The 71,244-nt window shown below is 42.6% G+C and overlaps 3 protein-coding genes and 2 long non-coding RNA genes across 10 annotated transcripts in view; 4 read left to right on the top strand and 1 right to left on the bottom strand.

The window, feature by feature from the left end:
- The window catches only part of LOC115204554 (uncharacterized), a 2,635-nt gene extending 1,308 nt beyond the window's left edge, over nucleotides 1-1,327 (top strand). For both annotated transcript variants that reach the window (XR_003880386.1, XR_003880385.1), the window contains one exon: nucleotides 1-1,327. This exon is cut by the window's left edge and continues 5 nt beyond it. This is a non-coding gene — a long non-coding RNA (uncharacterized LOC115204554).
- Nucleotides 1-24,992, top strand: part of LOC115204545 (calcium-binding mitochondrial carrier protein SCaMC-3) — a 28,162-nt gene extending 3,170 nt beyond the window's left edge. The window contains exons 2-10 of the mRNA XM_029770211.1: nucleotides 15,146-15,269; nucleotides 16,012-16,099; nucleotides 16,262-16,373; nucleotides 16,752-16,910; nucleotides 17,055-17,207; nucleotides 17,676-17,789; nucleotides 17,930-18,097; nucleotides 21,705-21,855; nucleotides 24,479-24,992. Of these exons, the coding sequence (XP_029626071.1) occupies nucleotides 15,146-15,269; nucleotides 16,012-16,099; nucleotides 16,262-16,373; nucleotides 16,752-16,910; nucleotides 17,055-17,207; nucleotides 17,676-17,789; nucleotides 17,930-18,097; nucleotides 21,705-21,855; nucleotides 24,479-24,660 (1,251 nt within the window). The 3' untranslated portion in view covers nucleotides 24,661-24,992. The remainder of the gene's footprint in view (nucleotides 1-15,145; nucleotides 15,270-16,011; nucleotides 16,100-16,261; nucleotides 16,374-16,751; nucleotides 16,911-17,054; nucleotides 17,208-17,675; nucleotides 17,790-17,929; nucleotides 18,098-21,704; nucleotides 21,856-24,478) is intronic.
- A 6,489-nt stretch (nucleotides 24,993-31,481) lies between these two features.
- On the bottom strand, nucleotides 31,482-36,621 carry LOC115204540 (uncharacterized). The gene is made up of 2 exons (XR_003880381.1): nucleotides 36,336-36,621; nucleotides 31,482-31,802 (listed from the first exon to the last, which is right to left on the bottom strand). It is a non-coding gene; the product is annotated as an uncharacterized LOC115204540 (long non-coding RNA).
- LOC115204513 (pyridoxal-dependent decarboxylase domain-containing protein 1) lies at nucleotides 35,610-50,223 on the top strand. Of its 5 annotated transcripts, none has more exons than XM_029770171.1 (24): nucleotides 35,610-35,785; nucleotides 37,230-37,306; nucleotides 37,463-37,531; nucleotides 37,674-37,754; nucleotides 38,307-38,453; nucleotides 38,778-38,967; nucleotides 39,121-39,189; nucleotides 42,037-42,115; nucleotides 42,624-42,708; nucleotides 42,819-42,867; nucleotides 42,996-43,097; nucleotides 43,304-43,429; nucleotides 43,537-43,587; nucleotides 44,277-44,357; nucleotides 45,240-45,300; nucleotides 45,517-45,587; nucleotides 45,666-45,771; nucleotides 46,050-46,221; nucleotides 46,406-46,524; nucleotides 46,673-46,794; nucleotides 47,021-47,113; nucleotides 47,288-47,384; nucleotides 47,475-47,573; nucleotides 47,726-50,223. In XM_029770171.1, exons 2-24 carry the CDS (start codon nucleotides 37,230-37,232, stop codon nucleotides 48,013-48,015), a joined length of 2,436 nt encoding a protein of 811 aa, XP_029626031.1. In that variant the 5' UTR covers nucleotides 35,610-35,785; the 3' UTR covers nucleotides 48,016-50,223. The 5 variants fall into 5 exon arrangements, with proteins under 5 accessions (XP_029626031.1, XP_029626025.1, XP_029626039.1 ...); XM_029770165.1 differs by having other exon boundaries at nucleotides 38,304-38,453; XM_029770179.1 differs by lacking the exon at nucleotides 44,277-44,357 and adding an exon at nucleotides 43,899-43,943 and having other exon boundaries at nucleotides 38,304-38,453.
- Nucleotides 50,224-51,626: 1,403 nt separating this feature from the next.
- On the top strand, nucleotides 51,627-66,694 carry LOC115204508 (eukaryotic peptide chain release factor GTP-binding subunit ERF3A). Its single transcript, XM_029770153.1, has 14 exons — nucleotides 51,627-52,090; nucleotides 54,086-54,133; nucleotides 58,628-58,876; nucleotides 59,256-59,289; nucleotides 59,435-59,512; nucleotides 59,625-59,805; nucleotides 60,035-60,189; nucleotides 61,817-61,957; nucleotides 62,193-62,286; nucleotides 62,610-62,690; nucleotides 62,960-63,133; nucleotides 63,270-63,359; nucleotides 63,507-63,675; nucleotides 65,858-66,694. Exons 1-14 carry the CDS (start codon nucleotides 51,898-51,900, stop codon nucleotides 65,908-65,910), a joined length of 1,740 nt encoding a protein of 579 aa, XP_029626013.1. The 5' UTR covers nucleotides 51,627-51,897; the 3' UTR covers nucleotides 65,911-66,694.
- Nucleotides 66,695-71,244: the final 4,550 nt, after the last annotated feature.

Raw genomic sequence — 71,244 nt, 5'->3', positions numbered from 1 at the left:
GTAGACAGGCTCCTGGATCTCCTCTTCAACAAGGTCACCCTTGATCCAGTGCCGTATATGGGGAAGATGTGCGAGCTGTCCATCCCAGAACCCCTGTCTGCCCAGTGTGAGAGGCCTGACTAGGAGCTGTCCATCCCAGAACCCCTGTCTGCCCAGTGTGAGAGGCCTGACAAGGAGCTGTCCATCCCAGAACCCCTGTCTGCCCAGTGTGAGAGGCCTGACAAGGAGGAGGCCATACCTGGATTTGCCTCCAGCTTCAATCTTCGGGGTGACTGAAGCCAAGTGGGTGACTGAAGCCAAGTGGGTGACTGAAGCCAGCTTGATTGAAGCGGGGTACTTGGGTCCCCCTCCTCTCCCGATCCCGTCCCATCAGTCTCTGTAGTTGGTTGCATTTCCCAAAGCCTAAGTTATTTACTTTTACATGATATGATATCACATTTTCTTTTATATCGTTTTTCTAACATTTGGACGGGAGATGAGAGTTAAAAATTGTAAGAATCAATGGGGTCCTGTACACTGTAGGGCAGCCGGGTGCCTATATTGCGGCTTATGGCTCTATTTAATTTTTTTATGTCAAATGATGTCTTACCATTATTTCTCACCTTTATTTCTCATGAATGTCCATGTTGATCAATATTTCAGATATGCTTGCCTAATGTAAATGAACAAATAAATGTCTAATCAATACATACAATTCTGAACATATTGTCATTTATAATGCTAATGCAGAGGCACCAATCAATTGTCCAGTACTCTTATTGTATGCTGTTTTCATGTACATTCCCTTATGTCTAACCTTTCATGTACATTCCCTTATGTCTAAGCTTCTAGGGGACTCAGACTTGACTAATTCTGCTGAAGAAGTGTATCAGTGAACAGTATTCTGTAATTAGTTACAAAACAATAGAAATGCAATTGTGTATTGCTGCTGTTTGACTGATATCTAACAGTCCATTATCAGCTTTGTTGAGAACATTTTGCTGAGAAAATGGGTTGAGGAATACTATTTAGGCTCAGAATGACATGTGGCCCATTGTTTACCTGGTCATCATTGACATGTGGCCCATTGTTTACCTTGTTACCTGGCAACGACCACAAGGGTGTTTCAAAGAGCTGTCATTCAAGGCGAGCTCATGATATAAGCTCCCCGCCCACTCAGCCTGTTCTTTCAGGCTTCCTGATAATTAGAGATGGGAGAAAGGGTACAATTTCTTCAATTCTGAGCATTTTAATAGTGTAAAAATGTTATGGGTGATGTTTCGGTCATTCATATTATTACTTGGGAAATAGGATGACTGTGCGGGACCTTTAAAACAATAAGAAAAAATAATACAATTCCACATGCACAATGCAGTATGTTGTATATGGTGGTCCTATAGATCCGGTAAAGAGGTCAATCGAACTTGAACAAAACAATAGAATTGCCATGGAAACGCGTGGGGGAAAGGGCTCCTCATTGCCCCCAGTTAAATGAGCCTACATTTATGCTATTGTTTGCATGTGTATTTCACACTATGTTGGGGTAAAAATCGGAGTATAATACTTATATAGATGTCAACCCTAACACGATGCTAAATTGTAATTATTTCGCCTCTATGGCCTATTTATTGCCTTACCTCCCTAATCGTACTACATTTGCACATACTGTACATAGATTTTTCTATTGTGTTATTGACTGTACGTTTGTTTGTTCCATGTGTAACTCTGTTGTTGTTTGTGTCGCACTGCTTTGATTTGGCCAGGTCGCAGTTGTAAATGACAACTTGTTCTCAGCTGGCCTGCCTGGTTAAATAAAGGTTCAATTAAAAAATCTAGAATAATAAAGTTCTCCATACGTCATCAAGTTGGAAAAATGGCAGAGAAAGGCAAGCGACATCCGCGAACAGCCTGCTCTGCCCTTATTGTCTGCTGGTGCGCTGTGCTTTTAGCTGACCCAATGTTACAACATTGCGATTGGTGCTTTAAAAACATGCTGATGTACGGACTGACTGCTGGGAACATGTCTACAACTTCATCAGCAATCTGTGAAACTATCGTAGATAAGTGACAAGCTACACAGTGTTTATCAGTGCAGTTCCCAACATCCTTAGCTAGCTAGCTAACATTCAATCCCTGTGTTTGTCAGTGAAGCCAGCGACCAGCAAGCAGGCTACAACAAGCTAAATCAGCCGATTAAATCACTAGCGACGATATACTTGCACATATTTTGTGCAGGAGTAGAGAGATGTTTTGTTTGTACAACTTTTTCACTATCAGCGCATGCATCTGTCCCAGTGCCCATGTTTCATAGCGAGTGAGTCATGCACAAGACAGGTTGTGTGAGACAATGCTTGCGAATGGATTTAGAATTTTGGAATATTGATAAATGTCAGTTGAGATCTTGAGTGCGCATCGTCTCAATGCTCATTTTGGCCAAGCCACTTGCAGACTCGATTGAGGTCTATCGAACACAACAGCAAGTGGCCACTCGATAAAGGGTTTAGGGGCCACATTCGCAGAGTACGACCCTGCCTCACACAGGAAGCGGCGCTGGTCCTAGTCCAGGCACTTGTCATCTCCCGTCTGGATTACTGCAACTCGCTGTTGGCTGGGCTCCCTGCCTGTGCCATTAAACCCCTACAACTCATCCAGAACGCCGCAGCCCGTCTGGTGTTCAACCTTCCCAAGTTCTCTCACGTCACCCCGCTCCTCCGCTCTCTCCACTGGCTTCCAGTTGAAGCTCGCATCCGCTACAAGTCCATGGTGCTTGCCTACGGAGCTGTGAGGGGAACGGCACCTCCGTACCTTAAGGCTCTGATCAGGCCCTACACCCAAACAAGGGCACTGCGTTCATCCACCTCTGGCCTGCTCGCCTCCCTACCTCTGAGGAAGCACAGTTCCAGCTCAGCCCAGTCAAAACTGTTCGCTGCTCTGGCACCCCAATGGTGGAACAAGCTCCCTCACGACGCCAGGACAGCGGAGTCAATCACCACCTTCCGGAGACACCTGAAACCCCACCTCTTTAAGGAATACCTGGGATAGGATAAAGTAATCCTTCTAACCACCCCCCCCCACCCCCAAAAAAAAGATTTAGATGCACTATTGTAAAGTGGTTGTTCCACTGGATATCTTAAGGTGAATGCACCAATTTGTAAGTCGCTCTGGATAAGAGCGTCTGCTAAATGACTTAAATGTAAATGTAAGTGTTCTGTTTGAGATTAAACCTATGACTGCGGTAGATATAACGTAATTGCCCCCTAGCAAGTAATTGCCCCCTAGCAATTTCACCTTTATTTAACTAGGCAAGTCAGTTAAGAACAAATTCTTATTTACAATGACGGCCTACCCCGGCCAAACCCGGACAATGCTGGGCCAATTGTGCGCCGCCCTATGGGACTCCCAATCACGGCCGGATGTGATACAGCCTGGATTCGAAACAAGGACTGTAGTAACGCCTCTTGCACTGAAATGCAATGCCTTAGACCACTTTGCCACTCTGTGGCCACTCCACTCAGTGGCAAATCATTTGAAAGATGTATATCTCTTACTAACATTACAGAATTGTTGCATTAGGTACAGTATTTGAACAAAATACATTTTTCCCTTTATGATGATGATCAGGACCTGTTAGTGGTAGTTTTGTAATAACAGCACTGTGATAAAAAAAAAAAACATTGTTTTTCAGTTAGGGATTTAAAAAAAAGATTTATTAAAAAATTATGTAAAAAAATTGTTGATCTTGTCGCGGACCCCTTCAGTACCTAGTGGACTCCAGTTTGAGAAGTACTGACATAGGCAACTGTGTAGTTCCTGTGTTTACTATAAACAAGTATATTTGTTTATAGCCTACTAGTACAATGAACAGGAACTAACCTGCTTCACTTATTCCGAGTGTATAGGCCTCTCATATCAAGTCTTCAACTGCCTGAGCTGTGAGCTATGGTCCAGTCTAGCCGGTGTCTCTGCTCTATTTTGGCCCTGTGATGTCACAGGAGAAGCAGGCAGAGTGTTCTACAGGCAGTGAGAGGCATTTTACTACAGATATTAAAAGAGTTCCTTGAAAGAGAGTGCTCATTCAAATGTATTTATGAAGCCATTTTAACATCAGCAGTTGTCACAAAGTGCTTATACAGAAACCCATAGATGACCAGCAGGGTCAAATAATAATCACAGTGGTTATAGAGGGTGCAACAGGTCAGCACCTCAGGCATAAATGTCAGTTGGCTTTTCATAGCAGAGCATTTAGAGGTTGAGAGAGAGAGGTCGAGGGGGGCGGGGGAGGGAGACGAATCAGCAGGTCCGGGACAAGGTAGCGCGTCTAGTGAATAGGTCAGGGTTCCATAGCCACAGGCGGAACAGCAGAGATTGGATCAGCAGCACTGGATCAGTGCTCCATTACCCAGACATCTGAGATCTATTTCAAAACTCCACTGCTCTCTCTAACTCAAAACAACACAACATTAACCAGTGCTATTTTCACACATCCCTCCAACTCAAGTTGCCTGTCACCAGTGCTATCTGAAAACTCTGTCTCTTCAACACAATACTGATGCATGCTTTTCTGATCTGCTTGTCCCAGTACATGACAGGAAAGCAACACTTTCCTGTATGAATATTTTAAAGGTACGACTAACACAAACCTGGTGCAGCCTTGACCCCGCCTGACCTTAATATCAGTGTCTGACGCACACGCACACACACACACACACACACACCACACACATCTTAACCTCAGTCTTCAAATTTTATTTGTAAAATGCTTTGTAAACAACAGGTGTTGACTAACTGTGAAATGCTTAGTTACAGGTCCTTTTCCAACAATGCAGAGAGAAAAGAAAGTTGTAATAAATACACAATGAGTAACGATAACTTGGCTATGTACACGGGGTACCAGTACAGAGTCGATGTGCAGGGGTACGAGGTAATTGACGTAGATGTGTACATATACTATAACTAGGAATAAAGTGACAGATAATAAACAGTAGCAGCAACGTATGTGATGTGTCAAAAAAGTTAGTGCAAAAAGGGTCAATGCAGATAGTTAAATAGTTAATCAAATAGCTACCCGGACTAACTATTTATGGCTTGTGGGTAGAAGCTGTTCAGGGTCCTGTTGGTTCCAGACTTGGTGCATCGGTACCACTTTCCATTCGGTAGCAGAGAGAACAGTCTATGACGGTTGGCTGGAGTCTTTCTTTTACAGCCCTCCTCTGACACCGCCGGGTATAGAGGTCCTGGATGGCAGGGAGCTCGGCCCCAGTGATGTACTGGGCCGTTCGCACTACCTTCTTTAGTGTCTTGTGGTCAGTTGCTGAGCAGTTGCCATACCAAGCGGTGATACAGCCAGTCAAGATGCTCTAAGTGGTGCAGCTGTAGAACCTTTTGAGGATCTGACTGCCCATGCCAAATCTTTTCAGCCTCCTGAGGGGGAAGAGGTGTAGTCGTGCCCTCTTCACGACTGTGTTGGTGTGTGTGGACCATGATCCTTAGTGATGTGGACACTGAGGAACTTGCAGCTTTCGACTCGCTCCACTACAGCCCTGTCGATGTGAACCGGGCGTGCTCGGCCCTCTGTTTCCTGTAGCCCACGATCAGCTCCTTTATCTTGCTGACATTGAGGGAGAGGTTGTTGTCCTGGCACCACACTCCCAGGTCTCTGACCTCCTCCCTATAGGCTGTCTCATCGTCATTGGTGATCAGGCGATCGTTGGGGATCAGGCGTTGGGGATCACCGTCATGTCGTCGGGAAACTTAATGAGGGTGTGGGAGTCATGAGTGGACATGCAGTCGTGGGTGAACAGGGAGTGGTGGATGTGTTGTTGCCTACCCTCACCACCTGGGGGCGGCCCTTCAGGAAGTCCAGGATCCAGTTGCAGAGACAGGTGTTCAGTGCCAGAGTCCTTAGCTTAGTGATGAGCTTGGAGTGCACTATGGTGTTGAAGGCTGAGCTGTAGTCAGTTTATAGCATTCTCACATAGGTGTTCTTCTTGTCCAGGTGGGAAAGGGCAGTGTGGAGTGCAATAGAGACAGCCTGAGCTGTGGATCTGTTGGGGTGGTATACGGATTGGAGTGGGTCCAAGGTGTCTGGGATGATGGTGTTGATGTGAGACATGACCAGCCTTTCAAAGCATTTTATGGCTACAGATATGAGTGCTACGGAGCAATAGTAATTTAGACAGGTTACAATGGCGTTCCTGGGCACAGGGACTATGGGGTCCACTTGAAACATGTAGGTATTACAGACTGGGTCAGGGAGAGGTTGAAAATGTCAGTGGAGACACTTGCCAGCTGGTCAGCCCATACTCTGAGTACGTGTCCTGGTAATCCGTCTGGCCCTGCGGCCTTATGAATGTTAACCTGTTTAAAGGTCTTACTCACATCGGCAACAGAGAGTGTAATCACACAGTCGTCCAGAACATCTGGTACACTCATGCATAGTTCAGTGTTGCTTGCCTCGAAGCGAGCATAGTTAGCTAGTCTGGTAGGCTTGCGTCACTGGGTTTCGTACTAGGATTCGAACTTATCCCGACCAGAAGCCATGGATTACAGTCAACATCTGCACTGAGCTAAAGGCTAGAGCTGCCGCTTTCAAGGAGCGGGACACTAATCATGACGCCCTCCGATGAACCATCAAACAGGCAAGGCGTCAAAACAGGACTATGTCACTATGGGGAAAATGTTGTCGATGCACTCATTAATGAAGCCGGTGACTGATGTGGTAAACTCCTCAATGCCATCAAATGAATCTGAGGACATAATTCAGTCTGTGCTAGCAAAACAGTCCTCTAGTTTAAACTGTCATCACCAGGGATACTACTGTGTCACTGCGCGTCTACACAATGTCATGAGTTCAACTCAGCCTGGCTGGCAGAATGGCTGGATTTATGACTACTGAAGTCATCCCTTTTGCAGGACATTTTCCATTCAGTCCAGATAATATGGTTATGATAGTAGTTGATGATTGGGGATTTCTCTTCACTTAAAATTCTATACACCTTGCATCTGTGGTGTGCATAAACCGATTAGAAAAGTCCCCACAGAGCCCAGTAGAGCCACAGAGCCCTGTAGAGCCACAGAGCCCAGTAGAACCACAGAGACCAGTAGAGCCACATAGCCCAGTAGAGCCACAGAGCCCAGTAGAACCACATAGCCCAGTAGAGCCGTAGAGCCACAGAGGCCAGTAGAGCCACATAGCCCAGTAGGGCCACATAGCCCAGTAGAGCCACATAGCTCAGTAGAGCCACATAGCCCAGTAGAGCCACATAGCCCAGTAGAGCCGTAGAGCCACAGAGGCCAGTAGAGCCACATAGCCCAGTAGGGCCACATAGCCCAGTAGAGCCACATAGCCCAGTAGAGCCGTAGAGCCACATAGCCCAGTAGAGCCAGAGAGCCTCGCCGGATTCAAGGGATATTTCTCAAAATACATACTACCGTGCTCTGAGAACGTAAACTGGAACACAGGAGGGTCGGCGTATGAGTCCAAATCAATGTATGCGAAACGAAGCACAGAGGTCACTTCTCGAATACATACTCTGTTGTGCATCATTTGAAGTATGCATCAATGCAAGCTTCAATGCCAAGTATGCACAGAAATATGATGCAACCACGTAAAAAATTATGCAACATTTCTTGAAATCAATGGCGGCCGTTATTTGAGCAAAAGAGAGAGAAAATAAACTTGAAAATTTTGTAATTATGTCATGGTATAAATCCATGACATAATTAGCTAAATATGCAGGTTTAAAAATATATACTTCTGTGTATTGATTTTAAGAAAGGCATTGATGTTTATGGTTAGGTACAGTCGTGCAACGATTGTGCTTTTTTCGCAAATGTGCTTTTGTTAAATCATCCCCTGTTTGGCGAAGTTGGCTGTCTTTGTTAGGAAGAAATAGTTTAAACACTGTTCGCAACGAGCCAGGCTGCCCAAACTGCTGCATATACCCTGACTCTGTTGCAAGTGGTGACACATTTTCCCTAGAACTTTTTAAGGTATAGGGGGCAGTATTTTCGATTTCGGATGAAAAGCGTGCCAAGAGTAAACTGCCTAATACTCGGGCCCAGAGTCAAATATTTGCAGATTATTAGTAGATTTGGATAGAAAACACCCTGAAGTTTCTAAAACTGTTTGAATGGTGTCTGTGAGTATTACAGAACTCATATGGCAGACAAAAACCTGAGAAAAATCCAACCAGGAAGTGGGAAATCTGATGCTTGTAGTCTTTTCAAGTCATTGCCTATCTAACACACTGTGACTTAGGGTTAATTTTGCACTTCCTAAGGCTTCCACTAGATGTCAACAGTCTTTAGAACCTTGTTTCAGGCTTTTGCAGTGAACAGAGAGCAAACAAGAAGGCCAGGAAGTTGGTGACTCAGAAAATGACATGAGTTCAGTGGCGCGCATTCACGTGATGAGGTAGCTGTGTTCCATAACGTTTTTCAAGACATTGGAATCGTCCGGTTGGAATATTATTGAAGTTTTATGTTAAAAAGGCCCTAAAGACTGATGCTATACAACGTTTGACATGTTTCTAAGAATGTAAATAAAACTTTTTTTGACTTTTCGTTGTGAAATTTTCAGCGTGCTTCCTACATTTGGAGTAGCTTACTGAACGCGCAAACAACAAGGAGGTATTTGGACATAAATTATGGCCTTTCGAACAAAACAACATTTATTGTGGACCTGGGATTCCTGGAAGTGCCTTCTGATGAAGATCATCAAAGGTAAGTGAATATTTATAATGCTATTTATGATTTTAGATGACTCCAAAATGGCGGGTATCTGTATTGCCTGATGTATTTTTCTGAGCGCCGTACTCAGATTATTGCAAAGTGTGCTTTCCCCGTGAAGCTTTTTTGAAATCTGTCACAGCGGTTGCATTAAGAAGATGTTTATCTATAATTCTTTGAATGACAGTTTAATATTTTATCAACGTTTATGATGAGTATTTTTGTAAATTGTGCTCATTCACCGGCAGTTTTGGAGGCAAAATGTTTTCTGAACATCACGCGCCAATGTAAAATGGGGTTTTTGGATATAAATATGAACTTTATCGAACAAAACATACATGTATGAGTGTCATCTGATGAGTGTCATCTGATGAAGATCGTCAAAGGTTAGTGCTTAATTTTAGCTGTATTTCTGTTTTTTGTGACCCCTCTCCTGCTTGGAAAATGGCTGTGTGGTTTTTCTTGTGTTAGCACTGTCCTAACATAATCTAACTTTATGCTTTCGCCGTAAAGCCTTTTTGAAATTGGACAATGTGGTTGGATTAAGGAGAGGTGTATCTTTAAAATGGTGTAAAATAGTTGTATGTTTGAGAAAAAATGTCATAATTCAGTTGTTGTTTTGAATTTGCCGCCCTGATATTTCACTGGCTGTTGAATAGTGTGAACCGTGGGTGGGTATGCAGGTTTAAAAATATATACTTGTGTATTGATTTTAAGAAAGACATTGATGTTTATGGTTAGGTACACGTTGGAGCAATGACAGTCGTTTTTCGCGAATGCGCACCGCATTGATTATATGCAACGCAGGACAGGCTAGATAAACTAGTAATATCATCAACCATGTGTAGTTAACAAGTGATTATGATTGATTGATTGCTTTTTATAAGAGAAGTTTAATGCTAGCTAGCAACTTACCTTGGCTTCTTACTGCATTCGCGTAACAGGCAGGCTCCTTGTGGAGTGAAATGTAAAGCAGGTGGTTAGAGCAGTGGACTAGTTAACCGTAAGGTTGCAAGATTGAATCCCTGAGCTGACAAGGTAAAAATCTGTCGTTCTGCCTCTGAACAAGGCAGTTAACCCACCGTTCCTAGGCCGTCATTGAAAATAAGAATGTGTTCTTAACTGACTTGTCTAGTTAAATAAAGGTGTACATCTTTTTTTTAAATAAAGAAAAATGAAAACTTGAAATCGGCCCTAATTAATCTGCCATTCCGATTAATCGGTCGACCTCTTGCACATACAGTGCCTTCAGAAAGTATTCACAATCCTTGACTTTTTCTGCATTTTGTTGTGTTACAGCCTGAATTTAAAATGGATGAAATTGAGATTTAGTGTCACTGGCCTACACACAATACCCCATAATGTCAAAGTGGAATCATGTTCTTTGAAATTTTAACCTATTACTTAAAAATGAAAAGCTGAAATGTCTTGAGTCAATAAGTATTTAACCCCTTTGTTATGGCACGCTTAAATATGTTCAGGAGTAAAAATCTGCTTAACAAGTCACATAATAAGTTGCATGGACTTAGCCTGTATGCAAAAATAGTGTTTAACATGATTTTTGAATGATTACCTCATCTCTATACCCCACACACACAATTATCTCTAAGGTCCCTCAGTCGAGTAGTGAATTTCAAACATTGATTCAACCACAAGACCAGGGAGGTTTTACAATGCCTCACAAAGAAGGGCACCTATTGGTAGATGGGTAAAAAAAAGCAGACATTGAATAACCCTTTGAGCATGGCGAAGTTATTAATTACACTTTGGATGGTGTATCAATACACACAGTCACTACATAGATACAGGCGTCCTTCCTAACTTAGTTGCTGAGAGGAAGGAAACCGCTCAGGGATTTCACCATGAGGCAAATGGTGATTTAAAAAAAGTTACAGAGTTTAATGGCTGTGACAGGTGTAAACTGAGGATGGATCAACAGCATTGTAGTTACTCTACAATACTAACCTAAATGACAGAGTGAAAAGAAGAAAGCCTGTACAGAATAAAAATACAACAAAACATGCATCCTTTTAGAAATAAGGCACTAAAGTAAAACTGCAAAGAAATTGGCAAAGAAATCAACTTTATGCCCTGAATACAAAGCATTAGGTTTGGGACAAATCCAACACAACACATAACTGAGTAGCACTCTTCACATTTTCAAGCATGGTGGTGGCTGCATTATGTTATGGGAATGCTTGTCATCGGCAAGGACTAGGGAGTTCTGAAACGGAATAGAGCTCACACAAATACACATCGACTGGGATATTCTGTAATGATGTCAGTAATCACTGTGCAATTGCTTGTGTTAGAAAACAAAAATGACCAAAGCCAAACCCCGTTATATTTTTAAAAGACATTTTAGACAGTTTGATGAGCAAGCGATCTTACATGATCTGTACCATAACATTGACAGAGTAAGTCTGATTCCCGATGTTGACACTGCCTGGGACTATTTTTATATGAAATTTGTGTCGATTTGTGATAAGCATGCCCCTGTGAAGAAGTTTAGAATCAATGGAAGGGACAGTCCCTGGTTTTCAGATAACTTGGCAGAATTAATTAGAAAGAGAAACATCTCTTGGGCTTAAGCTAGACATACAAATACTCCTGTTGACTGGGCCTCCTTCAGGACGCTAAGAAACAAATACACAGGATTGATCAGGAAGTCCAAATCAGATGACTATTTAAATGCAGTCACAGAGAACCTAAACAACCCTGCCAAGTTCTGGAAACTATTTAAATCAGTGTCAGGTTCTAATGTATCCTCTGGCCTTCCTGACCATTTAATGATGGATTCTAATGAAGTGAAGGATAAAGCCCATGTTGTAGGGGCTTTTAACAGGCACTTCATATCTGCTGGTTCAGTTTTTGATAATGGTGGGGCCCAGGCCTCTAATGTAAGCTCTGTTATAGTCAACTATGATATAGGCCCTCATGTGAACCATTTTAACTTTGAGCCTGTCTTATACTGAGGTCTATAAAGCACTAAAGGCAATAGACACGACAAAGTCTGCAGGTCCAGACAACCTGGACCCCTAACTCTTAAAGATAGCAGCTGGTATTATTACTGAACCTGTGGCTCACATTTTCAACTTTAATCTCTTGACCAATTACATACCCAGCATTTGGAAATCAGCTTATGTTCTCCCACTGCTAACGGGTGGAGATCCCTCAGATGCTAATAACTATCGTCCTATCTATAAACTCCATATCCTGGCCAAAGTCTATGAATCCCTAGTGAACTCACAGTTAAAAAAACTTCTTAATTGAAAAGAACATACTGAGCGGGGTTCAGTCTGGCTTTAGATCGGGGCACAACACCACAACTGCAGTTATGGCAGTGGCAAATGACATCATTAATGGACTTGATAAAAAGCCACATTGTGCTGCTCTGTTTGTGGATTTATCAAAGGCCTTTGATTCAGTTGACCATGAATTGTTGCTAGCTAGACTCAGAAACATTGGTCTCAGTGAAGGGGCAGTAAATTGGTTTAGGAACTATCTTTCTGACAGAACACAATGTGTATATACTGACAATCACAAGTCTAGCTTTCTTGAGATTAATAGAGATGTGCCCCAGGGTTCCATTTTAGCTCCTGTGTTGTTCTCAATTTGTATTAATGATTTGGGAAATTGGATGCAACCAGCAAAGTTACATCTATATGTAGATGTTACAGTTATATATTAATGTGCTCCTTCTCTGGTTCAGGCTGTTGAAGAGCTCCAGACTGCTTTTCAGTCACTGCAGGCCTCCCTTTATGGTCTCAAACTGGTCTTGAATATACAAAAAAATTAATTCATGACCTTTACCAGAGCTAGAACTCTGCCAGAGAACATTAGCATTGTCACATCTGGTGGCTTATCCATTGAAAAAGTGTCATCCTACAAATACCTAGGTATTTGGTTGGATGACAAGTTGTCCTTTAAAGTTCATGTGGATAATCTTGTGACAAAGCTTAAATTGAAATTGTGTTTTTATTTTGGTAAAAGCTTGCTTCCCACTTATGGCTAGAAAGAAGCTTGTTCACGCCACTTTTCTCTCTGTAATTGATTAAGGTGACTTGTTGTATATGCATGCAACCTCCTCCGTCTTACAGAGACTGGACTCTGTTTATCATGGATCCTTGCGCTTTATTACAAATGCCAAGTCACTCATCCACCATTGCACAATGTACCAAATGGTAGGTTGGACCTCACTTTATATGCGCAGAAAGATACATTTGTATGTGTTCATCTACAAAGCCCTTTTGGGTAAACTCCCTCTTTACCTCTGTAGTCTGGTCTCCTTCATCACCAGCAGTTACCATACCCAGTCTGCTAGGTGGTTGCTACTTAAAGTCCCCAGGACATTCACGGTATTAGGCAAGACTGCCTTCTCTTCTTGTGCACCAGATGCATGGAATAATCTACAATCCATGCTTCATCTAGATATGTTAGTGCCACTGAATGAATTTAAAATATTGATGGGATGTTACGGAGGAGTGTAAATGCTTTTATTAGGCTGGATCATGTTGTTGTATTGTTGTATGTTTTAATTCTTTAATGTATTGATTGTTTCTGCCTTCTTGGCCAAGTCTCCCTTGAAAAAGAGACTCTGGGTCTCAGTGGGCTTTTTCTGGTTAAATAAAGATTAAATAAAATTGAAAAAAGAGCTAAGCACAGGCAGAATCCTAAAGGAAAACCTGGTTCAGTCTACTTTCCAACAGACACTGGGAGAGAAATTCACCTTTCAGCGGGAAAATAACCTAAAACACAAAGCCAAATATACACTGGAGTTGCTTATTAAGACAACATTGAATGTTTGTGAGTGGCTTAGTTACAGTTTTGACTTAAATCGGCTTGAAAATCTATAGCAAATATTGTACAATCCAGGTGTGTTAAGCTCTTAGATACTTACCCAGAAAGACACTCAGCTATAATCGCTGCCAAAGGTGATTCTAATATGAATTGATTCAGGGGTGTGTTTTTACTTTGTCATTATGGGGTATTGTATGTAGATATGTGAGAGAAAACAATCAATTTAATCAATTTTGAATTCAGGCTGTAACACAACAAAATAAGTCAAGGGGTATGAATACTTTCTGAAGGCACTGTAGGTGATAGTGCACTTGCTTTAAGTAACACTTACACAGAAGCACACAGATAGCACTCCTCAGGTTACATTTAATCAGTAATTTAGGTTAGCATAAAGGAAATTAGCTTAGGAGATCACTCCACCACACTCAGTAGTTTAGCTTAGCATCACTCCTTTCACATAGCATCATCCCTCCCCAGCCATGCAGCAGTTTAGCACTATCTCCACACTCAAATAGTAGGCTAGTTTAGCTAAGCGTCATCACCCACAGCTGTGCTTGTCCTTCAAATCTCCTCTGGGAGTTTTCAGACACCACAGGCAATATCACTCTAGACCAGAATGTATTTGTTTGGGAATGCTTAAATAAACTTTGCTCTGATTATATTTGTGTCATGGAGGGAGGGGGCCAATTCAAAGGCATACTTAAAGTTATACTTGTCATGTGTTATACAGACAGCTTCCATCAGCTACACTTAGAGGTTACAATTCAAGCATTTATACCTGACAGAAAGTTGAAATGGTGAGGATAAGTGGAAGGATAAGTAGGATAGTCTCATTTGAATTTCATAAGAATATGCAAATCCTCCCCGCTATCTCATTAACAATGTCAAGGATTTTGTGGATTCTTGAACTGCTTATTCATTGTGGATGTATTCATAAAAAATACAAGACGGACAGACTCAGAAAGAACCCCTTGATAGGCTTAGACAAGATTCTGAAAACGTTGCTGCCAAGATTGAGCAAAATCTCTCCTTTCCGTGTGTGTGTGTGTGTGTGTTGGTCAAGTGCATTGGTTCAGGTCAGATTCCAGTAGCATGTGACTGTTACTGAAGATTAACTGGACACTGGGCACAGGAGTGAAGCGGATTATGACGAGGTCAGAGTAGGGGTTCTCTCACTCTCGCTCTCTTGCTCTCTCTCTATACTATTCTCTCGCTCTTCCTTTCTCACTCTTGTTCTCTCTCTATTCTTTCTTTCTCTCTCTCTCTTCCTTTCTTCCTCTCCTTGTTTGAGGAAGCACTAGAGAGGATGAATATAGAACAGTTCTGCTGATTGTTTTATGTTTGCAGGTTATGATCTTGTAAAACTGACCTTTAAAAGGTAATAACAATAGGCTTTGTTGTCATTTCTCACGCACTCCTTCCTGCTTCTTCCCTTCACTCCATTTACCTCTCACCCCCTCAAACTTTCACCTTACCCTAAGTCTCACCCCTGGCCCCAACCCACCCCACACTTTTTCACCTTGTCACATCCCCCTCAACCTCTCTCTCACCCCCTGTCCCCTACACTGTTTGACCCTTCACCCCCTCCCTATCTGCTATTTTTACCCCTCCTCTCACCCCAATCCTACTCCTGCAGATAGTGCGTGAGAGTGACACCAACCATGATGGCTTGCTGGACTTTGAGGAGTTCTCTCAGTACCTGTGGGCCCACGAGAAGGAACTGCGGCTCATGTTCCACACACTGGACCGCAACCACGACGGTCGGCATGGCCACCTCACTCACACACGCACATGCATACACATTTACATTTTACATTTTAGTCATTTAGCAGACATTCTTATCCAGAGTGACTTACAGTTAATGCATTCACACACACAGAAAATATGTATTTAAATAACATTATAAACTGGGTGGTTCGAGGCCTGAATGCTGATTGGCTGACAGCCGTGGTGTATCAGACAGTATACCACGGGTATGACAAAACATATATTTTTTAAGTTGGTAACCAGTTTAAAATAGCAGTAAGGCACCTCTGGGGTTTGTGGTATATGGCCAATACACCACGGCTAAGGGCTGTATCCAGGCACTCCGCGTTGTGTCGTGCATAAGAACAGCCCTTAGCCGTGGTATGTTGGCCATCTACCACACCCCCCCGGGCCTTATTGCTTAAATAATCATGCATTTGAACCTAAGTCTGATCTAAACACACATAAGTAGACATATGTAGGAGGGCCACTTGGATACAATGTCCTTTCACTCACAAAACACTGTTTAAATTGTTCATACATGCACAGAGCATTCTATGTCACATTGCACTGGTATGGTAATTTATCCGAATGTGTGGTATGACTGCATGAATGGTATTTAGTATCATACCACATTAATGCATGTAGTTCACAAAGTAGCCACACACACACACATCACTGTGCTCTAACTGTACTGTATGCCTGTATGTACATATTACATATTGTGGGCACTGATGGGATTCACTGTTTATGCAGGGCGCATTGATGTCGGGGAGATTCAACAATCGCTGCACAACCTGGGACTGGAGGTGTCCACAGAACACGCCATCAAAATACTACAGAGGTGTGTGTTTGTAAGCATGTGTGTGTGTGTGTGTGTGTGTGTGTGTGTGTGTGTGTGTGTGTGTGTGTGTGTTTATAAGCTTGTCTGTGTGTCTTTATGTCTATGTGTGTGTGTGTGTGTGTGTGCGTGTGTGTGTTGACACTGCTCTGTGTGTTCTCTCAGTATGGACAGGGACGGCACCATGACTATCAACTGGAATGAGTGGCGAGATCACTTTCTGTTTAACCCTCTTCACAACATGGAGGGCATCGCCCGCTACTGGAAACATTCTCTGGTCAGTCAGTACTGCCTAACTATGACTTCTATCTCTACACTCTCTGGTCAGTCAGTACTGACTATCTATGCCTTCTATCTCTACACTGGTTTAGATCTTTGCTTGACAAGAAGTAGCACAGATATCATTACATGGATTTTTCAATTATTTATGTAATAAAATGTAATTACAGAGTAGCTATAGAAACTAATAATTACAACTGTGGCCATTTTCTCGATCTATGTTATATAGTTTATATTGTTTCTGATGCTTTATCCAGGAATTTTAGTTTGGTAACCTTAGAGAAGGGATCATGTAATATACATTTGGTGAATACAGATAGTTCTGGATGTCAATCAAGTTTATTTCACTGACCAGTGTTTCTCTGTGATTTCTCAGATGTTTGACATCGGAGAGCACATGACAGTGCCGCCAGAGTTTTCCCAACAAGAGCGCCAGTCGGGGGTAGTGTGGAGGCAGCTGGTTGCCGGGGCGATGGCAGGGGCGGTGTCACGTACAGGAACCGCACCCCTCGACCGTCTCAAGGTCTTCCTACAGGTGAAGGGTTACTGTTGTGTTTACTACAGACTCAGAGGTTAGAGCTCAGTGCAGTGCAGATTAGTAGAATTAGGTGTGCTAGAGGGTTAGCCACCCCTGATGTACAGGATGTTATTAGAGTTACCGACCCTGCTGTCTCTCTAGGTGCATGGCTCCAGCTCTAGGGGGATCAACCTGTGGACAGGGCTGAGGGGGATGGTCCAGGAGGGGGGTGTACGAGCCCTCTGGAGGGGCAACGGCATCAACGTCCTCAAAATAGCCCCAGAGTCTGCCATCAAGTTCATGGCCTACGAACAGGTGAGGGAAGAGGACTGTACACACCTGTATACAAATGTGGGTGTAAGAGGCACCAGAGGTTGATTTGGATTTATTACAGACCAATGTAAGGAGAACACTGATACACACATCTGTAAACAAGTTCTGGTGTATGGGGTAGTCATTAATGAAGCATAGGAATGAAGGAGTCACACACACACACTGAGGTGTGAAATGTTGCTCACACACACTCTGTTTCTCACCCTGTCAGACACACCCTGTGTCTCTACGTGTTGTGTCTCTGACTCTCCTCCTCCACCCCAGTGTGACTCACGTATTCCCTCCCCATCCCCATCTCCCCAATCTACACCTCCCCCTCACTTTGTATCCCCGCCTCTCCCACCTCCCACAATCTATCCCCCTCACCCCTTAATCCCTGTATATCCCTGCCTCTCTTCCACCTGCCTGTCTCTCCTCTCCCCCCTGTCTCCCCTGACTCCTCCATCTTAGATCAAGTGGTTGATCCGGGGCAGAAATGAAGCGGGTACTCTGCGGGTGCAGGAGAGGTTCATCGCTGGCTCTCTGGCTGGAGCCACCGCACAGACCATCATCTACCCTATGGAGGTGAGCAAGGGGAGGCAGACCAACAGAAAGATAGACAGACTTTTTATTGAAAAAATAAATATAGGATTTTCTCTAATTTTGCTTCTCTTCCTTGCACACCCTCTCTCTTCCCCTTTTCTCCTCCCTCTCTCCCTCCCCAGGTGCTGAAAACTCGTCTGACCCTGAGGAAGACTGGCCAGTACTCTGGCATTGTAGACTGTGCCCGTCAGATCCTGAGGAGGGAGGGGGTGCGAGCCTTCTACAGGGGCTACGTGCCCAACACACTTGGCATCATACCGTATGCTGGCATAGACCTGGCCGTCTACGAGGTGTGTGTAAGAAAGTGTGTGTGTGTGTGAGAGAGAGAGAGAGTAGGGCTGTCCCTGAAAAAAAAATAACATCTTGGTTGACCGTCGTCAAAATTTTTAAACGTATATATTTTTCCATATATAGACACACCTTTATATGTTTTAATAAAATCAACTATATGCACTGAGCTTGTCTGATGCTTCAAGCGCACTGCTTGATGAAATCATTAAGACACACAAATGACTCAACAGGGAGCCAGAGATCAAGATAACCAGAATAAAAAATATATGTTCTCGACCCTCCTCCTCCCGCTGCTGCTAACCTTTGTAGATTCTGCTCGGAACGCTCCTGAAGTTGCCGGTAATAGGATAGAATGATGGACTGTGCCATCCCCATGGCCTCTGCAATGTTTTAGTCCACTGAGACAGGCACGAGTCAGACAAGTGTCTCGTCGACAAACAGCCTATCGACCAAGCAATCGACCAGTCAACTAAATGGGGTCAGCCCTGTGTGTGTGTCTGCCTGCCAGCTGTGTTTGATGTTTTCTGGGAAAGCTAAACCTCATCACTGGCCCTGTCCCTTGTACTCAGGGGAATGCCAGTCAGTATGTATGCTGCTGTTACTGTTGCCCAGCTCTCTCGTAAAAATTAATTTTATGTGTTTAAGTGAACTTTGAGTTTATCTTTTACTAGCAGTCAATGAGCTGTGGTTCTCTCTACTACGTCCTCATTTTTTTAACACAATAAAATATCTGTCAAATTAAAAATGTAGCCTATCTATCCCTTCTCTTATTCCTCTCTCGTTTCTACTCAAATCAAATTTTATTTGTCACATACACATGGTTAGCAGTTAATGCGAGTGTAGCGAAATGCTTGTGCTTCTAGTTCCGACCATGTAGTAATATCTAACAAGTAATCTAACCTAACAATTTCACAACAACTACCTTATATACACAAGTGTAAAGGAATGAATAAGAATATGTACATAAAAATATATGAATGAGTGATGGCCGAACGGCGTAGGCAAGATGCAGTAGATGGTATACAGTATATACATATGAGATGAGTAATGTAGGGTATGTAAACATTATATGAAGTGGCATTGTTTAAAGTGGCTAGTAATACATTTATTACATACATTTTTCCATTATTAAAGTGGCTGGAGTTGAGTCAGTATGTTGGCAGCAGCCACTCAATGTTAGTGAGGGCTGTTTAACAGTCTGATGGCCTTGAGATAGAAGCTGTTTTTCAGTCTCTTGGTCCCCGCTTTGATGCACCTGTACTGACCTCGCCTTCTGGATGATAGCGGGGTGAACAGGCAGTGGCTCGGGTGGTTGTTGTCCTTGATGATCTTTTTGGCCTTCTTGTGACATCAGTTGGTGTAGGTGTCCTGGAGGGCAGGTAGTTTGCCCCCGGTGATGCGTTGTGCAGACCTCACTATCCTCTGGAGAGCCTTACGGTTATGGGCGGAGCAGTTGCCGTACCAGGCGGTGATACAGCCCGACAGGATGCTCTCGATTGTGCATCTGTAAAAGTTTGTGAGTGTTTTTGGTGACAAGCCGAATTTCTTCAGCCTCCTGAGGTTGAAGAGGCGCTGCTGCGCCTTCTTCACCACGCTGTCTATGTGGGTGGACCATTTCAGTTTGTCCGTGATGTGTACGCCGAGGAACTTAAAACTTTCCACCCTCTCCACTACTGTCCCGTCAATGTGGATAGGAGGCTTCTCCCTCTTCTGTTTCCTGAAGTCCACAATCATCTCCTTTGTTTTGTTGACATTGAGTGTGAGGTTATTTTCCTGACACCACACTCCGAGGGCCCTCACCTCCTCCCTGTAGGCCGTCTCGTCGTTGTTGGTAATCAAGCCTACCACTGTAGTGTCGTCTGCAAACTTGATGATTGAGTTGGAGGCGTGCATGGCCACGCAGTCGTGGGTGAACAGGGAGTATAGGAGAGGGCTGAGAACGTACCCTTGTGGGGCCCCAGTGTTTAGGATCAGCGGGGTGGAGATGTTGTTACCTACCCTCACCACCTGTGTGCGACCTGTCAGGAAGTCCAGGACCCAGTTGCATAGGGCGGGGTCGAGACCCAGGGTCTCGAGCTTAATGACGAGTTTGGAGGGTACTATGGTGTTAAATGCTGAGCTGTAATCGATGAACAGCATTCTTACATAGGTATTCCTCTTGTCCAGATGGGTTAGGGCAGTGTGATTGCGATTGCGTCGTCTGTGGACCTATTGGGGCGGTAAGCAAATTTGAGTGGGTCGAGGGTGTCAGGTAGGGTGGAGGTGATATGGTCCTTGACTAGTTTCTCAAAGCACTTCATGATGACGGAAGTGCGTGCTATGGGGCGGTAGTCATTTAGTTCAGTTACCTTAGCTTTCTTGGGAACAGGAACAATGGTGGCCCTCTTGAAGCATGTGGAAACAGCAGACTGGGATAAGGATTGATTGAATATGTCCGTAAACACACCAGCCAGCTGGTCTGCGCATGCTCTGAGGATGTGGCCGGGGATGCCGTCTGGGCCTGCAGCCCTGCAAGGGTTAACACGTTTAAATGTTTTTCTCACGTTGGCTGCAGTGAAGGAGAGCCTGCAGGTTTTGGTAGCGGGCTATGTCAGTGGCACTGTATTGTCCTCAAAGCGAGCAAAGAAGTTGTTTAGTCTGTCTGGGAGCAAGACATCGTGGTCCGCGACGGGGCTGGTTTTTCTTTTGTAGTCCGTGATTGACTGTAGACCCTGCCACATACCTCTCGTGTCTGAGCCGTTGAATTGCGACTCCACTTTGTCTCTATACTGACGCTTAGCTTGTTTGATTGCCTTGCAGCGGGAATAGCTACACTGTTTGTATTCGGTCATGTTTCCGGTCACCTTGTCCTGATTAGAAGCAGTGGTTCGCACTTTCAGTTTTGCGCGAATGCTGCCATCAATCCACGGTTTCTGGTTGGGGAATGTTTTAATAGACGCTGTGGGTACAACATCACCGATGCACTTGCTAATAAACTCGCTCTCCGTGTCAGCGTATTCATCAATGTTGTTGTTCAACGTTATGCGGAACATATCCCAGTCCACGTGATCGAAGCAATCTTGAAGCGTGGAATCCGATTGGTTGGACCAGCGTTGAACAGACCTGAGCGCGGGTGCTTCCTGTTTTAGTTTCTGTCTATAGGCTGGGAGCATCAAAATGTAGTCGTGGTCAGCTTTTCCGAAAGGAGGTCGGGGGAGTGCCTTATATGCGTCGTGGAAGTTAGAATAACAATGATCCAGGGTTTTGCCAGCCCGGGTCGCACAATCGATATGCTGATAGAATTTAGGGAGCCTTGTTTTCAGATTAGCCTTGTTAAAATCCCCAGCTACAATAAATGCAGCCTCAGGATATGTGGTTTCCAGTTTACCTAGAGTCGAAGGAAGTTCTTTCAGGGCCGTCGATGTGTCTGCTTGGGGAGGAATATACACGACTGTGATTTTGATCGAAGATAATTCTCTTGGTAGATAATACGGTTGGCATTTGATTGTGAGGAACTCTCACCCCTCTACCCCTCCTCTTTCTCCTCTCTCTTTTCTCTCTGTTTACTTTTTCCTTCTCTTTTCTTTCATCTCCTCTTCTTTCTTCCCCTCCCCCTTTCCATCTCAGACTCTGAAGAATGCCTGGCTCCAGCAGTACAGTAAGGGCTCTGCTGACCCGGGGGTGTTGGTCCTGCTGGGCTGTGGTACTGTGTCTAGTACCTGTGGACAACTGGCCTCCTACCCCCTGGCTCTCATTAGAACACGTATGCAGGCCCAGGGTGAGACTGGTGTTCAACTGAACTGCAATTCTACCTTCTACCTTACTACATAACATAGATGATATTACATAGATATAGATTCTATTATATTCTATAACATAATCTATAACAAATTAATTACTACCTATTATGTCAATCTATTACCCTATATCTACAGTGCCTTCGGAAGTATTCAGACCCCTTGACTTTATCCACATTTTGTTACATTACAGCCTTATTCTAAATTATCTTCAGCAATCTACACACAGTACCCCATAATGACAAAGCAAAAACAGGTTGTTAGACATTTTAGCACATTTATTAAAAATAAAAAACAGAAATACTTTATTTACAGAAGTATTCAGACCCTTTGCTATGAGACTCGATGTTGAGCTCAGGGGCATCATGTTTCCATTGATCATCCTTGAGATGTTTCTACAACGTGATTGGTCCACCTGTGGTAAATTCAATTGATTGGACATGATTTGGAAAGGAACACACCTGTCTATATAAGATCCCACAGTTGACAGTGCATGTCAGAGCAAAAACCAAGCCATGAGGTCGAAGGAATTGTCTGTAGAGCTCCAAGACAGGATTGCTTCGAGGCACAAATCTGGGGAAGGGTACTTAAACATTCCTGCAGCATTGAAGGTCCCCAAGAACACAGTGGCCTTCATCATTCTTAAATGGAAGAACTTTGGAACCACCAAGACTGTTCCTAGAGCTGGCCGCCCGGCAAAACTAAGCAATCGGGGAGAAGGGCCTTGGTCAGGGAGGTGACCAAGAACCCGATAGTCACTATGACAGAGCTCCAGAGTTCCTCTGTGACGATGGGTGACCCTTCCAGAAGGACAACCATCTCTACAGCACTCCACCAATCAGGCCTTTATGGTAGATTGGCCAGATGGAAGCCACTCCTCAGTAAAAGGCACATGACAGCCCGCTTGGAGTTTGTCAAAAGGCACCTAAAGACTCTCAGACCATGAGAAACAAGATTCTCTAGTCTGATGAAACCAAGATTGAACTCTTTGGCCTGAATGCCAAGTGTCATGTCTGGAGGAAACCTGACACCATCCCTACGGTGAAGCATGGTGATGGCAGCATCATGCTGTGGGGATGTTTTTCAGCTGCAGGGACTGGGAGACTAGTCAGGATCGAGGCAAAGATTAACAGAACCACATACCGAGAGATCCTTGATGAAAACCTGTTTCAGAACGCTCAGGACCTCAGACTGGGGCGAAGGTTTACCTTCTAACGACAACGACCCTAAGCACACAGCCAAGACAATGCAAGTCTCTGAATGTCCTTGAGTGGCCCAGCCAGAGCCCGGACTTGAACCCGATCTAACATCTCTGGAGATACCTGAAAATAGCTGTTTTGCAAAGCTCCCCATCCAACTTGACAGAGCTTGAGAGCATCTGCAGAGAAGAATGGGAGAAACTCCCCAAATACAGGTTTACCAAGCTTGTAGCGTCATACCCAAGAAGACACTATACTGTAATCGCTGCCAAAGGTGCTTCAACAAAGTATCAAATCAAATCAAATGTATTTATATAGCCCTTCTTACATCAGCTGATATCTCAAAGTGCTGTACAGAAACCCAGCCTAAAACCCCAAACAGCAAGCAATGCAGGTGTAGAAGCACGGTGGCTAGGAAAAACTCCCTAGAAAGGCCAAAACCTAGAAAGAAACCTAGAGAGGAACCAGGCTATGAGGGGTGGCCAGTCCTCTTCTGGCTGTGCCGGGTGGAGATTATAACAGAACATGGCCAAGATGTTCAAATGTTCATAAATGACCAGCATGGTCAAATAATAATAATCATAGTAGTTGTCGAGGGTGCAACAAGTCAGCAACTCAAGAGTAAGTGTCAGTTGGCTTTTTCATAGCCGATCTTTGAGAGTATCTCTACCGCTCCTGCTGTCTCTAGAGAGTTGAAAACAGCAGGTCTGGGACAGGTAGCACGTCCGGTGAACAGGTCAGGATTCCATAGCCGCAGGCAGAACAGTTGAAACTGGAGCAGCAGCACGGCCAGGTGGACTGGGGACAGCAAGGAGTCATCATGCCAGGTAGTCCTGAGGCATGGTCCTAGGGCTCAGGTCCTCCGAGAGAGAGAAAGAAAGAAAGAGAGAAAGAGAGAAAGAGAGAATTAGAGAGAGCATATTTAAATTCACACAGGACACCGGATAAGACAAGAGAAATACTCCAGATGTAACAGACTGACCCTAGCCCCCGACACATAAACTACTGCAGCATAAATACTGGAGGCTGAGACAACAGGGGTCAGGAGACACTGAGTAAAGGGTCTGAATACTTATGTAAATGTGATATTTCCTTTTTTTATTTGTATAAATTAGCAACAATTTCTTTGTCATTATGGGGTATTGTGTGTAGATTGATGAGGGAAAAAACAATTGAATCAATTTGAGAATACGGCTGTAACGTAACAAAATGTGGAAAAAGTCAAGGGGTCTGAATACTTTCCGAAGGCACTGTATTACTGTTCGGGCAATCCAAACAGAGTTGAATGCATTCAGTTGTACAACTGACTAGGTATCCCCCTTTCCCCTATCTATTAATAGCTATCTAACGGATATAACTGAACTGAACAACAGATGTTTTCGCCCTCTTTCCCTCTTTCCACCAGCCTCTACTGAGGGTGGGCCCAAGCTGTCCATGGTTGGTCAGTTCAAGCACATCATATCACATGACGGGGTACCTGGGCTCTACCGCGGCATCGCCCCCAACTTCCTGAAGGTCATTCCTGCTGTCAGCATCTCGTACGTGGTATACGAACACATGAAGAAGGCTCTGGGTGTGAAATCGTAGTGAGAGGAAGTGAGAGACAGAAGAAAGAGAGGGATATAGAGTGCAGCTCTTGGATTTCAAGATGGAGAGGAAGACAGCAGAGGATTGAGGGATAGAAGACAGATAGTCCACCCTTTTCATACACATTCAGTAAGCTTCCCATTTACACCTAGCTAGACAGATATACTCACTGTTCGAATCTCTCAGCCCCTCATAACACTGTACCGTCATTAAGAAATAGGGAAGAGTCTGCTATCAGGCTGAGCTGAAGTCTAAGAAACGGCTGTGTCCGAGACAGATTAGGAGGAGGAGCTGTGAGGGGAAGGAATGAGAGCGAGAGAGAGAGGGTGGAAGAGAGAGAGAGAGAGAGAGAGAGAGAGAGAGAGAGAGAGTGTGTGTGTGCGTGTGTGTCTCAGCAGAATCTGGGCCATTCTTCCTCTTTGTTTATGAGCTGTAACCCCCATAATAGTCACATCTCCACAATAAGTCTGTATGTTGCCCTCCAACCAAACACAGTGAAGCACACAGTACAGTTTGTATACCTATATGTAGCCACTTATCTAAGGTCAGTTTCATGTTTTGTGAATATAAAGTGATCTTCCTCCAATGACCTTGACATGTACTGTATATCCGCTCTTTACTACACAGCAGAATATGTGGGGTTGTTCCACAGTGTGCTGTTGCTAGAACACTACCAAGCCAAAGTACCCCACTCTTTATTTCAATATCTCAAAGGAGATTAGAATTGGATTACGTGCAAGAACGTACATTCTAATGGGGGAGTTTCTAAAGTTCTTAAACGAGGAAACTTTTTTGACGTTTACATGATGTACTGTATATTGATACAGTATGTATTTTGTAAGGGAAAGATTTTGAACACATTTGCAAGAGATACTTATACAGGGTCTTATACAGGGTTGTATACAGAGCTGTTCCTCTGACCTGGTCAATGAAGGGCTTTGCACTTTTTAGAAAGGGAATGTTTGTCCCCTATTTCAAGTGGCTCTTATATACATAGAGTCAGGTCCAAAATTATTGGCACCCTTGATAAAGATGAGCAAAAAATACTAAATAATACACATTTTGAGCTATATTGTCTGCTCCAATAAAATGGAACATTATATAATTTTATACTAAGACAATTACTGAGAGAAAGAGATTTTGTTTAAAGCTAGAATCCTTAAATAACAAAGCTGTCAACCAAACACTTTTTTGGTAAAAAGCTGAGGGTAGGGCATGGAGAAATGTAACCACTCTCAAACTCATAGACAGAGCTACGGATGCAAGGACTGACCATCAATGAGATGAAAATGATAGTTTTAACCATGTTTTGAGGCTCTACATTTACATTGTTTACAAACATTGGAGTAAAACAAGCTTATATTTTGGGTTCTGATGCGGTATGACAGTTGAACTAAGCTCATGAGGCATTTATAGGTTATATTCTTCAATAATCAATGGGTATATATCATTAATTTATAAGTCCAAAAATGGATGTAGCAACTAAGGATTCTTGCTTTAACAAGTAAAAAAAACATATTAAAAAAAAGGGGTCAAATTTACTGCCAGCCCTGTTTTCATTACCTTTCAATACCAAACCTTGCAAGGATAACGGCACTGAGCCTTTTTCTCAAATGTTTTATGAGATTGGAGAACACATTGGGAGGGATCTTAGACCATTCCTCCATACCACTGGATTTCAATGGGGTTCATGTCTGGAGACTGAGATGGCCATTGCAAAATGTTGATTTTGTGGTCAATTAACCATTTCTTTGTGGCTTTTGATGTGTGCTTGGGGTTATCGTCTTGCTGGAAGATCCACTTGCAGCTAGGTTTCAGCCTCCTGGCAGAGGCAACCACGTTTTTGGCTAAAATGTCCTGTACTGGGTAGAATTCATGATGTCGTTGACCTTAACAAGGGCCCCAGGACCATTGGTAGCAACATTGCCCCATAACATGAAATATCCACCACCATATTTTACAGTAGGTATGGGGTTATTTTCTGCATATGCATTCTTTCTTTCGATGCAAAATCCAGCACTGATGTGCATGGCTAAAGAGTTATATTTTCATGTCGTGGAGTGCATGCTTAGTCCATGTTCTGTGTGTAATGGCTCCTGCATCATGTGAGGTAGTTAGATAAAGATCAGACCTGAAAGAATGGGCTCAGTTTGAGGCTTGGCCAACCCATTTTGTTGTGGATATTAAGAGGATATGTTTGTCCTCCATGACACCATTGTGTTGTGTATTTATTTAGTAGGTTTTGCACTACAGTACAGTTTGTTTCCTAGCTAACTAACTCCTCACTATAGTGTGGACCTCATAATAGCGTATACTGAAAGCAGTAGGATGAAACGTCCAGGAGGTATCTGACAGTGCCGCAAACCTTTCCATGACACCCAAATGCAAACATTGGGGAAACCAATTACTGTATAGGCTGGATGAATGCTCCACAGAGATCTTAATCGGTTCTAGAATTATATGAATAGTAACCAATTTTATGAGTTTTTACATGTAATTCTATGAAATGCACATCATTATAATTTCATAGCCCAGGCACAATTAACTTTGACTGTAGTTTAATTTAGGTTTAGAATGAGAAAGTAATTACCTTTAATTCTATGATAAGTTATGTGATTAATATATTTTTTTTTACCCATACTCTGCCCACGTTGTATTGGGATACAGTAATGGCCTCTATGATGGATGTCAATAGGTTTAAATTAGAGCAGGAAATTGAATAAGCTGCTTACGTGTTGTTACATACTGATGAGCAAAGACCATAACATAGATTCTATCAGACATTGCTGCTGACATAGATTCATATTAATTCATATGTCACACGTGTTATTTATCATTTGGAAGCCAATGACTTGCTTTCCCTGATGAGATTTCCACCATCATGTCCATCATGACTATTGAAAGCCATCTATTTGCCTAACTAACTGGTGATTCATTTTGAAATATCTTGTCTAAGCCTTTATATCTTTGCTGCCTCTTTGGCCAGACTTGTATCACTTTTTAACAGGATGGGAAATACGTGAAAGGGAGGAGTTTTAGATAGTAGTTCCTTGAAAGAAATAGAAAGGGAATGAAAAGGGTAGATGAGAGAGAAGTTATTAAGAGATAACTGTAGACAGATGAGTGATGCATTAACTTGAAAAATACTGAAAGCAACTCCTGTATTTTGGATAAGAAATGAATTGAGCGTAACCTCCATAATAAACAAATGTAATATTGTAAAAAAATGATATATTGTTAACATCGCAAGCTATGCTTGTGAATGCTTGCTTCATGGAGTATTGTAAGATCATATTTTCTTTCTAAATACTTTGAATGCTTGCTTGAATGCTTCTTAGTGTTGGAATGCCTTGAATTAGCAGAATATGTCATCGTAGAGCATGATTAGTGCATGCTAGTATATTTAAAAAAACAGACTAAAACTGTATTTTATGTATTTAGACTGCTCAGTCTTTCATAATAATTATACTTATTAACACCCTTTATAAAACTGCAGTCTAACCCTCTTCTTTATAATATGATAATATATGCCATTTATAAAGGCTACTGGTAGAAAACCCTTTCAGTTCAATGACCCGTCAGTCATTCATGTTCAATAACATCCATTTGTTCTCTCTCTGCACTTTATGAACAGCCATTAAGTAAAATTAGCCTTCACTCTGTTTTTATTGCATGAGTTGTAATTGCTAATGACAGATAGTCTGTCATTGTTAATGTTCTCTGGAGCTCTTGCAGTGAATAAGGCTGCTGCTCTGTTCACAAGTCTTGTGTTTACTTATCTTCCTAAATCTATATTATATTTACTTCATCTACAAACATATAAAATATTTGTAGGATATATGTTTTGAATATAGCTGCTACCACCCCCTACCTACCTTTTCATTCTAAGTAATAATATTCACTATCTAATCGTCGTCTTCATAACAGACATCGATGCGGGCGTAGATTGTATCAAGAAGTAAAAAATGGGAGACTAGCAAATGCACTTTTTATTTTTTTTCATTGCTTGATATTTTGAGGGCTACTGTATTGTATAGAATTCGGGAGGTTATTGGTTCTGTCTGGTATGAAACCAGCAACTCCCATGCTGGGCATGTACACTACTGTAGCTGCAGTGCCAATAGGACTAGCCCTCTTGGCAGTGGTCGTAGTATGTGTATCACAGGGTTGCTACAGTATGTTTATTGAACTCTGCGTTACATATACTCTGCAAGTATTATGATCAGTATTATTTCTAAAATGATCTATTGTGTATGTGTAGAAAATGATACAGAACTGTAGTTATTGTCTATAGAAATGCATTGCCATGGCATGGTTGCTCGTATGACACTTATTTTCAAGAAAATTGCTATTTACCTTGTCTGGTGAATGTGGATTGGGTTGGCCCGAAATGGTATATCTACAAATAAATACATCATTTCAGGATTTTATTGCATGAGGTGATGCCTGTGAATCTCTGACTGTATATCTTTATTATATGTCAATAAGATGTACATACTCTTATAGGTACAGATACTGTAATTCTGAAATTGCTACAAATAAAGCTATTTTCAAGTCATTTTTCTTTGCAGTTGTTTTCATTTTCCATTCACTGTCTGTCAAACCTTTCCCACTTATAGGCCTGCTGTATGTGCTCACCCACTGGGCAAACCACTTTATTTTTTTTATTTCACCTTTATTTAACCAGGTAGGCTAGTTGAGAACAAGTTCTCATTTACAACTGCGACCTGGCCAAGATAAAGCAAAGCAGTGCGACACAAACAACACAGAGTCATTTTAACGTGGAAAATGTGGGTAATTTTTGGATGAGATGTTGATCAATGAGATTTCAAACTTTATTGACCCACTCAAAAAGAGAGCCAGAAGTTTGTTGAATTCCCAATGTGTTATCACTATGCATTCAACCATCTAAAAGTACAACCAAATTCCAATGGAAAAACAATGTGGGATTTTTGGTTTAGTTGTCATCTAAATGTGTTATCACTGCACTTTCAACCATTTAAAAAGGGACAACAAAGTTGAAATGGAAATACAATGTCAGATATTTTGTATTTATACAGAAATGTAATGTGATATCACTGTGCTTCATCTAATAGCACAACCAAATGACCTGAATTGCAGTTGAGATTACATTAAAAGTACATAATGCAAGTGATCAATGCTGTTGGAGATTCTGTGCAGATATTTATATTGTGTAGATCTCCACCTCTGACCTTTGCCTGCCATCTTGAAATTCTATGATTACATAAGACTTTTATAGTTATAGTGCCCTCAAAATGTGGCCATGGATGAGTTACTCATTTTAAGGTTGAATTAAAACTGTTACATTAGTCTATTACAAAAGTCATATCGAATTGTGTTAGGTTGAAAACGCAACCAAATATCAACATTTAAAGGAGATGCATCTAATGCTTGGACAGTTACATATGTGCCACTGCCTTAATTCTATTCTTTAACTTACAGTTTTTGTTAAGTTGGAGACGTGAATCACACATAATTTGTTAACTTATTGATAAGTTAATAGGCTATTGACTGTATTGAAAAAGTTATTGTATTTGTTTATCAACACAACTGTCACGTCCTGACCAGTAAAGGGGTTATTTGTTATTATAGTTTGGTCAGGACGTGGCAGGGGGTATTTGTTTTATATGGTTTTGAGTGTGTGTTTATGTAGAAGGGCGTTTGATTTATGTATTCTGGGGATTTTGGTTTAGTTCTATGTTTGTATATTTCTATGTCTATTCTAGGGTGTTTAGATCTTTGTTTAGGTATTGGTATTGGGGCCTTCAATTGGAGGCAGCTGTTTATCGTTGCCTCTGATTGAAGGTCCTATAATTAGGAGTATGTTTGTTTTGGGAATTGTGGGAGGTTGTTCTTTGCACTGCTGTATTTTGCATGCAAGACTGTTAGTTTGGTCAGTTCTTGTTTTGTTTATTAAGTGTTCACAAATAAAGTTAAGATGAGCACTCGACCCGCTGCGCCTTGGTCCACTTACTACGACGTCCGTGACAACAACCAAATATCAACATTTGAAGGAGAGGTATATTTTGTGCCACTGTCTTAGTCTGACTTTAATTCCAGTTTGTCTAAAACTTTAATTGATTTGTTGGATTCACGTCTCCATCTCAACCAAAAATCTAAGTCAAAAATAGATATTTAGTTAGATATTTGGTTGAAATGGAGATGTGAATCCAACATTCATTATTAACTTGAAGATTAAATTTGACATCAACCAAAGCATGAAACGCATGTATTGTCTATTTTTTGTTATAACCCTATATATAACCCTGGTTTGAATTGAAACAGCTGTTGATGACTAAACAAATTCTATATAGGCCTAAATAGTATCATTGACAGAGTATGGTTATATTTTCGTTTACTCTATTAAACCTACCCTTTGGATTGACTTCAATAGCAACCGTGAATCTATTTAGTTAAGATATATCTCTGTAATCATTCTGATGATAGCACATTGGTAGTAGTCCGTGACAAAGCAGGGCTGAACTTGGTTAAATCCCTGGATGGGAGATAGATCAACTCTCCAGTAGGAGGTTGTGGATATAACATTGAAGATCTGATGTGTTTCAAAGGTACAAATCCAATATATGTTATACAAGGTTTGTCTATGTTTAACATTTGTTACCATGAGGACAATTCTGTGGTTGAAATTTCATCCTCAAAACAAGTTTACGTTGACTTTTTGTGAAAGAAAATATTTTCCACATAGATGCCACATCAAAATATGTTGACAAATTACGTTGAAACAATGCTGATTCAACCAGTTTGTGTCCAGTGGACAGAATCAATACCTGATACATGCGAGGTTGAGAAAATGTTATACAACACAGCTTTATTGCCCATATGTTACAGAAAACGAAAATGTGTCTTCTGCTCTGTACAAGTATGTGTACATCACCACACATACAATTGAGATGAGCACAGGGTCAAGCTGCAGTGCAGCATCCCTGGATGGAGAGTGGGGTTAAGGACCTTGCTCAAGGGCTCCACCGTAGGGGCATAGCTTGAGGATGTGAACCCAGCAACCCTCCAGTTGCCAGATCAATTCTTCCCTTCTTCCAGCACCCGGCCCGGGACACGAACTGAACACTTTTCGGCTACAGGTCCAACTCCATCTGGGCTACCTATAACAGTTGAATGAACTTTTGTTCATCTGCATTTGCACATTTTAACGGTGCAGCTATATACACTCCTACATATTTATTTGGACAGTGAAGCTAAAACATTTAAATGTTTTGGATAACAGATCAAATATCCTTTTATTTGAGGGTATTTTCAGACATCTGTTTTACTGTTTTTACTAAATGCACTTTATGTATCTAGTCCCCTCCATTTGATGGTGTCAGAAGTATTTGGAAAAATTCACTGATATTGTAATCAATTTACTCACATGTTTAATATTTGGTCCCATATTACTAGGACGCAATGACTACATCAAGCTTGTGACTCTACCAACTTGTTTGATGGATTTGTAATTTGTTTTGGTTGTGTTTCAGATTATTTTGTGCCCAATATAAATTAATGGTAAATAATGTATTGTGTCATATTGGAGTCACTTATTCTAAATAAGAATATTATGTTTCTGAACACTTCTACATTAATGTGGATTCTGCCATGATTACAGATAATCGTGAACATTGCACACTCACTGGACACGACCCACAGACACACATACTTCCATTGACACTCCAACTCACATTCACACACTAAATACACTCAGACACAAACCCCCCACATACATGCATATTGACACCACACATACACACACTGCACATACACTGCTTCTACTCTGTTACTCTGTTATTATCTAGTCACATCTAGTCACTTTTACCCCAACCTAAATGTACATACACTATACAGTGCATTCAGAAAGTATTCAGACCCCTTGACTTTTTCCACATTTTGCTACGTTAGCCTTATTTTTAAAAGAGATTTAAAACATGTTTACCTCAATCTACACACAATACCCCATAATGACAAAGCAAAAACTTTTTTATTTTTTGCAAATGTATTACAAATAAAAACCGGAAATATCACATTTACATAAATATTCAGACCTTAGAGATGGTTGTCCTTCTGGAAGGGTCTCCCATTGCCACAGAGGAACTCTGTCAGAGAGACCATCGGGTTCTTGGTCACCTCCCTGACCAAGGCCCTTCTCCCCCAATTGCTCAGTTTGGCCGGGAGGCCAGCTCCATGAACAGTCTTGGTGGTTCCAAACTTTTTCCATTTAAGAATGACGGAGGCCACTGTGTTCTTTGGAACCTTCCCTTCAATGCTTCATACATTTTTTGGTACCCTTCACCAGATCTGTGCCTCAACACAATCCTGTCTCGGAGCTCTACGGACAACTCCTTCGACCTCATGGCTTGGTTTTTTCTCTGACATGCACTGTCAACTGTGGGATCTTATATAAATAGGTGTGTGCCTTTCCAAATCAGATCCAATCAATTGAATTTACCACAGGTGGACTCCAATCAAGTTGTAGAAACATCTCAAGGATGATTCATGGAAACTCACGTGAGCTCAATTTCGAGTCTCATTGCAAAAAGTCTGAATACTTCTGTATATAAGGTATCTGTTTTTTATATGTAACACATTTTCTAACATTTCAAAAAATCTGTCATTATGGGGTATTGTGTGTAGATTCATGAAAAAAAAAATATTTTATCCATTTTAGAATAAGGCTGTAACGTAGCAAAATGTGGAAAAAGGTAAGGGGTTTGAATACTTTCCGAATGCACTGTATATACAAATGTATGTGGACACCCCATCAAATTAGTGGATTTGGCTTTTTCAGCCACACAGCCACGCAATCTCCATAAACAATCATTGGCAGTAGAATGGCCTTACTGGTCAGTGACTTTCAACATGGCACAGTCATAAGATGCCACCTTTCCAACAAGTAAGTTCGTCAAATTTCTTCCCTGCTAGAGCTGCTAAGGTCAACTGTAAGTGCTGTTATTGTGAAGTGGAAACGTCTAGGAACAACATCTGGTCAGCCGTGAAGTGTTAGGCCACACAAGCTCACAGAATGGAACCGCCGAGTGCTGAAGAGCGTAGTGCATAAAAATCGTCTGTCCTCAGTTGCAATGCTCACTACCAAGTTCCAAACTGCCTATGGAAGCAATGTCAGCACAATAACTGTTCGTCAGGAACTTCATGAACTGGGTTTCCATGGCTGAGCAGCTGCACACAAGCCTAAGATCACCATGCGCAATGCCAAGCGTTGGCTGGAATGGTGTAAAGCTCGCCGCCATTGTACACTTGAGCAGTGGAGACACGTTCTCTGGAGTGATGAATCACACTTCACCATCTGGCAGTCCAACGGATGAATCTGGGTTTGGCGGATGCCAGGAGGATGCTACCTGCCCGAATGCATAGTGCCAACTGTAAAGTTTGGTGGAGGAGGAATAATGGTCAGGGGCTATTTTTCATGGTTCGGGCTACGCCCCTTAGTTCCAGTGAAGGGAAATCTTAACGCTACAGCATGCAATGACATTCTAGACGTTTCTGTGCTTCCAACTTTGTGACAACAGTTTGGGGAAGGCCCTTTCCTGTTTCAGCATGACAATGCCCCCATGCAGAAAGCGAAGTCCATACAGAAATGGTTTGTCGAGATCGGTATGGAAGAACTTGACTGGCCTGCACAGAGCCCTGACCTCAACCCCATCGAACATCTTTGGGATGAATTGGAACGCCAACTGCGAGCCAGGCCTAATCGCCCAACATCAGTGCCCAACCTCACTAATGCTCTTGTGGCTGAATGGAAGCAAGTCCCTGCAGCAATGGTCCAACATCTATTGGAAAGCCTTCCCAGAAGAAAGGAGGCTGCTCTTCTGGGAAGCAGCAAAGGGGGGACCAACTCCATATTAATGCCCATGATTTTGGAATGAAATGTGCGACGAGCAGGTGTCCACATACTGTTGGTTGTGTAGTGTACTTCTGGCACCTTCAAATGGGGGGACTTGATTCACAGTCCTTTCATTTCTAAACGGTAAAACAGATATTTATGAAAAAAACTCAAATAAATTATGACATTCTGTACTGTTGCCTCATGTTAAAATGTTTATCTCAAATTCAAAATGCTGCAGTATAGAGGCAAATTAAAAGTTTCAGCATTACTGTCCAAATAATTACATAGTAATATAATTACATACACACATCCATATTCATTATTAGTCATCATCATCTATTCTAGGGTACTACCACTGAGGTATAATAATAAGAACGTGTACTGCACTCTGGGAGAATCTCAATTGCATTTCTTTGATTCTTCACTTCCCCTCCCCATTGAGCTCATCCAAGTTGGAGTGGTTTCCACTAGATAACACAAATCTGCTTTTTGGTCTTAATTTAAGGTTAGGCATTTTCTGTGTGGTTTAAAAAATAATAATAATAATTAACTAGGCAAGTCAGTTATAGAACAAGTTCTTATTTACAATGACAGCCTACCAGGAAACAGTGGGTTAACTGGCTTGTTCAGTGCAGAACGACAGATTTTTGCCTTGTATCGAATCCCCAAGCTGACAGCAATTTTTCAGTTACTGGCCCAACACTCTAACCACTAGGCTACCTGCCATGGTTAAGGTTAGGTTTAAAATCAGATTTCAAGAAGATAAATTGTAAAATATAGCCAATTTTTACTTTTTGGCTGTTTTATTCTCCCTTTGTTTAAATACATCCTACCTTCACTGAAATAATCACTTATCTGTCTATGATGGAGTGGTGATTTATGCACTAGATGCCCTGCTTTCATCCAAATAGATCATTACTTCAATGAATGGAGGAATTAATTACTCGGCTATTTCAAAGTATTACAGGGGCCCAATTTAAAAACCCTGCACTCCACTGCCTGCTAGTCAGCTAAACACCTATCAGCCAATCAAGATACACACAGCACCACATTGGTGGTGTAGCGATACGTCAGCTCTGCCAGCGTGGAATACGGAGCGCCAGTCCAGGAAGTAAAAATTTACAGGAGTTAGCGGGATAAAGAAGCTGTTCAGCCGTCAATATTATAATATTCCCCACGTCCATAAAGAGTGGATAGGCGGCGTATCCTTTTCTCAAGCTTTTCAACTGTCTGAAGCCACCGCGTCACAAGGTAAGCACAAACGAGCTGTCAATCTTGGTGTGGTCCAAGCGGTAACGCTAGGCAAACTATGGCTAGCAATGCTAGTTAGGCTAGCAGCACCAACAGCGGTAAGCCAGCTGTCATTGCTAAGAATTACGCGGAACTAGATGTATTTCCTTTATTCACGCAATGTGGCATTTAATATTTGCATGTCCTTGTTTTTCATGGCTTATGTCGTCAATTAAGAAGCTGCCACCTTCCATTCATAAAACAGCTTATCATCGTGATGACGATGCTGCTAATTTGTTATGGATGGTCACGGATAGCTGACTGACTAGCGCAGTTGCCGCGTTCAAACAACTGGGAACTCTGAAATCTCCGACTTCAGCGCCCCCAAGACAACTGAGAACGCGGGGGGGACAACGAGCTCCGACTGGGAAAATCGTTTTGAACTACTATTCCGATGCTGTGTGTTAACATTTAGAAAGGTCAATAATCATCGCTTTCAAACCGATTTTCGAAACATGCTGATATGCCCCTTTTCATATCAGCAATAAATAAAATTAAAATATACACTTACTTTAGCAGTTTTGCACATATCCACAAGATGTGTGTGCCTCCAGTCGACGAACTACACTTTCCACAGTTACGATTACACACAGATATTTGGAGCATGCTAGATGGCTATTTAGCATAGCTGGCTACCTATCTCTTCCGTAAACAAGTAATGCAACTTGGAGATATGGCTGTGTAGTATTTTCATTTGATATGGAAGATACGTTAGTTATGTTTCCAAAACCGTAAGGCAAGCGATGCGTGTTATAGAGCAAGCGTCAGGGCTCTTAAACTCCCCTGGTCAGAACATACTTCAGTAGACAGCCAGAGAGTCATCATGATCAAGGATGTTATTAATTGGTTAACAGACATTTACAGAAAGACAAATATTTAGGCAGATCATAAATATATTGAGTGGCATGTTGTAGAAGCAGAAAATCCGGTTTGATGAAATCAGCCAGGTAATCCAACTCTATCACATAACAGGTGTATCCATAACCACACCCATTATCATTTCAGACAGAAATTAGGGCCTTGAGGCACCACTGGTAATGAATAGAAGTTATAGTCAGACTGTATTTACTTTCAACTGCTTCTCCAGTCGCCTGGAATTGGCAATAACATGAGCTAGACTATGGTAGAGTCTGTTACATCATGCCAATGTCAATATTTGACTAATATTAACAATTAGATTGACCTCTGTCTACTATACCTCTGATCCACCTCAATGTGCAGTCCAATAGGTGACAGAGGAGGGTAGAGGGAGGATTAGTGTTAAATATAAGGCTTTAGAGGGAGAGAGTTCTGGAAGATGTGTTTTTAGCTAGTCTCTGGCTATGGCTCTGTCTAACTCTGAGATGGAATGAGGTATCCATCTGCTTTAGTGTCTTTTTGCTCAGTCTCTGACTTCTGACTGTAGATGATGGTCGACCCCACACTCGCTGAAATGGGCAAGAACCTCAACGAGGCCATGAAGATCTTGGAGGATGGTCGAAAGTAAGCTTTTATGAATTGGTATTTGTTCATAAAGATGTATTACACTGGCTGTTAATGAAACGCATATCTTCGCACATACTGTATGTTAACACAAGTCAGATGCACACACCTGAAGGACTATCTTACTTGTTTGTTTTGTTGTTTGTTTCTCTCCAGGGCATCAGAACCGGATGCAGATAGACGACAGTTCAGCAGGTGTAGTATCCCTGGACCCCTACAGGGAGAGTGAGTACAGCAGATACCCCTGTTTCTCAATCTAGTGTCTTTCTGTCTCTCTCTCTCTCACACATACAAATGTGGATGGTATTTCACAGAAGCAATGAGTTCCCTCAAGCAACGCGTTGTGTGTTTTGTTCCAAACTTCCAGTGGGCAGGATGTGGCCAGTATACTCCAGCTGGTCCAGAATCTCATGCATGAAGATGAGGAGGAAGACAAGCCAAGCCATCGGTAGGTCTGACATTAAAACACCACTACTGAGAGCATATGTCAGTTGGAAGGCCATCTTAGAATTTTCTTATCAGTACAATAAGAATTTCCAAGTGAACAAAAAGAAGTCGTTGATAATATCAATAAAAAATCTATCCAGTTTATTAAAGTTGCAACAGGGAGACGAAAATGTCTATCTGGCCTCTTGGAGACAGGCCCTTTATATTCTAATCAGACAGTACCAAGTGTTCTGTAAAAAACAGCCCAAGAGGCTTGTAGGAAGTCAAAACAAATTGCAGTGACATTGTCAGCTGCTACAGAATCGCACCGTGTTTCACAGAATACAGTAATAATCAGTGTCCTTGTACCTCTCGTCTGGCGTCAATCACTATCAACAGAACCTTGCACAAACAGAACGTGAAAACATAGAAATATGCTAAGCATTGTTAATCACTCTTCACTGTATATGAACTTTATTCATCTTAAATATTCTCAATACAATCAGTATAATACAGTTTATCAACATCACGTCTTTGTGACCTCACTTCCTGTGCGTGTCTTGTCCCCCAGCAGGATGCAGAATGTCGGAGAGCAGGGTCACATGGCGTTGCTAGGACACAGCCTAGCAGCCTACATCTCCGTGCTGGACAGGGAGAGACTCAGGAAGCTGATCACACGCATCGCGTCTGACACAACACTCTGGCTCTGCAGACTCTTCAGGTGTGTGTCTGTGTAACAGTATAGCTTCCGTCCCTCTCCTCGACCCCAACCTGGGCTTGAACCAGGGACCCTCTGCACACATCAACAACAGTCACCCACGAAGCATTGTTTCCCATCTCACCACAAAAGCCGCGGCTTGTTCCCCTCTGCAAGGGGAACAACTACTTCAGGTCGCAGAGCGAGTGACGTCACCCGATTGAAACGCTATTAGCGCGCACCACCGCTAACTAACTAGCCATTTCACATCGGTTACATCTGGGTCTGTCTGTCGAGTGCATGTGTGTGCTTGTTCCTGGTGCATTGCTAATTTTGATGTCCTGCCAGGTATGAGAGTGGCTCAGCATACTACCATGAAGATGACAGAGAGGGCCTGCTGAAGGTGTGTCGCCTGGTCATCAACACCCGCTATGAGGACTACTCCACAGAGGGCTACACCGTGCTCAACTCCAGACAGCCTGTCATTTACCAGAGCGCCACCTGCAGGCCTGGCCTGGGACAGCACCTCTGCAGCCAAGTAGGCGTGGAAGCAGGCATAGAAACGCATTGCGTGTTCTTACATGAAGACACACAGACAAATTATTTTGATGTTACTTTAGTGTTATAAGAGCAGATATTTCAGAAGTTATTCAATGTAGATTGACTTTAACAGAAATCTTCTCTTCCTCAGCTGGGTCTGCCTCTGTCCAGCCTGTGCACCGTCCCCTGTAACACCATGTTTGGATCCCAGCACCAAATGGTAAATCCGCCTCATTTAGATAGGGCTCATACAATGTACACTACATTACCAAAAGTATGTGGACACCTTATTCCAAAATGATGGGCATTAATGGAGTTGGTCTCTCCACTTTGCTACTATAACAGCCTCCACTCTTCTGGGAAGGCTTTCCATTAGACATTGGAACATTGCTGTGGGGACTTGCTTCCATTCAGCCACGAGCATTAGTGAGGTTGGACACTGATGTTGGGCGATTGGGCCTGGCTCGCAGTCGGTGTTCGATGGGGTTGAAGTCAGGGCTCTGTGCAGGCCAGTCAAGTTCTTCCACACCGATCTCGACAAACCATTTCTGTATGGACCTCACTTTGTGCATGGGGGCGTTGTCATGCTGAAACAGGAAAGGGCCTTCCCCAAACTGTTGTCACAAAGTTGGAAGCACAGAATTGTCTAGAATGTCATTGTATGCTGTAGCATTAACATTTCCCTTCACTGGAACTAAGGGGCCTAACCCGAACCATGAAAAATAGCCCCTGACTATTATTCCTCCACCAAACTTTACAGTTGGCACTATGCATTCGGGGCAGGTAGCGTGCTCCTGGCATCCTCCAACCCCAGATTTGTCTGTCGGACTGCCAGATGATTCATCACTCCAGAGAAGGCAGCGAGCTTTGTACTACTCTAGCCGGTGCTTGGCATTGCGCATGGTGATCTTAGGCTTGTGTGTGGCTGCTCAGCTATGGAAACCCATTTCATGAAGTTCCTGACGAACAGGTATTGTGCTGACATTCCATCCAGAGACAGTTTGGAACTTGGTAGTGTGTGTTGCAACCGAGGACAGATCATTTTTAGGCGCTAAGCACTTCAACACTTTGTTGTTCCGTTCTGTGAGCTTGTGTGGCCTACCACTTTGCGGCTGAGCTGTTGTTGCTCCTAGACATTTCAACTTCACAATAACAGCACATAGTTGACCGGGGTAGCTCTAGCAGGGAAGAAATTTGACAAACTGACTTGTTGGAAAGGTGGCATCTTATGACTGTGCCATGCTGAAAGTCACTGAGCTCGATTTTATACACATGCCAGCAAAAATAGACAAATCCACTAATTTGAAGGGGTGTCCACATACTTTGTGTGTATGTATCTATGTGTGTGTGTGTGTGTGTGTGTATATAAACTCAGCAAAAAAAGAAACGTCCTCTTGCTGTCAACTGTTTATTTTCAGAAAACTTAACATGTGTAAATATTTGTATGAACATAACAAGATTCAACAACTGAGACATAAACTGAACAAGTTCCACTGACATGTGACTAACAGAAATGGAATGTGTCCCTGAACAAAGGGGGGGGTCAAAATCAGTATCTGGTGTGGCCACCAGCTGCATTAAGTACTGCGGTGCATCTCCTCCTCATGGACTGCACCAGATTTGCCAGTTCTTGCTGTGAGATGTTACCCCACTCTTACACCAAGGCACCTGCAAGTTCCTGGACAATTCTGGGGGGAATGGCCGTAGCCCTGACCCTCTGATCCAACAGGTCCCAGACGTGCTCAATGGGATTGAGATCCAGGCTCTTTGCTGGCCATGGCAGAACACTGACATTCCTGTCTTGCAGGAAATCACGCACAGAACAAGCAGTATGGCTGGTGGCATTGTCATGCTGGTGGGTCATGTCAGGATGAGCCTGCAGGAAGGGTAAAACATGAGGGAGGAGGATGTCTTCCCTGTAATGCACAGCGTTGAGATTGCCTGCAATGACAACAAGCTCAGTCCGACGATAATGTGACACGCCGCCGCAGACCATGACGGACCCTCCACCTCCAAATCGGTCCCGTTCCAGAGTACAGGCCTCGGTGTAACACTCATTCCTTAGTTGCCTTGGTTACAGGGTTTGGTGTCTTTCTCTCGCATCCCGCCGATCTCAGGGGCTCTCTCCGGGACTTGCTGGGCTCTCTCATTCTGTCTATTGTTGGTGGGACCAACCCTGTTCCCCCTGCCTGCTCATTCCTTCGAATCTGACCATCACCCCTGGTGAGACAAAACCGCGACACGTCAGTGAAGAGCACTTTTTTACAGTCCTGTCTGGTCCAGCGACGGTGGGTTTGTGACCATAGGTGACGGTGATGTCTGGTGAGGACCTGCCTTACAACAGGCCTACAAGCCCTCAGTCCAGCCTCTCTCAGCCTATTGCGGACAGTCTGAGCACTGATGGAGGGATTGTGCGTTCCTGGTGTAACTCGGGCAGTTGTTGTTGCCATCCTGTATCTGTCCCGCAGGTGTGATGTTCGGATGTACTGATCCTGTGCAGGTGTTGTTACACGTGGTCTGCCACTGCGATGACGATCAGCTGTCCATCCTGTCTCCCTGTAGCGCTGTCTTAGGCTTCTCACAGTACGGACATTGCAGTTTATTGCCCTGGCCACATCTGCAGTCCTCATGCCTCCTTGCAGCATGCCTAAGCCATGTTCACACAGATGAGCAGGGACCCTGGGCATATTTCTTTTGGTGTTTTTCAGAGTCAGTAGAAAGGCCTCTAGTGTCCGAAGTTTTCATAACTGTGACCTTAATTGCCTACCGTCTGTAAGCTGTTAGTGTCTTAACGACCGTTCCACAGGGGCATGTTCATTAATTGTTTATGGTTCATTGAACAAGCATGGGAAAGAGTGTTAAAAACCCTTTACAATGAAGATCTGTGAAGTTATTTGAATTTTTATGAATTATCTTTGAAAGACAGGGTCCTGAAAAAGGGACGTTTCTTTTTTTGAGTTTATGTATTTAGGATACTGGGGTGCCTGTATGTGGACTACCTACCATACTACCCTGATTTTTAAATGGAAAACAATATATTTCTCCCTGGGTGTTTTGCTGTTTGCAGGACATTGCCTTGCTGGACAAGCTGATCAGAGAGGATGTGGAGACTGGGAAGCTTCCATTGCTGTTGATCGCCAACGCTGGTCAGTGGGGAATTCTATCACCTTTTTAATACAAGAAGTGGCAAAGAACACACATCTACTCTTTAAAAGTGTTTTATTTTCTCCAAGATTGTGTGCTTATTGAAAAACCTGGCATGGTGACACTTTTTTTTTTTTAAATTAAATTGAACCTTTATTTAACTAGTCAGTTAAGAACAAATGTATTATTTACAATGATGACCTACCAAAAGGCCTGTGGGGAGGGGGCTGGGATTAAAAAAAAAAAAATGTGTATGTATGTGCACACACATCACAACAAGAGACAACACAACACAGAGACCTAAGACAACAACACAGCATGGTAGCAACACAACACAGTTTTACACTCTGAAGTGAAACAATGTTTACCCCTTGACCAACCAGGATGTTATTGTATGACTTACTTGGTTGATTTAACCTTTATTTGACATGTCAGTCCCTCTATCACTGACATATTGACCAAGACGTACTGCAGAGTGACTCAGAGCCTACTCACTGCCTGTCTTCCCAGGCACCCCTGGGGCGGGACACACAGACAAGCTGGGCCGTCTAAAGGAGCTGTGTGAACAGTATGGCATGTGGCTCCACATAGAAGGGTGGGTAACAACATTACACATACTTGTAATACTTCTAATATGTCTTTAACCAACCATATTGGAGGGGTTTGTAAATGCTTTATAACTGCTTGGTCTTTTCTGTCTCTCAGGGTCATCTTGGCCACCCTGGCTCTGGGGGAGGTCTCGTCCCCCGTGACGGTACGGATAGGATATGCTCTCCCATTCTGTGACCCTCAGAACTCTAAATGAATAAACTGTAAGATCCCTGTATAGTACGGTAATGTAATATGTCTACTATGTGTCTTTGCCCCCTCCCCTGTCCCCAGGCGGCCACCAGCAGTGACAGTATGACCCTGACCCTGGGTCCGTGGCTGGGCCTGCCTGCTGTCCCAGCTGTCACCCTCTACAGACACGAGGACCCAGCCCTGGTACGCTTTCTTCTTCCTGTTCTCTCTTCTTTGGTTTCCCCTCTTAACTCTCTCCCTGTCTGTAGCTGTAGGGCCTTTAAACTTGCATCCTTTCTTCCTGCCTCTCTTGAAGTTACTAGAGATCTGACATGACTGGATTGGTGTAAGCTATGTGGTGGAATCTTTGGTTTCACCTATCCATTTGAGTTCTCTCTCTCCTGTCTTAGTCTCTGGCAGCCGGGTTGACCTCCAGTCAGCCAGTAGAGAAGCTGCGTGCCCTGCCTCTCTGGCTCTCCCTGCAGTACCTGGGCCATGATGGGATAGTGGAGAAGATTAGACACGCTGTAGAGCTCGTAAGTACTTTGGGTTAGTAATTACCATGTGGGTAAGCGATCTGTATTCATTTCTAACACCTTACTGCTAACAAACTGACCTGTGCCGTATCTCTTTTTGTCTGTAGAGCCAACAGCTTCTGGAGAAACTGAAGACTCTGGCTTCCATAAAGACTTCAGTAGGTCCACAACTTGCTGTTTAACTAGCTACTACTATTAATGTATATGGAAAGCATTTATGCATTGAGGCTGTTCTAAGCAGTCATAAGCTGTTTATTGTATTTTATAATGTACTATGGGTGTAAACGAAGGCACTATAAAGCCATTACACATAGGTGGGTCATATGATGAAGGCCCCCAATATATGAGCTTTTGCTTGTTGAGTTTTAAGATTGTTTTCTGAAGTTATCCTATCATAAGATCACACAACTCTAACACAACACACATTTATAAAGATGCGGGCGTCTGACGTCTGTTTTGTCATCATCAGGATGAACTTGACTCTGAGATCTCTTTCGTCGATGCTTTGACTATGGTAAAGAAACAGCACTGAGCCTCGCTAACAGAGACCTCCATCATACTGTCGCAAAACAAAGACCTTGTTCACAGGCATCAGCTCTGAGCAGATAGTGACCTTTATATAATCTGAAACAGAGTGTGAATTTGATTGACAGATGTAGATGATATAGAGATCATTGGAACGGTGCAGTGCAGTAACTGCTGAAGCTGATCTGGTGAACAAGCAGTGTGTGTGGGTCTGGTTACTGTGTTGATGGTGGCTTTGAGTACCGTTTGTTGTAGTGAGTGTCGTGTGTTGGAAGTGTGTGTATACTGTAGATGGTGAGCTGTTGGGTTGCCTTGGTTACAGGGTGTGGTGTCTCTCTCTCGGATCCCGCTGATCTCAGGGGGCTCTCTACGGGACTTGCTGGGCTCTCTCATTCTGTCTATTGTAGGTGGGACCAACCCTCTTCCCCCCTGCCTGCTCTCCCCTTTCTTTCTCTGTTTCACTCCGTACCTGACCATGTTTGTCCACCTGAATGCCCTGAAAGGCACTGTATTTGAGACAGCGCGCAAATCAAGGGCACTCTTTTGCTAAAACTGCAATCAGTCCACTTCCTGATCCCTGTCCATTCATCACTACAGGCATGTTTTAGGCACCGCAGAGAATGTACTGTCCCTCCACCACCACGTCTTCACAGAATCATGATGACTCTAAAGTTGAACTTTGGCCCAGGCGTCATCAAAGATGGACCTCACTGTGTTTACATTGTACCCCTAACAGGGTACAACAGTAACAATCCAACATAACACTTCAACCAGTCAATCCTGCTATGGGTACTGGGTAGTACATACCCTTACTGTGAATTGTTAGAGGTGGTGAGAAATTACCAGAAGGAAATAGTAGTCTTTTCTGTGCTGAGATTTTCTCCAAAACTAACATTTGCCAGACTTGATTTATGTACAAAGTATACACAGTACATACAATATAATGGTCAGTTGTAAGAGTTAGTCATGTATATAAAGTCCATGGAAAACACAGCCATGTCCATTGTGAATGGAAGTCATAGGCATTGACATTTATGCCCAAACATTTAACTTTTTTAAAAGTTGCATGATTTAACAATCTCCATGCAGACCAGTTTGACTGCTCAAACAGAGGATGTGTGTCACAAACCCAGGCATCTCCATAGCATCACACAGCTTCTCCGGCCCATTCTCACACAGTACACCTGTTTGCATGTTAATGACAACAGAGTTTTAAGGGTCAAAGGTTATGATCCTGGATATGTGGAACCTCACCTGTGTCTGTCTCACCTTTCCTGTGCTGCAGGTGGAGGATGAGCTCAACTCTCCAGTAGTCGTGTTCAGGTTCTCCCAGGAGACCAGTGCAGGTGAGTGGTTAACACTACTCTTCCTGTTCCAACACATTTTCCTCAACTAACCAGGAACTCTTATTCAGCTGCATCCAACTTACTTTAGATGCAATGTGTGCATTCAAATGATGTAATAATGCAATCAAATGAGAATCACGTAAATATACTATGTATTTGAATTTGGCATGTTACATGTAATAGGTCATAATGCTATGCCCTCTTCCCTCTACTCAGAATCCAGTGGTGGTTCTGTGGAGGGCTACTTTGCTGGAGAGAGAGAAGTGCTAGATTCCCTCAACAGATGGGTGAGCATTTGTATACATGTGTAACGGGTGAGACAATCTTGGTTGGTTGATTGGTTGATTGATTGTGTCTGCCTGTAGCTGTGTGAGCGGTTGGCACAGCTGGTGCCCGCCAGCGGGGTAGACATAGTGGAGTTGGAGGACGAGGGCACCTGTGTCCGCTTCACCCCTCTTATGACCGCCGCAGGTAACACACACAGACTCATTTGTAGGACACACGTACATACATCATAAAGAAAGGCCCACACTCACCTGTAAAATAAACATTCACATGTAAGACACACACTCACCTGTTAGACATACCATCATTTGTATTACACACACTCACCTGTAGAGTTAATGAAGAACACCTGATCGTCAGTCAATCCACCCACCATAGTGGGTGTTAGTCAGGCACAACTCTCCTTTTGTTGACCCTGTAGCTGTTGACCTCTGAACTCTGCCCTCTGACCTGTTCCCTCCCAGCCCTGGGGACCCAGAGGTGTGACGTGGATCTGCTGGTGGAGCGGTTGACTGAGCTGGTTCCTGTGCTGAACTGTACGCTGCGTCTCAGACTGGACTTCAGAGAGGAGGTGTACCGCCACTCTGCCCTCAGTTACATAGAGGACCTCAGCTGGCCTGGCCTGGGAGCCGTCAGGTAGGAATATACTGTTATTCATTCAGTATTAGTATCATTAGTAGCTATGTAATTACCATTTTACCATTCCATTTCATAGTAAATACCTGGTCATTTCTGTACAGTAAAATGTGCAACTGCAACCAAAATGTTTTGTGTAAAGCAATGTGACTTGTCCACAAAATGATTGTGTGGATCCACTCAGGTATGAGCCGAGGATTGAGGAGCTGAACGACAGTAAGAGACAGCTGGAGGTGGAGAAGATCAACAGTGAGCTGCTGGTGAAACTAGGGGATCTGGACGCAGACCTCATCTTCTCCACCGGTCAGTACTGTGCCTGTCCACAGCACAGAGCTCCTTTTATCACATCTGAAACGCAAGGTTTCATTCTTTCCCTCAATTCAAGGAATGATTCAGACCTGGTTCTGATTCTGCCTGCTTTACCTCTTAACTTCTCTCCCTCCGTCCTCAGGCTTGGAGTTCGGACCAGAGAAGGACTGCATATTTATTGGCATGGCAACGGAGGACCTAGACGTGGCAGAGCTAGTGGATATGATAGCCGCCCTGGGGAGGGACATAGAGGAGAACGGCAGGGTAACGCTATCTCCTTCTACTCTGTTTACCTACTGTCTGTCACTTCCTCCAACATGGCTGGTACTTCTGTTTACCTACAGTCTGTCACTTCCTCCAACATTGCTGGTACTTCCAGATTATATAGATTTTTGGTGATAAAATGTAATCAAAAATCTATGCAATACTACAATCCTATTGCATTGATTGAGTTGTAAATTACTTTTCTTCTGTCCCATCTTGTCACTAGCTATTAGAGAACATGACAGAGGTGGTGAGGAAAGGCATCCAGGAGGCAGAGCTCCAGCTCCAGAAAGACAACCAGGACAAACTCATGGAAGAGGTGTGTGTGTGTGTGTGTGCGCATTTTTGTATGTGTATGACATTAATCAATGCTTTGTATACATGCACATTTTATGGACTGATTTGTATAAAAAGTATTCACCATCATCTCTCTCTCTCTCTTTCGTTCTCTCTTTCTTTCTTCTCTCTTCTCTCTTTTCTCTCTCTCTCTCAGGGTGTGTTGAGACAGATTCCTCTGGTCGGCTCTGTGTTGAACTGGTTCTCTCCGTTCCAGAGCACTGTGAAGGGCAGAACCTTTAACCTGGCTGCAGGTACACAACTGTGTGTGTGTGCCTTCTCCTAGGTTGCTCCTGTACATCTGCATTCCGGTGGTATAATAAGTGACTGTGTGTTTCCCATAGGTTCCCTGGACTCCACAGAGCCCACCTACTCCATGAAGGCCCAGACAGGTGGGCTGGCGTCACCAGAAACCCCTACCTCCTCTGCCAAGAGACTGCCAGGTATGGTCTCACTTAATCTATAGATGGGATATTCTTGTTTTTTCGCAGTCATTCTCTTTTAAAATCAAGGGACATATTTTATTTATTAAAAATACTGGAAATCTTAGACTACTATTCTCTGATTCCTCCTCTTTTTCTTCCTCCACTTGCAGGACAGAGGCTGTTCCGGCGCGAGGGTGCGGGGGGCTCTGACTCCCACAGTGAGACCAGCTCCGTGGGCCAGGCTGAGGATCTCTCCAGGGAGAGGGTCCCACAACCCACCCCACCTTACCTTGTCCCAGATGAGGCGGTTTCCATGGCCCCTGAGATCTCAGAGACCCCCCAGGTGCCGGCTAAACCCGAGCCCACGCAGGAGAACGGCGAGGTGGGTACACAGGAAGGGGAACAGGAGGAGAGACAGCCTGAGGGCCAGGAGGCACCAGTGGAGAAGACGGGCAGATAGGACAGCCCCCAGGGCAGGGTTATTTGAAACGAGCTCTGAAAGGTTCCAGGCCAGTCCAGCAGGTGTTGCAGAGCAGGGATTCATTCCATTCTCAAATAATTCTCCCTTGCCTCTTTTCTTGACAACTGTCTCCTTATAGATCTAAAGGGACTGGAAACTAGGATGAGAGATAATTAGACAGCAAAGGCTTCATTTAGCCTACCAGAAGGGTTGTCATTTTATCTCTACTTTATTTTTTCTTTCCAGTCCCTTGATGACTGGGCTCTAGGTCAAGGACAAAGGGAAGGAACCAGGATTTCAGAATGGAATCCAGCCTTAGTCTCTAGGGTTGTGTCTGACTGTCTGAGGACTCAATCATTGTGGGTTAATAAATAACTATGTAGGAGTAGGACCTAAGAACTCTGGTCAAGCAGGAACTACACCTGAGGCAGGGAGTCAAAGGTGAAGGGTCGTCTGAGGACTTCCTGGTTCATGGCCTCCACTCTACTTCAGTCGGTCTCGTCATGGCCCGGAGGTAAAACGGCTTATATGCAAGCCAAGTAATGTGTGACTAACACTGGAAATAAAACAATTTTAGTTTGTATGTAATGTATACACACCTATTTCTATCCACTCAATCGCCATCATGATCAGTAAAACCAGCTCTATATAGAGGGAAATGTAGTAGAAAAATGAAAGCATACTGTGATATGAATTGAACGAGAAAGAATACACACATCCACCTGCTTCTGATCTTTAAACACACCCACAGTATATGTGCACTACCCCAATAGACCCTCCACGGTTTGTCAAACACCCTCCTGTTAATTTTTTCACATACTTGGGTCTGATTGGTGTATGTTTTTAATAATAGGACCAATGGGGCTAACATTTCCTTACATCCCAAGCAAAGTCTTGCTTAACATGCATTCTGAGGAAATACTTTTTTTTTTCTTTGCCAAAACATATAGTGGCTGTAAGTTATGTTGATGTTTCCTGTGAGAAAGACATACTGTAGCCTAGTAGCTATTATAATGCCTAGACTAATGATAACATATTTGCAGGTTAAAGGATTTGGTTTCGATGCAGTTGTTTAAAAAAAAAAAAAAAAACGATATATTCCATTTGTTCTGTCCATTATTACTGCACTACCTTATTTAATGTTGCACATAGTATGTGTTAATCAAAACCTTTTCAATTCATTTATTTTTATTCTCAAAATAAGTCTAGAATTTGTTGCAATAACTACTTTGATGAAGAATTATGATTCCTGACTTGAATTGACACTATTTCCGTCCTGCTTCCATTACAATCTCTCTTTGATTTCACATACCTTTTCTCTAAGCCCTTTGTCAAGGATCCAGTTTTATGTTCCTTCCATACCATAGTCTTCAAAAGGGAGAAGTTATCTAGAGACTTTAACTATTCTCGACCTACAGCTCTAAGGGGGTTTACGACAATTTTTGTACACAGTTGTAATTACTGAAATGATAGGTGTTACATTCTCGTTGCCCAATCATATTTCTGCTATGTAGTCATAAAAATTGGGAGAACTTTAATGACCTAGGGTGTCAGACTACTGACGTTACAAGGACTTTGAAATGTGAATCATTTGCTTATAAAACTGCTTTTGTATCCACTGTACAACACTGTGCCGTTAGACATTTTTATATCCAAAGCAGACAGAATGGAATGAGCTTATACTTTTAAGTTTTTCTTAACTTAGGATGTGCACTTAACTTGAAAATACAAACGTAATTGTTGTCTTCTGAATTTGATACTATAAAGATGATCTCGGTTCACTGTACTCTGAAATAATTTCCGTTTGTCGTAAGGCTTTGTTATTATGTCTTTATCACCTTACTTTATTGAGGACATTGTTTTCATATTCATTAAACATGTATGTACATGTTACTTTTTATTCCGCTCCTAATCAGCAATTCTGGTGCAATAATCTACTCATAGCAAAGGAGAAAAATAACAGATATTTAATGTTGAACTGGGAGCGTTATTTTTGATACACCATTAATTTAGTTTTCTGAAGTGAAAATATTGAATAGATTAATGTTTTAAGGACATAGGTGGTTGAAGTACTGCACTAGTCTCATTGAAGTTCAATGCCTGTTTCTCAAAGATGTCTGAAAAAACTGGTCAAATGTAATTTCATGGGATGGAAAGAGGGATATATTGAAGAATCCAATCAGCTTTATTAAAACATGATATAAAACAGGTTTGTGTTATCAATCATTTGCAGGGACTCTTGAATTTACAAGTCAAAAGTGTTAATCATTGTTAGTTACCAATGTATAAGTAATTCCACAGTCAACATAATTGAAATCCTGATTTAGTACCAATGTCAGGTTGATGTGTTTCTCCCCGTCAGAAATAACCAGTGGAATCAGTATGGGGAATTAAAGAACCCAAATACACTCTGCAATGCTCAAACTTTTTCCTCAGTGTTATTTCGCCCTGCCTTCGTTGATGCACCGTTTTGTGCTGCTGGACATTTTGCTAGACATTCTCCCCCTAGTGGCAGAATTAGTACTTTGCACCAAGGCCTCAGCTGAACCTCAGCAGTGTCCATATAGAACAAAATTATAAACGCAACATGTGAAGTGTTGGTCCCATGTTTCATGAGCTGAAAAAAAGATCCCACAAATTATCCATACGCACAAAAAGCTTAACTCTCAAATTTTGTGCACATTTATTTACATTCCTGTTAGTGGGCATTTTTCATTTGCCAATGTAACCGATGTGAAATGGCTAGTTTGTTAGCGGTGGTGCGCGCTAATAGCGTTTCAATCGGTGACGTCACTCGCTCTGAGACCTGAAGTGGTTCCCCCTGAGTTACAAGGGCCGCGGGTTTTGTGGCGCGATGGGTAACGATGCTTCGTGGGTGTCAGTAGTTGATGTGTGCAAAGGTCCCTAGTTCGAACCCAGGTTGGCATAAGAGAGAGACGGAAACTGCACTGTTACACCAAGATAACCCGATCTTGGTGTAACTTGACAGGTGTGGCATATCAAGAAGTAGGAGTATTTCTGTCTGTAATAAAGCCCTTTGTTGGGAAAAACTCATTCTGGTTGGCTGGGCCTGGCTCACCAGTCACGTTAAATCCATAGATTAAGGCCTAACGAATGTATTTCAATTGACTGATTTCCTTCAATGAACAGTAACTCAGTAAACACGTTAATTGTTGCATGTTGCGTACATCTCTCTCCCATTAGATACCCACTGCCATTAGATACCCACTGTCTGTCAATAGAGAAGGCCTACACTGTGGAAAGAACTCAGAAACAGGCCTATACAAAAATATCCAATGATACCGTTTGTTGCAGATGCACTTTCTAGATTTTTGTGCGGGATGTTAATTTGAGGTAATGAAATTGAAGTTTAAACGGGATACGTGTGTTTTGTAAATAATAATGTTCAGACTGGCCTTTGCGCGTCTCGTGCAACGTTTGCCGAATCGGAACTAAAAAATGTTTAACCTGCAAGATGGGTCAGCAACGTTGACGTAAAAAGTGTGCTTTCCGTGTGTATGGAAATGTAGTTTTCTCGCTTCCTCCATTACGTTCTTCCGAATAACGGCGACACCTGCAATGCACAGCATCTCCCAGTATGCAACTGGTTGTCGCTCCCATCGGTTGGGGAGAGTCAGCAGCACACGAGGACTTGCTGGGAGTGCTGAGTCGAATCTTGCTTTCTCGTATCCCTTTACCGAGAGAAACCGGCTATTTTATCGCAAGTAAATCGAACACATATTAGACAGAGAGGGGAAGTTTGATCAATTTTATCGGGTGACCTCAATAACGGGTTAATAATAGGGGCGGACACTAGCCAGTTCAGCAACTGCGTAACGCAAGTATTTATCCACAGTAGTGAACATCTAGCAAAGACCCACGATGGACCCGAGAGACGCTGCCCCTGATTCCTGGGAACAAGAGGATGATGTTGAGGTCCCGGTCGACGGGAAACTCGATAACGAATTCGCCGCCATCAACGTGAATGCCAAACCGTTTGTCCCCAACATTAATGCCGTCGAATTTGTCCCGTCCTTCTTTCAGAAAGGCCCCTCGGAAGATCCTGATTCCGGTGGTAAGTTCGCGGTCACTCACGTTTGCGTTTTGCTAGATGGTTAGCTAGCTTGTTAGCAAGTTAACTTAGTTAGCTAGCTAACAAGCTCCACAACACACATGCGTCTACACTTTAGAGACCGGGTAAAGTAGCTAGTTAACGTTAAAGGCAAGCATTAGTTACCAAATTAACGGTATTTAGCTAGGCTAGTTAGTTAGAAACCGAACGTTAGTTTGTTTGTTAGCTAAGTTACTAACGTTAACTGTATTCGGTAGTTGGTGGATTGTTAATGGCTTGTTAGTAGCTAATATTTTCGGTAGGTTTTAGCTAACTATAGAAACGTTATGTTTCTAACCACTACTTAGTAGCTAGTTGCCGGTTAGCTCACTTAGCTTGCATTTAGCAAGCTGTCGCCGACAGTGTCTATAGTTAAATACGTTAGCTAATATTAACCATATGTGAGGTTTTGGACATTCGAGGTTTTAGTTAACTAGGTAAAGTAGCGAACGTTATCATTTTACCGAATGTTAGTTACTGGCATAACTAAGTTAACATTAGTTAGCCTATGTCAGTCGTGTGACAATTGTGTACGTAACGTTGGTAAGACAAACGGTCCCACATTTTTTTACTGTCTACGTGGGCTATGTAGTCAGAAATGGCTAGCTAAGACATTCTTGGCCAATTGTGCTTTTTTTGGTCTACCCTTCCCACAATGTAAGTTAAGATTTCAAGATATGTACCCAACTAGCTACTGTAGATAGATAACTAGTAATTATTTGAACGGGTACAACCTTGCCCCTTATAAATTGCAAGACATGACAACTTTAGGAGCTGGTAACTAGTGTTGACATTATTGGTGTGACGTGGACGATCTGACTTTGCATACGGTCCATAAGTGGAAGACAAACTTGTGAACAACGTGTCCCAATTGAGCAGACCAAGAAAGCAGAAATAACTAGTCAGAGCCATTTATACATGTTACTCTTACGTTTTGATGTAATGAAAATGAGCTGTGGCATGTTTTGGTCACTTCTGTCTTTTGCCAAATCCAATATGGAGGGGAATGTGTAAGGTGCTTCGTCTTGAAACATAAATTACCATCCATTCTAGAAAAGCTCTTAGGTTGTGGTGGTTATGCATTATCTATTAGGCAATACTAACTTGTAAGTCATGAGGGGATTCAAATCTAGCTATTTTCCCAGTCTGATATTTTTGTCCTACGGCAGCTGTCTTATCCTTTAACCTCGGCTTACCTGTTAACATGCTGGACACGCCTGTACAGGCATTCTGTTGTTGATGGACATCACCAATGTGTGTTTATACTAAAGATATTCAACCGCTCTTGAGGAAAATGTCAGCCCAGTAAAAGTATAGTAAACATCGAGCTGTTGGTGGGTTAACCTCTTCCGGTGGAGTGTTGTTGCGTATGGATGGGTTAGCTGACAATGTCACAAGTGGTTGACGCTTCAATGGGGCAGAAGTCAGATGTGATTCTGGATGGCCAGGTGGCTACCAACAATGACAAGAAACTGCCATGCGGGGAATCGTGACTACTGTCAGCTAGTTTCATCTTGTTCTTGAGACCATTTCTTGTGTTCATGTGTTTTAACTGATTCCATGTTAACTGAAATTTGCTAGCTGACCAAGAACTTTAACAATGTATTTGAGATCACAAGTGCTGATTTTGCACACACAAAATTCAATGAACATTGAAGAAATATAGTTTACATGTTGTCAACAATCTAAGCCAACCCGTATGTTTTGCCCCATAGTTGCGCAGGCTTTGGTTGTTGCTAAACAACCAACCTGTCTATAGTACATATTGCAAACCAGTTAACTGGGGGAACTGGTGTTGCAGTTTGTTGGCCTCATAAGAACTGTGTTAGTTGTGACCATTGTGGTAGACTGGAAGAGCGCTGGTCGGTAGATTTCACACCAATCCCACCTTACATTTTATTTGATGAATGTCTGATGAAAGAAGTGTTAATGTGAATATGCTCTACCTCTTTTTTTTAGCGGACATTGAACCAGTTGTTGCCACCATGGAGGTTGCAGAAACTGCAGGTATGTATATGTGTGTTTTACACCTGTGGTCATTTTGCTCTGTTCAGCGTTATCCATGAATGGCTTAGCTAGCCTCACAATCTATGGGCCCAGACTCTGGCCTCCGTAAATCCTGTCAACACACTGTTCAACGTCCACCAAAGCAACTGTCACTGGCATGAATCACTAATTGATGCTCGTGGGCCTCAGTCTTCTCAAATACTAGTCACAAAGTTCTGACATGTATCTAGTACATCTTCTAGAACACATTTCTGGTGCACATTCATTGTTGCCGTGGAAGGGTTCTGTATGTCAGCTATTTTTGGCCGCTGTTTGTCCCTTCTAGTCTCATTATGTGTAGATGACCACCAGTTGACTAGCTAATGTCTTGTTACATTATATTTAGACAAGAACCCATCCTCTCTATTATACGTACAAATTAAGGTGTGTTGTAATGCCAGTGAATTCTTTGAGGGTACTGTCATAATAAACAGATTGATGCTGGCTAGCTCTGTCTGCGCACATAGCTTTGGTGCAGACAAAGACCAAACTTGATGTCTGGTGTGGAAACTTGGTGCCTTATTCCATTTGGAGTAGCTGCAGTTCCTAATTTTCTGCGACACGGAAGTTTTGGACTGAAGAGAGATTTCTGCGCATGTGCAGGATCCGCTGCGTGCTTTCCCCTCCAAGTCCTTTGAGCTACTGCTCAGTGCATGCTCACTCCGTGACTCCGCTGCCACTTGTTTGAAGAAACGTTGTTCTTTGTCTGTTGTAACAGTAATCAAAGCGAACATAAGCACGACACAACAGGCAATTTATTTTTCATGGGGGGGTTGTTATTTAGGCGAGCTGTATGTACACAGCCTATCAACAAAGCAAGACTCAGACAGGCAGTCAGTAGTACGGGTGTAATGGTACAAAGATTCCTACTGAGCCGTTTGGTACAGGGACCTGGGTTCATTCCGCACTGTGAACCTGAATGAATACATAAATAAAAATGTTAGGCATGCGCTGCGTTGTATGCCTCAAGTAAGTCAAAATTGGGAAAAACATTTTGGGATATTCCGTTAACAACTGGAGCTTATGCGCGCGTTGTAATCAAAACTCAAATCTTATTTGGCGCATTTCAATCTGTTCTTTTGTGAGGCGCTGCCGGTAACTAGTTTTGTACGATTGTAAGTGGTGTGTTCAAAAAACCAGGACGATTCTCCGTTGTTTAAATCTCCAGTTTGGAAACCTTTTTGCTTCCCAGAAGATTACAGCGACAATGAACAGAGTATGTCGCCACTGATCAACATAAATACCTATACAACTGCCAACGCCTCAAACATGACACATTTAAGCCGACTTCACCCCGGTATTCCTACCACTGGAGCAAGATAGTTACTCTTTTGCATTTCCGTCTCCCCTCTGCATTCAAGCAACCCTTTGCAGCTGATTCTGCCACGGAAATTACAAGAGCGATAGCTATTTTTTATAGCTGCAGATATTTGCGCCCATTCTCGGTTGTTGAGAAGAATAGGGGGTTTCATCACCTCGTGAAAGTGCTCAAGCCACGTTATGAACTTTGCCCTCTCGCACCCGTTTCAGCAAACAGGTGTTAGTCCCCGCTCTATGTAAGCAAGCTAAAGAGGAAATTGTCAATTAATTGACCAATGCACCCTGTGTTGCCCTTACTACAGATGGATGGACCACCAGGGCTACAGAGCTACTTCACTCTGACAGCCCATCACTTTACCCCGGAGTGGGAAATGAGAACTAATGTGCTACAGACACGCCTCACTCGAGTCACACGTGCGCATATTTTTCTTTGTAAGAAAACATAGCATAGGCCTACACAATGTCTGAGTCATGTTTACATATTGATTTCACACAGATATTGCACTTTTATTTTAGTTTTGTAGATGGGTGGTCGTGTGTTTTCATTTAAGAAAATACAAAGTGTTGGTATTCCTGATTTGTGCTCTCATCAGGTATTATGACTCATGATCATAAATGGAATTTGTAACTGTTGGCATTTAATTTTCCGCTTTACCGAACCGTGACCCCAAAACTGCAATACCCACCTAACTGGGTTTGGTAAACCGTTACAACCCTTGTCAACAGCGATTTTTAATATGCAAATGTTGGCTATTGGGAGGCAGAGTTCTTTATCAGTAAATATGTCGGCATAAATCAAAAGATTTCATCACAAAACTCTGATCGTTTTGCACCAATGCAAAGTGCAGACTACGTCTTGCTTGTGCTACAGCAATATCTGTTACAACAGACGGAGCCTTCATATATATTTTTGGAATGTTCGTTTCAATCAGCTTTCCAGAACTGAGGCAGATAGACGGGCTACATGTCAATCAAATTGGTTGAGGGTTCAGTAAAGTGTGAGTAAAGCATAGAGTTTATTTCACTTTTTGTATATTACGACTTCACTTGCTTTGGCAATGTATAACATAATAACATATGTTTCCCATGCCAATAAAGCCCCTTGAATTGATTTGAGTATAGAGAGACTTGAACGTGCGTGTGTGTGAAATAACATGTGCAGAACATGATTCGGCTCATTCGTTTTGAGAAGTTGGGGGCGGGGGTGGGAACTCTGTAATTGTAGCCTCTGCCTATTCCATTTTCCACTTTACCCCAGAGTGTGCACTCAACCTCATGGTGAAGTATAATTCAAGTTTTACCGATGAAACGTCTGCTTACCAACCATTTGATCTCTATCAGTTTCATGGGGATTTTCATTTAGATCTTGAGTTCTACAGTTTGGAAGTAGCCTACAGTTGTCTAAAATGATGAACAGTAACCAGGTTTCCATCCAATTTTTTTTTATGCGAGTAAAGTACACCGGATAAAAATGTAGTGACAGGCCTGATGTGAGTAAAAAAATGTGGGGAACTTTCAAAATGTCGACAAACTACGCTACACAATGTGGGATCTTTTTGTTGGTTTAACTGAATTCTAGAGCGTGCGTGCCAATTCCAGAGTTGGCACACGCTATATTATTACGCGTTTTTTGTGTGCGAAACCCATCAGTTGAAAATGTGAAGGAAACCCATTTAACTTGTACTGCAAAGGGTATTTTTATGTGCACTGTCATCACGCACAGCCTTATATCTGCAACAAGTACATTTGATGGAAACGCGTCTCTGGTGGGGAAATGCGCATGTTGGTTTTTTATACAGATTTGAGAATGTCAGCGTCAACCTGTGGCCAATTGGATGGTAACCGAGCCAGTGAGTGAAGTTCAGAGCAGATGGTGTTAAGAAGCTCTAGCAGAGCCTACCTGTGTGTTTAGTTTAAGTCAAAGCACTTATTGAGTTTTGGAGAAGAGTAACTCGTAACATTATACTAGTTATTATATTATGTAGAAGACTATCATTATGTGATCTAGCAGACATTGATTCAGCTTTGATCTAACTTTATTGAATGAGCACCATTCGTCTGAGTAGAGCAGAGACTGTGGGTAAAGTAGAGAATCGGACACGTGCAGAAGCTTCGGGACCTTTTGCTGTTGGGAAGAGGGGTCCAGAATGATCCCCAGTCACTCCATTCAATTAGTCTGACTTTTCCTGTGACTGGCAAAATGACTTCAGCTTGCCTTACTGTTGAGGTCTTACATAATTTACATTAGGCTAAAAGTTGTGAATGTGCAGGATGGAAGAAAGGCTTGAAGTCCAGCCAAACAGGTCCGGGCCCAGGCTGCCTTGGAGCACTCACTGACCTCTAACCCATATTCTACTGCAAGTGTTTCCTGGTCCTGAGTACCCAGAGTGGTAGACATTTGTTTTTCCCCTAGCATTACACACCTGATTCCAGTAATTTAACCTTTGATTAAGTGCAATCTGGTGTGTAGTAAGTACTAAGTTAACCAAATGTGCACCCATTTGGGTCCTCAGGACCAGGATTAAACACTACGGATTTCACTCTCTCATAGTTGGAATGATGAGCCATGCTCTTCAAGTGTCAGCATGGTCTGTCATCACTACTGCGGTCTTTAAAGCAAGTAGGGTGCTGAATGGTTACACTATTTCAGGCGTTAAATGGCTTTTTATAGAAATCAAAGAAGGAAAAAATTGTATCAATGTTATTGGAATGAACTCTGACCTTAAACTCTTAAACTCATTCTGTAGTTTTAACTGTAAAATCTTGTCAAAACTGATGCCAGAAGTTTAGCTGTAGTAACCATTAACAAGCTTACTCGTTGAACAATCCCCTCATGGCTAATTAATTGGCTCTAACTGTACTATATGAGTACTCTGCATCATTGCCAGCCTGTAGTGTACCCCTAGTTAGGTTTTCCTCTTTGAATATGAAATCTTATGTCAAACTAATTACATTTACATTTATTTTATCTATCTAAACTAAAACATTTGTAGAGAAACTTAATTTACTAAATTCTTAGCTACGGTGGTAGGCTTTTTCACATCAGACCTGAGACCAAAGGAATCTATTTTCAAACTCAAATCATGATTACTCATACCACACCACTAATGCTCTGTTCGGTTTGTCCCTGGTCAGCCCCGGTGGAGAACGGCGACTCTGAAATGACCACAGAGGAGACGTGGGACCTGAAAGGGGTGGAGCCCAATGAGGAAGAACCAGGAGGAGGGCCTGGTGGCGACGGGGGACCAATAGTTGTTGAGGAGATTCTGGAGGAGGAAGTCCTGGAGGAGGAGGAAGATGTGCCAATCATGCCTAAAGTGGTAGCCCTCCCACCAGACGCGCCCAAGAAGGAACATGTGAATGTGGTGTTCATCGGTCATGTTGGTGAGTGGGGGCACATCTGCTTATTTCTTCCTCTTTTTCATGGCTATTGCAGTGGTTTCACATACTATCACTTAGGTGTGTGGGTCATCTCTGCGTTGCTCTGTTATTTCTCTGTTTCATTTGATCCAATAAAACTTGTTTATTGGCAGCCCTATATAACATCCAGAGTTGTCACTGCCACACCTGGATTGCTGATTGGGGTTTCTGTCAAAGAAACAAATCTAGGGGAAACGATGCTATTGCCTTAATAGGAAACAGTGAAAAACTAGGCAATGTTTTGTATTTATTTTTCATTTAATCAGCCCTGTTACAAGGCTAGACAGCACAGGCCATTTTTATCTGCTCTCACCACTCCCTGTTGTCCCTCATCTCTCCCTAGATGCTGGCAAGTCTACCATCGGAGGACAAATCATGTGAGTATCTTTTTCTGTTGTGGTTATGATTCATTCAGTCCAATGGGGCTTTTAACACCTGTTGCATTTCTCACCACCCCTCCACTCTTTGCGCCTTCCCCCTCTCTTCATCAATCCCTCTGGTTATCCCCTTCCTCACTGGTAGGTATTTAACGGGCATGGTGGAGAAGAGAACTCTGGAGAAGTATGAAAGAGAAGCCAAGGAGAAGAACAGGGAAACCTGGTGAGTTACTCTGCTTTTTACCAGGGTCTACTGCAAAAAGTATATGAAATGGCATGACTAAAGCCTGTCAGTATAACAAGGGTTTAACCCCCTCCCTTCCTCTGTCTGCCAGGTACCTCTCCTGGGCTCTGGACACTAACCAGGAGGAGCGAGACAAGGGGAAGACTGTGGAGGTGGGCAGAGCGTACTTTGAAACTGAGAAAAAGCACTTTACCATCCTGGATGCACCAGGCCACAAAAGCTTTGTGCCCAATATGATCGGAGGAGCATCGCAAGCTGACCTGGCTGTGCTGGTGAGTCCATAGTGTCATGCTGTTGTGGCTGCAAATACCAAAATATCCAGTTGAGAGACAAAGATCTCTTGAAATGGTAAATATAAAGATTATAAAAATAACGATTTGAAATTAAGAAGGAACCATGATAAATATTTGTTTACTTGGTCGTAAAATACATTGTTTTGAAATCTACACAGCAATGTCACGGTTCTTTGAATGATTTTCGATGTGTATTTCTCCTGCCTAGGTGATCTCAGCCAGGAAGGGAGAGTTTGAGACGGGCTTTGAGAAGGGTGGACAGACACGGGAGCATGCCATGTTGGCCAAAACGGCGGGGGTGAAGCATCTGATCATCCTCGTCAACAAAATGGACGACCCCACAGTGAACTGGAGCCTAGAGAGGTGCGCAGTTACCACTTAGAGCACAGAAATCACATCAGGCTACAGGAAACTGGTAGTCATGAGTGCTTGTTTCAGTTTACATAAACATGAAAACACCCATTACAGACAAGATGCTATAGTGATGGTCAAAGCCTAGGGTGGAATCCTTTGTTGATGTAGGGTCTTTGTAGAACTTTAACTCTTACATCTAGATGTGCCGCTAGCGGAACGCCTCGCCAATATCCAATGATAGAGCGTGGCGCGAATTACAAACACCTCAGAAATCCCAAAACGTAAAATTTTTCAAACATACGACTATTTTACACCATTTTAAAGACAAGACTCTCCTTTCTCTAACCACATTGTCCCATTTCAAAAAGGCTTTACAACGAAAGCAAAACATTAGATTATGTCAGAGTACCCAGCCAGAAATAATCACCCATTTTTCAAGCTAGCATATAATGTCACAAAAACCAAAACCACAGCTAAATGCAGCACTAACCTTTGATCTTCATCAGATGACACCCCTAGGACATTATCTTATACAATACATGCATGTTTTGTTCATATTTGTATCAAAAAACAGCTTTTTACATTTGCATGTGACGTTCAGAACTAGCATACCCACCGAAAACTTCCGGTGAATTTACTAAATTACTCACGATAAACGTTCACCAATTTTTTTTTTTTTAAATGGCTTTTCGGTGAAAGCACATTTTGCAATATTCTGAGTAGATAGCCCGGCCATCATGGCTAGCTATTTTGACACCCACCAAGTTTGGCACTCACCAAACTCAGATTTACTATAAGAAAAATTGGATTACCTTTGCTGTTCTTCATCAGAATGCACTCCCAGGACTTCTACTTCAACACCCAATGTTTTTGTTCCAAATAATCCATAGTTATATCCAAATAGCGGCGTTTTGTTCTTGCGTTCAAGACACTATCGTGACAAAAAATGTCAAAATATTCAATTACCGTACCTCGAAGCATGTCAAACGCTGTTTAAAATCAATTTTTATGCGATTTTTCTCGTAAAATAGCGATAATATTCCGACCGAGAGACCTTGTTTTCGTTCAAACACTGAAAATAGAAAATGGAGTCTTCACATGCACGCGCCCACCCGTGTCATTGTTCTCAGAACGACCACTTTCCAAAAGCCCTACTGTTTTTCGCCCAGGGACTGCAGAGTCATCATTCCCCATTCTGGCGCCTTCTGGGAGCCTTAGAAAATGTCATGTTACAGCAGAGATCCTGTATTTTCGATAAAGAGGCTATAGAAGGACAAGAAATGGTCAGACAGGGCACTTCCTGTATGGAATCTTCTCAGGTTTTGGCGTGCCATATGAGTTCTGTTATACTCACAGACACCATTCAAACAGTTTTAGAAACGTTAGGGTGTTGTCTATCCAAATCAAATAGTTATATGCATATTCTAGTTTCTGGGCATGCGTAATAACCAGATTAAATCGGGTACGTTTTTTTATCCGGACGTGAAAATACTGCCCCCTATCCTAAACAGGTTAACGGAAATCATGCATAAATTGAAATCATTACAAGATTTGCTCGAGAGTTTAACATTTATTCTCATGCATCAGAAATCCAGCTCAACCCACAATTAATTTTTTGTTTAACCTGAAACCTCAGGTACGAAGAATGCAAGGAAAAACTAGTGCCATTTTTGAAGAAGGTTGGCTTCAACCCCAAGAAAGACATTCACTTCATGCCCTGCTCCGGCCTCACAGGAGCCAACCTCAAGGAGCCTGTTGAGTCGTGCACTTGGTATACGTGAGTATCACCAGCTTTTACACTGCTGTTCCTGGGCTGTGTTCACTAGGTACGAAACGGAGGAAAACAGTCCAAAATGGAGAGGTACTATCTGTTCTTGTCCAGTAAGAAACGCTCCTTCCTTCTCTGTTAACGAAGCCACACCAAAGGTACTATAACGTTCCAGTGTGAATGGATTGAATATTCTCCTGACGCTACTGTCCTGACCTGTTTATCTCCTCTGTCTATCTTCCAGGGGGTTACCATTCATTCCACATCTGGACAGTTTGCCAAATTTAAACAGAGCGAGCGACGGACCAGTCAGATTACCCATTGTAGACAAATACAAGGTGAAGACGACCACATTATGGAACCTTAATATTTTTATTCTATTGCCATAAATATGGCAACCAACTCATTATATTTAAGTGTTTATTTAGATATGGTTGTCCTTTACATGACAGTATTTTGATGGTCAACAACTGTAGTGGGCTATGTCATTCGTACTGCCCACATCAGCAGCTACACTGTACATTTAACATCCTATTTCCTGGTAATAAAAAGCCTATTAAACCACACTAGTTTTTAAGCCTCTCACACTACTGTAGAATACCTTTTTTTGACTTGGGTTACTTAATCTGGCCTCTTTCTACTATTGTTCCCCACCCTATAGGACATGGGTACTGTCATCCTGGGGAAACTGGAGTCAGGGTCCATCAGTAAAGCACAGCAGCTTGTCATGATGCCAAACAGGGTAAGACATTCTCCAGCAGTCTGCCATGGAACATCCAACGCCCATCAGAGCATTAGAGCTATAGCTAATCCTAGCTAATGGGGTGGCAAGTATCTTAAGCCAGAGTTTAGTCATAGGTATTTTTTTCTCATGTTTTCCATTTGTCTGTGCCACACGGTATCTCCCTCTGTTTTTTTTTTTACCATAAAGGTGTTCGCTCCATCTCTTATGAACGTGTGTTAATGGCTGCGTATCCCTTCCATCCTTCCTCTTTCCATCCCTCCTTGTAGCACACAGTGGAGGTGTTGAGCCTGCTGAGTGATGACGTGGAGACAGATGATGCTTCTCCTGGAGAGAACCTGAAGCTGAGACTGAAGGGCATCGAGGAGGAGGAGATCCTGCCAGGCTTCATCCTCTGTAACGCTGAGAACCTCTGCCACTCTGGACGCACCTTTGACGCCCAGGTACGCCAGTCACCACGCCACCACAGATACTAAGTTGGTTGGAGTTGGACCGTAGTCCTGTCTGAATGTCGCCCTAATGGCAAACATTTTGAATTTATTGGTGTTTGTTTTTACTCAGTGTTGTGTGTTCTCACAGATTGTCATCATTGAACACAAGTCCATTATCTGCCCTGGTTACAATGCTGTCCTCCACATCCACACCTGCATTGAAGAAGTGCAAATTACGGTAAAGATACTGTCATAATGCCATAACCTACAGAAGGAACCATCTTAATTTTGAATCTGCAATGTATTCCCTTTGAACTGCACCTGACAAATAGTGTTTTAAAGACATGCCACTATAGTTATTGTGATGGTTCCGCTCCACATCTAGGCCTTAATCTGTCTGGTAGACAAGAAGTCGGGAGAGAAAAGTAAGACGCGACCGCGCTTTGTGAAACAGGACCAGGTGTGCATTGCCCGTCTGCGCACCGCTGGAACCATCTGCCTTGAAACCTTCAAAGACTTCCCCCAGATGGGACGGTTCACCCTACGGGATGAAGGTACGGGCCTCTGCCATCACTGGGACTGTTAGTAGGCGGCAGGTAGCCTAGCGTTGAGCCAGTAAAGGAAAGGTTTCTCGGTCGAATACCCAAGCTGACTACTTGGCACTTAACCCTGATTACTTATGTAAGTTGCTCTGGATAAGAGCATCTGTTGACTGATGAAAGTGTATATGTAAAATTTTAGTAGTCCTTTAATGGCCATGCTGGAAGGAACAATGGTTTAAATGTAGTCCAAACTAAAACCAAGGTTAAGGTGGGGCTGGGTGATATACCGTATTTTATGATATACCGGTATTGATGCAGGGACCGACCGGTTTGGGTTTTTACTTTACCTTCTATACCGGTATTTGAATGTTTGGTTTGTTAAATGTGATACGCGATGTGTAATGTCAATTTTTATAGGTTACTTCGCTACTTCAGTCAGCTCTCTCCGCTCTTTCTCTCCGTGCCACTTTCCACACAGACCTAGCCACGCCCCCTGTCACTCAAGGAGCGCGTTTGATGTTCCTTAACCACTAGACACTTGCGTTGAGTCTGCATGGTCAATGCAACAATGTTGATGACAGCAATGCTGTTTTCACTTTGCTTCTTAATATAAATCCACTAGCGTTCTATAATGACACTTAGTGTGTTTCTTACATCAGCAAACAGCTAGTTTGTCTTTTCTTAGCAAGTTGCCCTAAATCTTGAGACACTAATTGTTAGCCACTAATGCTAATAGATAGCTAGCTAATACAGCCTGATAATACCAGTGATGGTGTAGACCTAAATCAGCATGTTTGTGCAACAGCATCTTCTATATCAAAGAGGAATATGCAAAGCAAGAATATGTTAGCTACATGAAGTAGTTAAGAGAACATGCAATGTAGCCAAAGCTTATAGGGTTCCCTAGGAAGCACGTATCAACACTTTAGTTCCTTCCCTGTCACAATAACTCCTCCCTGGCATTTTAATTCGTTGTCATCTCAAACACTGTATTCAAAGTGCCCACTATTATATTCTAACTATAGAATTAGAATAGTCATTATATTTCCATGATTCAAACAGTTTTACTCTAATTCGCAGGTCAAGTCGCATTTGCAACATTTGGTTAAAAATAAGTTCTTGATTATTTTTCCCATATCGTGCAGCCCTACATGGCTGTATGGAAATTCTCAATTGAGCAGTGGTGTAAAAATACTTTCAAGTTCTACTTGTTTTTTTTGTATCTGTACTTTTACTTCACTACATTCCTAAAGAAAATAATGTACTTTTTTACTCCATACATTTTCCCTGACACCTAAAAGTACTCGTTACATTTTGAATGCTTGGCAGGACAGGACAATGGTCCAATTCACGCACTTGTCAAGAGAACATCCCTGGTCATCTACTGCCTCTGATCTGGAGAACTCACTAAACACAAATGATTTGTTTGTAAATTATTGTTGAGTGTTGGAGTGTGCCCCTGGCTATCTGTAAGCAAGAAAATGGTGCCGTCTGGTTTGCTTAATATAAGGAATTTTAAATTATTTTTGCTTTTGATACTTAAGTACATTTTAATCAATTACATTTTTTTTTATACTTAAGTATATTTAAAACCAAATACTTTTACTCAAGTAGTATTTTACTGGGTGATTTTTACTTGAGTAATTCTCTATTAACGCATCTTTACTTTTACTCAAGTATGACAATTGGGTACTTTTTTCCACCACTGTAATTGAGTGCAGGAGATGCAGTAATGTTAAGTGCTGACATTTTGTTTTGGTTGAATTGAACACTATAAAACAATCAAAATGGGGAAAGACTCATTGAAATCACTTAATGTATGTGTTGCCACCCTAGGATCACCCACTACTCATAAAGTAAATGTAGAACTTTTATTCAAAAACTAAAAACAGTCATACTGTCAATTTTTTTTCAAATACCGTGATAGAATATTTTGGTCATATTGCCCAGCCCTAGATTAGTCTGTTAGTGGTTGTGTTGCATTCGTGGTGAAAAAGTACTGTTGGTTGGGGAGTGGGGTAGAGCGGATGGGTCATTCATTGGGACCCTAAAGAGGGAGGGAGTCTGTAGGAGGGGGTCGGAGAGTGGAGGGGCTCCACTTATGACGTTTTGATTTTAATTTAAAACTAGCCCATTTGGACATGAGTAGACCGGGGCTTTGCTGTTAACCTACGTCTCTGTGTCCTCTCCCCAGGTAAGACCATTGCCATTGGTAAGGTGTTGAAGCTCGTTGCTGAGAGGGACTGAAGCGGTTGCATGGGAGTCCCCGGTCACAGTCCGGCACCATGGTGGGGTGGGGGTGAAGAGTGGGATCAGGGGTCATCGATGGGAACACAGGCGGCGGTGACGGAAACTCTGCTCGCGGCCCTCCTCTCTTCTCTCCCCCCTTGACCTGTTGATGATCAGCTTAAAAAACTTATCTGAAAAAGAAACCTGTTTTTAAGCAAATGAAAAACGAGATCAAGTACACACGAGTCAGCTTTCTCATATTGAGAGCTCAGCTATGCCATTTTTGGGTTAGGCCCTGCCCCCAAACCCATTCCCTCACACCCCAACTCTGGTCTACTCATGACCATAACACAATTGTTTTCTCTTCCAGTTTTTTATTTTTATTTTTTCTTCCATCATTGAAAATTTAAAATGGCAGCATTATATCTGTAACCAGACGAGGACCAGGATTTGCTTGTAATACAGAAAAATATATTATTTACAAAAAAAGATGTTTGAGAATTTAACAAGTTGAAACCAAAATGTTATTATCTTGGTTGTACAAACGGTTGCAAATATCCACTAACTTCCCAAAATTCAGAATCGGGGGAATAGGCAGGAAATCTGGAATCCTCCAGCCAGGATTTCTGGAAAACCTGGGAATTTTGTGAAAATTAACAGATTTTTGCAACCCTAGTTGTACATGTCTCCCATTGCTTTTACCCACTTTTGGTTTCTCTTATATGGCGTTCTGGCAGTGTGCTTGAGCGCCTTCACATGTTGTTAAAGCAAACTACTATGACAATAAAATATCAAAATTGGAGATGTGCTAGTTCTTTATTTGGGCTGTTTCACAGAAGTGTTTAACGCTAGAGGAAAAATATAATTAAGTTGACATGAAATTTGTCATTTAATCTTTATCATGCATACCAATTTTTTTTCTTTACCCTGTGAGAAAGATGGAATTTAGTAGAGCTGTTTCATGGCACAAGTGTGTTCGGGCAGTCCTTTTCAAAGCCTTAAATACTTCATTTCAACCCATACAGAATGTGCCCTACAGCTGGATATTTGCCTGTGTAATGATGACCACTTGTGTACCTTTTGTACTCCTCTAAATTACATGACCAGCAGGTGGCGCCTCTCTTCTCTCCCTTTCAAGTTTTACCGGAATGGATATTGTTTTAATCACAGATCAATTTAATAAATGAAACATGACTTGTATTTACGCTAACCTAATTATCCATACACAACTGACATCTGGACCCAATTAGAATGTGTCTATAATACTCTCCCATACCATAAATTACCCATTCTCCATAAGCATCATGCCCTTTTCAAACTTAAATTCTATCAATTTGTAGCATTCAAATGTACAGTATTCAATTGATTTTATTTGTAGAATTTGGCCATCAGGCCCCATCAGAAACAGTCCTGATGGCATGGCCCTGCCATAACCCTTCCAGCTGACATCTTAGAATACATTTGCTGTTCCATTTTCCCATAATACATAGCCTAAAATGCCATGTGGGAAGAATATACTGTATGTCAACAGGGCACAAACTGGAGCAAAGCAGAGATTGTCATGACATGGTGGAGGGACACAGAGCGGGATAGGGAACTACAGGGTGGGGTCACTGTTCTGTGGGTGTGGCTTTGGCCATAGTGGTTTTGACAGTCATCAGAGGAGCAGCCAGCCAGCCTCTGACCAACACTGGGCAAAGAGCGAGAGACAACACAGGCGAAACGCCTAATGGTAAGTGAGGACATCGTTTTTTTTGTTTTGAATTAAATTGAAAACTACAGGATTTGATTTAATGTAGAAATGAGATGAAATTTCTTTTTCCATGTTTTATTGCAATTTTCAAATATGATCTAAAATAGTGAGTTCTGCAGTGAGTTCTGAAGTATCAGTGATTTGATAAAGTCCTATACTTTTAAGTGGTGTCTGTTCTGATCTGGTATCCTTCCTCAGCACAACCCAAGGATGCAATCCACAGTGGTCACCGTTGTTGACGTGGATCGTAAAACCAGCTGCACCAGCACCAACCATGACACCCAGGACACTGAAGTAACGACCCCACTGAACCATGTCCCTGACGGGGTCACCCTGGGCACTAACGTCCCCTGCTGGTACTACTTCACCAGGCCCATCCTGGCCATCCTTATCGGCGGAGTGCTGTTCGGCTTGGGCACGGCCCTCTCTCTGCTCTACCTGCTGGGTCCTATGTTCCTTTCTGTGGGACTCATGTTCCTGGTCACGGGGCTGGTGTGGGTGCCCATGGTGAAACAGACTAGAGCACAAGGCTCTGACCAAGGTCAATGGCAAGGCGCTTCAGGTGCACGAACAGCACTGAAGAGCCATGGACTCTTCAAGCTAAAACTATGTTGTTCTGTTTTGTACTGTAGAGTAGGTCAACTGTGTTAGTGGGGTTTTCTCCCAACAGAATTCTGAAAAGCACACTTTCTAAAAGATGTATAAATGTGTGAGGAGGCAGGTGTAACATAACATATTTGTATTTATTTAACCTTTATTTATGCAGGTTAGTCTTATTCATATAGATTCCATTTTGCAAGAGAGACCTCTGTGAAATGCACTGTTTATCTTCTGTATGTAGCTGTCCTCTATCTAGGCCCTAATACAAATATGGGATTGAATGACCTCGTCCTGTAAAAGTGCACATCATGTGACTGCTCTGTTGGAGGGTTTTAACATGATCGGAACATGGCCCTGCTGCTGCGGCCCAGGCTATCCCATGTTTCTGTCTGATTGTGATCTGTAATAGTTGTTTTTCCTCCATAAACCGCTGTTGTAGTGGATTGCTAAATCCTTTAGAAACAGGATTACAGAGTCAGAAAATTCTACCGGACATTATTATAGCTGATTGTTGAAGTCATGATGGACAGTTGGACACTGAGTGGTAGTGGGTGCACCTTTGCTCTGTCCCTCAATACTGCTGCTGGATTAAATAATATAACATTTTATGTTTCTGGGTCAAAAAGGATGTGTCCATCTGGTCAAAAGCAAAACATTTTTTAAAGGAGGTGGGGCCAGTGGGATTTGAATTCGGTCTAAGTTAGCCAAAATTTTTACATTTTTACCTAAACTTGAGATGTTAGTTTTACTTTGCATTGTGCATTTGTTCATTCAATCATTCATGTAGGCTACTCTGATTCCATTAATATCCAACATTGTGAGAGCAGCAAGTCTTCAGGTACCCTTTATCTTCTTTCTAAATGTGTCATTTTATTTATGAACATAATGCAGCAATTGTGTAATGAATAATAAATTAGATTTGATAGACTAGTCTCATTTTCAATGTACAGTAATAAATTGTATGGGGGCACATGTTTTTCTGTACAAAAGACCACAAGGTGGCAATAGGCCTACATGCCATTACTTAGCAGTCAGGTGAGAGGTTGGGTGTATCACATTATACTGAGGCTGCAGACAGGCAGTCCAAATCAGATCTTTTTTTCCACTAATTGGCCAATCGGATCAGCTCTGAAAAAGATCTGTGAAAATATCTGATGGTATTGGTCAAACGAGTAATTAGTGGAAAAAAGATCAGAATATGGCTGCCTGTGTAAACACAGCCTTAGAGGCTTTTGTCTGTCATTACTGTTTTAATTTATAGAAAAAATCTGGATGTGAAGAGATTTCTGCCATTGTTCTTGTGGAAATGAGGGAGAGAAACACAGAATGAGTCAAATGTTGTCCAGAATGTCATTCCACAGGTGAAAGGAATATCATGATGCTTGTGAACAGACATTAGTGTGCCATGTTTGGCGTCTCTCTGCATATTGGACTGATGACCGATATCTAGAAAATCAGAACTATCATGGTTCCTTTCTACAATGCATGTCACACATGTCCTACCTCCTTTACAGTATTAATATGGCTGGTGTCGTGCCAGTATCCCGTCTACCCAGCCCCCCCCCTCACCTGTCTACGGCTACCACGCCCCACCTCTGTGCTGTGCCCTGTGCTGTGACACAGGAAAACCTGAATAGGGCGAGCTTCCTCACCTGTCTCACCTTACCTGTTCAAACAAACGGCTCCGTTTGAAACTCTACCCCAACCGAATTCACCGAATTCCACCAGGAAACCAACTGCAAATGATAGTTAGAAAAGAAAAAGTGGTCTAAACAAAGTATTTGTTAGGCCTCTATCTCCAAGCCAATTTAGAGGCATGGAGCCGACTTACCGTGGTCTAGGGCGCTGTTCCTGCGCCTTTTGGTTGGCAGTGTCCTTCGACATATTCGGGCTGCTCGTTCTTTTGATCGGTGTTTTTGCGGACATGTTCTTCTATGACTTTTTAATCTACGCCGGGGCCATCATCATCTTCCTCAGCCTCGTCTGGTGGGTGTTCTGGTACACGGGCAACATCGAGGTCCCCCCGGAGGAGCTGGAAGATGACGTCGGGCTCTTGAAGAAGGAGCGGGGCATCGCAGGTGCGGTGAGGCGGTTATCCAGCCGTCTCTCCAACAGTGTCAGGAACTCTCTGCGGCGGAATGGAGGCCCCCCCCGCGGGGTCGCGAGAAGGGCAGGGACCGGGCTGTCTACGACGCACATGAGGGATGCCCAACAGCAACCGAAGCCCCCGCCTGTGGTATTGGCGATGGGGCCGCTTGATGAGGACATGCACACGGTGTCTGCATCCGTGGACACTGACATACCTGTCCCTCACACAGCTACAGAGACCTCGGCCATATGATGCGCAATGCGCACAAGGTTAGCCTATTATTTCCAATCGGTCATTAAGCCATTTAGGCTATAGCCTAGGGATACATTTTGTTATTGGACAGGCCTAATTTTCATTAAACATGTGCATAGATGATAGGTTTTATAGGCCAACTTCATTCTAGGCTATTCTTTTTGCTTGATAATAGCCCACAACTTTGATCCACAATTCAGTAGTATAATGTTCCTTATAATAAAATGAAATGACAATGTGTTTCAGTGAATGAGGAAAGAAACTGTGTGATTTAATGGAAACAGACTTCCTTTATCTTTCTGTTAACCATTAACGCCATTGAATGGCAGTGCACGCCTAAAGACAAGCCCTGTTCAAACAATAAAACTGTTTCTGAGAGGGCGAAATAGAGCTGCTGCTACATGAAACAAAGAAACGTAGGTTGACCAGGAATTGTCTATCTTAGGAGTTAGGACACATTTTTGACATCGATCTAAACTGATGTAAGCTACTGTATGTTGCAACTATGACGTCATGAGGTGACCATATATTTTGTCCAACAGAAGTTAGAGGCTTGGCAGCACTGAACCCCATAAGGCTATTTCACTTGTCCATCTCACAATGTCTACAAGTGCATTTCGTTTTTAATATTGTCCTATGGGCTTTTTTCTTAACATTT

The sequence above is a fragment of the Salmo trutta genome, chromosome 1 (assembly GCF_901001165.1).
Source record: "Salmo trutta chromosome 1, fSalTru1.1, whole genome shotgun sequence".
Classification (NCBI taxonomy): domain Eukaryota; kingdom Metazoa; phylum Chordata; class Actinopteri; order Salmoniformes; family Salmonidae; genus Salmo; species Salmo trutta.
The sequence above is the reverse complement of the archived record's forward strand: the minus strand, read 5'-3'. Positions and strand labels throughout refer to the sequence as shown.

Excerpts from the sequence above, each read along its gene's own strand:
- LOC115204513 (XM_029770165.1), top strand. The coding sequence starts at position 37,230 with ATGATGGTCGACCCCACACTCGCTGAAATGGGCAAGAACCTCAACGAG. Across the intron at positions 43,098-43,303 it reads GACACGAGGACCCAGCCCTG|TCTCTGGCAGCCGGGTTGAC; the intron begins GTACGCTTTCTT and ends CTCCTGTCTTAG. Across the intron at positions 44,358-45,239 it reads GCTCTCTCATTCTGTCTATT|GTGGAGGATGAGCTCAACTC; the intron begins GTAGGTGGGACC and ends CCTGTGCTGCAG.
- LOC115204508 (XM_029770153.1), top strand. The coding sequence starts at position 51,898 with ATGGACCCGAGAGACGCTGCCCCTGATTCCTGGGAACAAGAGGATGAT. Across the intron at positions 59,806-60,034 it reads AAGCTGACCTGGCTGTGCTG|GTGATCTCAGCCAGGAAGGG; the intron begins GTGAGTCCATAG and ends TCTCCTGCCTAG. Across the intron at positions 60,190-61,816 it reads GTGAACTGGAGCCTAGAGAG|GTACGAAGAATGCAAGGAAA; the intron begins GTGCGCAGTTAC and ends CTGAAACCTCAG.